General features: G+C 34.8%; 3 protein-coding genes and 1 pseudogene across 8 annotated transcripts in view; 2 read left to right on the forward strand and 2 right to left on the reverse strand.

Moving 5' to 3' along the window:
• LOC110019627 overlaps nucleotides 1-1,028 on the reverse strand; it is a 6,170-nt pseudogene extending 5,142 nt beyond the window's left edge.
• The window catches only part of LOC110019628 (pre-mRNA cleavage factor Im 25 kDa subunit 2-like), a 31,333-nt gene extending 29,990 nt beyond the window's left edge, over nucleotides 1-1,343 (reverse strand). The window contains exon 1 of the mRNA XM_020717368.1: nucleotides 1,040-1,343. Within this exon, the coding sequence (XP_020573027.1) occupies nucleotides 1,040-1,164 (125 nt within the window). The 5' untranslated portion in view covers nucleotides 1,165-1,343. The remainder of the gene's footprint in view (nucleotides 1-1,039) is intronic.
• A 5,898-nt stretch (nucleotides 1,344-7,241) lies between these two features.
• LOC110019633 (proteasome subunit beta type-3) lies at nucleotides 7,242-39,695 on the forward strand. The gene is made up of 7 exons (XM_020717375.1): nucleotides 7,242-7,477; nucleotides 7,552-7,733; nucleotides 7,831-7,938; nucleotides 27,308-27,397; nucleotides 35,693-35,777; nucleotides 36,402-36,496; nucleotides 39,405-39,695. The coding sequence occupies exons 1-7, from the start codon at nucleotides 7,472-7,474 to the stop codon at nucleotides 39,451-39,453; spliced, it is 615 nt and encodes a 204-aa protein (XP_020573034.1). The 5' UTR covers nucleotides 7,242-7,471; the 3' UTR covers nucleotides 39,454-39,695.
• A 23,244-nt stretch (nucleotides 39,696-62,939) lies between these two features.
• LOC110019649 overlaps nucleotides 62,940-72,089 on the forward strand; it is a 73,602-nt gene continuing 64,452 nt past the window's right edge. For 5 of the 6 annotated variants that reach the window (XM_020717396.1, XM_020717399.1, XM_020717398.1 and 2 more), the window contains exons 1-2: nucleotides 62,940-63,057; nucleotides 63,163-63,364. In XM_020717396.1, the coding sequence (XP_020573055.1) occupies nucleotides 63,007-63,057; nucleotides 63,163-63,364 (253 nt within the window). In that variant the 5' untranslated portion in view covers nucleotides 62,940-63,006. Of the gene's footprint in view, nucleotides 63,058-63,162; nucleotides 63,365-72,089 lie in introns of those variants that run through there. The other variant, XM_020717405.1, reaches the window with a different exon arrangement.

Genomic DNA, 72,089 nt, shown 5'->3' on the forward strand with positions numbered 1-72,089 from the left:
TCTTAGCTCGTCACACAACATCGCACAGAAGAAGGTCTTCACTCCCTCTTCGCACATAAGAAGGTCTTCGTTCCTTCTTCCTTGTTGAACAGGAGAAGGTCTCTTCCTACATCCCAGCTTGTTCTTCGATTCTCCGTTGATTATATTTTTTTTTTATCTGCCCCACTTTTGTCTTATTTTTCTTCTTTAATGGCCACTGCTCTTCCGTATGACGAATCTGTTTAATTTTTTTCTTCTATTTCTTGCTCCCACGTTTTATTTTTTATTTCTAATTGATAATGAAAGGAATTAAGTTTCTAAAAGTCCATGATAGAGAGAAAACAAAAGAAACAAGTAATGAATTAAATAGACAAGGTCTTCGAATCCAAATGAAGATGAAAAACAATGATATTCAAGCTTAATATTCTTGGATCTTCATCCAACGTTCAAATCTTCAAACCGTTGTTGTTAAATCCTAAAAATTAAATGTAGAACACTTCCGGATTTAATTGGATATAACTTAAATAATACCAAACATAATTTGGATTTAATGTCACTGGAATATCTGGATTTATCGGGTTTAGTAAATCCTACTTAACTTAAATCTAAGTTGCAGCCAAACACCCCCTAAATGCACCATACTTTCTAGAATTAGGCTAACCTATCCTTCAAATAAGACACATAGGTCAATCAATGGGTACTACTTTGCATCAGCTCTCGCCTTAAAGCCCATTCGATATCATCAAATAAAGTTCAAAGCCTCCCCCAGTTCCTGGAGGATTTCAGACTCTAATCCCCGCCTCCTTAAAAATAGCGAACGCGATGATCGAGAAAAACCAATATCCAAAGCAGTCCAATAATTCTAACTCACAATACCAAACATCTACAAAAATTTCAAGAATCAAATTACCAAAAAAAAAAAAAAAAGATAAATGCCTCTCATCATTACCCTCGCACAGAAAAAGGCTTTTACCGGGATCTTATCGAGCAGGACTAATAGCACACAATTTAAAAGCTTATAATCCTGCGATCCAGCATTTGCTCAGTGAAAGAGACTCACTTCACTTTCATTCGAGCGAGGCGATCGGCGACGGAGGTGTCCTTCTCCATCTTCGGTTCCTTCACGCCGAAGGTGTAGCTCGAGAGGGGGTATACGTTCACAACTGGCGAGGTCGGGGACAACATCTTCCCTTCTTCGCTCTGCTCTGCTGCTTCACGCGCACTCGCGCGCAAAATTCCACAGTTTCGAGTTGGGAGTCTTGGGACGCCAATCAGGGAGAAGAGCGCCGCCGCCGCCTGAAGAAACTTCTGCCAGCGTCGCGCTTATTTTCGATGGTTTATGATTGGAAAAGAACGTCTATTGAGGGTTTTGAAGTATTTGTGGATTAAACATTTTTACTTAATCATTATATAGTTGTAATTAGAACTAGGAGGCTGTGTAATTACTCAACGATGGCGGATTCATTGGTCAAAATTTGTGGCCGATCTTTGTTTATTTTGTTGGGGTGTAGTCTGTGCTATAAAATCTCTAGCGGTTGAGTTGCGAATTATCGTCTTAATATTATACGAGAATTCAAGACACGCACAGATGAAAGAGAAACAAGCTATGCATATCCCTTTGTCCCACGGACGAGAATCATGGGGTATGACTCAATTGCGAAAATATACTATTGATTGATGATTACAAAAATCTCTTGTCCCACGGACGAGAATCGATTACTAGATTTTCATATTACTGTGTCTACTGACGGCGTCTGGTTGGTGGTGATTGATGATAGATGACAGAGGTCAACAGAAGTTGACAGCAGTCAACAACGGTGAGCGGTGGTCGATGGAGTTCGCAGTGGTTGACGGCGGACAGTGGTCGGCGGTGGTCGATGACTATCAGTAGTGGTTGATTTCGGTTGGCGATGGTAAACAGAGGTCAGCAGTGATCTGCGATGGTCGACGGCAGCCAGCCGTGGTCGGCGGTGGGCGCTGGCGATCAGTCATGGACTCATGGTTGACGGTGATCGATGAGGCAGGGATGATGTTGGACTTAAACTCTTTTTCAAAGCCTTAAGTTCTCTGTGACGCATCTCTCCCCTCATGTGAGGGTTTGGGCTCTATTTATAGTTTTCTGGGTGCAATTAATGAAATAATATGAACCATTTTGATCGAACGGGCCGAGAGTTTTCCTCAATTGGATGATGTTTGATGGTCATTTGAGTCCCTTTACGATGTCAAAATTGAGCAACCTCAGGCTCGTTAGATTTGTCTTGTCGATACGCTCGACCTGACTATGAACTCGCTAGATTTGACATCTGTTTGACGTTCCAAATGCTTCTGAAAATCCTTAAAGAGTGTTTCAATGATTTGATTCGGGCTTTATATGATTCGGATTGGACCAGTTTTTATATCATTTGATCTATCTCATCAAACTGGTTAGTTTGACTGTAAGTTTCCTGAAATTGAAGCTCTGAATGACTTTTAATTGAAATTTGAACATTTATTACTCAAAATATTATCTCGAGATCCATGTCATGCTCGAGGTTCGTGTCATGTGATGAAAATTTGTTGGTAATGTATCAGTTGCCCCCTTATTTTTTAGCGAGATCAACATCGTCGTCTGAAAATATTAAAATCATACACTTTGTATTTATCGTGATATTATTAATGTAATACTAAAAATTTGAATGTCATGCACTTAAATATATGGATTTTGGTGACAAAAAATATGTAAGAATTATGTGGCTATGTCAAATTTATATATATAACTAAATTATATAGAATAACTATTTTATTCACATCTAATAAGTGTTGATTAATAATAACGCATCATCAAACTGATGTGAACTATTCACAACATCATATATAATAAAATAATAACGTTTTTTTTTTTTCTGGGAGTTAACTTTTGTCGATAAGTGTAAACATAAATGTTAGAAGTGAAGATTCATATGATACATTAATAGTTTGAGCATTTAATGGCTCCATTTATTTTCCAGCCTATAAATAGTGCTAAAGGAGAGGGGGTAGAGTTCTTGTGATGTGTCGTGGCAGTGTATTGCGACGATGTATACTGTGACGTGTTGTTGGGGTGCATTGCAGCGACGAGATGCGTTACAGCGGTGCGTTGCGGATAGTCATCGCGGCGTCGTGTTGCAGCGGAGGGTCGTGGCGGGGCGTTGCAGCGACGCGACGCGTTGCGGTTGTGCGGCACATTGGATATCCAATGTCAAGTGAGAAGGTTATCATGAGGATAAATTGCCAGTGGCCTTTAACTTTGTTGAGGCTATGCATCAGAATGTTACTCGATGATGTTCACTTGTATAGGAGGAGCCAACTAAAGTCCACCGAGAACTTGTTAACCCATCCGAGGTTGTTTGTTGGAGCATTGCTCGCTTACGAACCTATATGGCATGGGTCAGAAGTAGTCCATCAATGATTGTTATCCTATCCAAGGTTGTTTACTGTAGTAAAAACTCAACGATGTTAACTCATATGAAAGAGGTTAGATCAAATCCACCGGGATTGATCGTGCTCCGACTAAGATACAACTTAAGTTATGTTTTTCTATGGTCGAGAGCATGAAGTGAATCGTGAATGAGCTATTACGCTTTCTAAATATATCTTTTATGTAGAGGAGAGTAAATAACTAGTATTTGGGGTTCATTGATCATGTATGAGTTGCTATGTAACAACATATGTGGACTTCATGATTGTGGTATTACTGATAGTACTTGTGAAGATTTTCTCAGTCCAAGTCCGGGGAAGGATTTTCTCTTTGAATTATTGAGCTTGAAGGTTCCAGACTTGAACTTGACAGCCACAATAAATGGGTATTCTCAGAGAGGTGACAATTTATTGCGTGGGGGACCATGACCGGCGGCTTCAATACTACACAAGACCTCAATACTACGCAAGACTAGGTCACCAACGAATATAGGTTGACGCTTGACTCTCAGGTTGAAGTGGCGAGCAACTCTTTTGTTGTAGGAAACAACTCTAAGATGGGCCACATCACTTGTTTTTTGGAGGAGATACAAATGTTGTTGAAGCTTTTCTTTTTTGTTATCTGAGTCGAAAGTCTTAACTCACGGGTTTAGATGTCAACTGGGTTAACAACCTCAGTGCCAAAACAGATGTTATATTGAGTTTCCAAGGCTGGAGTTCACACAGTGGTGCGATATGCTCAAAGGACATTGTGCAGCTCTTCTACCTACTGCCCCACAGCCTTCTCAGGACGAGTCTTCAACCCCTCGAGCACCGTCCAATTTTGTCTATCATATGAGAAAGCTAAAAAATTTTCCATCATTTTAACAAAATATGCAATTACTCTGGACAATATCACATCAAAATTTGCAAAGATTGTGCATTAGAACATTAAGCCAATTCATCCACCGTCACTTTAGTAACTATTTCTTCTATATGAAAATTAAATCTAACACATGAATATTAAATCATGAATTGGCTAAAGCATCTGTGATATTTTTTCAAACTCAACCATCAAGCTCTACAATGACTTACATTTTCTATTACTAACATTACTATTGATAGCATTGGAAAACAATGACCACCCGGTATGTTTCAATTTCGATGAAGTACGTATATGATAGGAAAACTTGTAGGAGTCTTCCTCCACTATTATATGAATGTTATAAGTTTTAAATTCCCAAAAAAATCTAATTACCCCATTTATAAGAAGTTCACTCGTGTTATCTAACTTAGCAGAGAAATCTAACACTCCCATTTATGTAAATTTTATTCCATGTACATCTGCCCCCTCAAACGCCCCCTTTGTAAGAATTTTATGCATAGCAAATAAGATCTTCATAGAAAAAGTTGATATATATCTTTCTAATAAAAACTTCACAGAAAATTAGAACTTCATAAAAAAAATCCAGTCTCTTCAATTATTTACATTTTAGAATGATTCAACAAAATCAAGAAATAAATGTGAATGGTTGGCTTCTTTCATCTTCTTCGTCCCCTTGAAAAATTAATTATAGAATTTTTGAATAACACAATAAGATAAAAAAAACAAACTTTTGCTGCATGTTTATCCCTCAATAAAGTAATTTCAAAGCTTTCAAAAAAAAAAATCCATGAACTTCGTAGCTTTTGCATCACACTAGAGAGGATGAAAAAATACCCCAAAACTATCAATGGGAAAATAGAGGAAAATTAAAGCCAAGACAAGGAAAAGTAGCACACAAACAAATTCCAGCCTTATCAAACTTTCTCTCAAAGAATACTTTATTGTTCAAAGAAAGTCACGGAGCAACAACGAGAAAACATGATCAAACCATGGGAGCGGATGTCAACTCAGCAAATTAATTCCTTAAGAGTTCAAAAGGGCAACACAAATGGAAGAAGGTAAAGCTCTTGGCGAGAGCTGGGGACGACGAAGAGCTTCATGCGAGAAGGCCAGGGCATGCGAGGTTAGGGAGGGCAATGAAAGAATTTTTTACGATCGGAACATAGAGCACAAGTGTAGACCTGTGACCTGTGATATTATTAAATTTCAAAATGCGGTTGTACAACATGAATCAAAGGGCTAATTAAGGGTCTATTTGGGGCAGCTTATTTGTGCGGGCGTCGTTTGGTTTGCACGTTCGTGTAGCTTATCCTAAAACAACATTTTGGGATCATTAATAGACGGGGACGTGGAATCGACCCCGCATCCCGCGTCTTCATTTAACATTCGGGTGAAATTTTCTCGCGTGCCGTCTGCTCTCTGCCACCCTTCACTTCGAGTAGGAGTGAGGAAGTAATGACTGCAGCAACATGAAGAAGACATTGACGTGACAAGCAGCGTAGGAACTAGAAGAAGATTTCAATGGAGAAGAAGAGAAGGTAAGCTTTGTGTTTCTTCCCAACCAGCCCTTCACGCGCTCCACCTACTTTAAATCCCGTAAATCCATATTCCAGTTGTTTTTTCAATTCGAGAATACATGTTATGTAGGATTGATAGTTATTTTTGCTCTTTGGCAGGATTTAGGTTATATTCGACTCAAATCCTCCTACTAAACAACCCTTTTGATTTTTTTAATGCTGGTAGAATATCCTGAATCAAGATATAAACTTGTTCTCATTAATTGTAATGAAATTTGTTAAATTGTTTTTATTAGAAAAAAATATTGTAAAAATGACTCTATAGTTAGTCTAGAGTTGGGTTGACAGACAATGCCTGCTTAGATGATTAAAAAAAATGATCATAGAGGTGAGATATTTACTGATTAAAGCTATAATATTTGGTAAATTTTTAATGCATTTACCTGGTTTAGAAATAGAGACATAATGGTCATTTATGTAGGATCTGCTATTTTCCAGACGCACAAACCAAACAATCAATCAGCTTATGAGGATCAACTGTAGATATGTAGCTTGTGAGGATAAACTACTTATCCACATAATGTCGCTTCCCAAAAGAGTTTTTTAGGGTGGTGGGCAGCCCATAACTTAAATACTACTTTTTGGCCCAACACCTAGTCAATGTGGGACTTTTTGTCCTTGACATTCTCCTCCACCCAATCACGTGACACCCTCGTCACGGATCGGCTCCACCAAGGGTCCCACTGGACCATGGAGAGTCTACACACCTCGCAGGTGGTAATTTATTACTGACACCACATGTCACCTCCCAAAAAAACTCTTTGGGGTGGTGGGCAGCCCAAGACTTAAATATTGCTTTTCAACCCTCTACCTAGCCGATGTGAAACTTTTTGTTCGTGACATTCTCCTCCACCCAATCACATGATGAGAGTCCACACATCTAACATGCAATAATATGATTCGATACCACTTGTCACCTCCCAAAAGAGTTCTTCGGGGTGATGGGCAACCCATAACTTAAATATTGTTTTTCGGCTCTACAACTAGTCGATGTGAGACTTTTTATCCGTGATATTTTTCTCAACTCGATGTGAGACTTTTTATCCGTGATATTTTTCTCAATTCAATCACATGATACCCTCGTCCCCTCGTCACGGATCGACTCCACCGAGGGTCTCACTGGATCATGGAGAGTTCACACACCTCGCAGGTAGTAATATGCTCTGATACCACTTGTGACCTCTCAAAAGAGCTCTTAAGAGAGGTGGACAACTCATAACTTAAATAATGCTCTTCGACCCTACACATAGCTGACATGAAACTTTTTGTGTGTGATAATAAGTTGAATAGACCCTACACATAGCTGACATGAAACTTTTTGTGTGCGATAATAAGTTGAATAAGGATTTAGGATTTAGGATTTAAGGTTTAGCTGCCCGAAACAGACCTAAACTAATTTGTTTGATAATCTGGTTTGGAAAGTGGAAACAAAAGCACCCTTACGCTTCGGCTCGACCGGATTCCGCCTGTGCTCACGAGGGTTCGGGGACGCACGCCACCCGCAAATCGCCGCCCTCTTTCGTATCGGCCAAGTATACTCACCGAGCCGACGGCTTGAACATAAACCAGCGATTGCCTCACGCCTCGGCCTGTTGCACTGCTCCAGGCGACGCCGATGTCGGTACGCCCTCATATTCTTCTATTTTCTAAATCAAATCTTCGAAAACATATGCTATCGTTGTTGTCCTTCTTCAGATCTTCGAGTACAATGGAAGCGCTTTGGTGGCGATGGTGGGGAAAGACTGTTTTGCTATTGCTAGTGATCGGCGCCTCGGAGTTCAGCTCCAAACCATCGCCACGGATTTCAGGAGGATTTATAAGATACATGACAAGCTATACATCGGTCTTTCCGGCCTCGCCACCGACGCACAGACCCTGTATGAAAAACCTTACTTTGTTGCTCTTCGGATTCGGGAATTGTTTTCTATTTTGTATTATAGTATCACATTTGTTCTTTCTCTTCGGGAATGTTAGGTATCAAAGGCTGGTCTTTCGACACAAGCTGTATCAGCTTCGTGAGGAGAGGGATATGAAACCGGAGACGTTTGCTAGTCTTGTATCTGCTCTACTATATGAGAAAAGGTATTATTAATGTTAAAGTAGTCCCAGATGGCGATTGACTGAGATCTCATTTGTTATAAAAAAGAAAACTGATTCTACACCATGGTGCTACAATGTTCTAGTTGTCTTTCAAGCAGAGTACTGACATAAGTAAAGATGAGTTTGCGAACTTTTGAATCCTATAATCTTTTAAAGTTTGTTTAATTAGTGAATCTCATGAAAGAGAGACCCTGAGCCACGTGGAAAGGAAGAACAATGAAACAATGATCAGTTCAAATAGTTTAACAAAGTTATAATTTAATCGTATTACTATAATGATTAATTCATCCTTTTTAAATAATTTGCTAGCCCATAAGTACTTTACTATTTATTAATCACTAATTTTAGTCTTATCAATCCATAATTAGTTATACTAGACAAATTATTCCAACTATGCGCTAGAACAAGAATTACTATGTGATTGATTAATACACATTAAATGTTTAATTTTAATTGCTCTATTTGTTATTAATCCATAATTAATACTTAATAATTTTTTGATTTGGCCAGTCAAATACTTGATCTAATTATTTCAATCAAACGATGATCATTCCTAATCATTGTTATAATTAATAAAAAGTCTATTTAATGTCTATGTAGACCTTAATTTTTTGTCATACTTATAAATTACTAACTAAAGCCTATTCAATCATATATGATAATTAACCTGATTAGTGAATCAAAACACTCATCAATGTTGTAATCATCATCCTCATCACAGTTATTAGCTCCATCCCAACTATTTGGGGCCACTTAATGAAGTATGAAATATAATACTTTTTAACCTAATAAGTTCACTTTAATAGCTGACTAAATTATTAATCTAAAAAAATACTCTAATAGTTAATATTTATCTAATTAAAAATTAATTAAACCTTAAGTGATTTTTAGCATATGCTAACATCCCTGTATAATTAATTTTTGTATATGCTGATATATCTACTAAATTCTATTATGATCCTTAGAGCTTGTGGTTGGAGTTGAAGTTAAGTTAAGCCATACAAATTGAGCTAAGTTTTTAAGCGGAGTTAAGTTATTTGTTTAGTAAAAAAGATAAGTTGTTGTAAGACAAAGTAGGTCAAGAAAATTGTTTGCTTTCATTTTGACTAACTTCATTTTGCTTAACATAAATAATATCATAATGCCTAATTAGGCATGAATTTTCATTGTTAAATTTCTTTAAATTTTTTCTAGTATTATTTTAATTAAAAAACTTATTAATAATTAAATGATTAATTAATTAGCACATTCTTAACTATTTTCATTTTTAATTAAATCTTAGTAATCATAATTAATGTTTTATTATGAGTAATTAAGTGGCTAATTAATTATCTCATGCTCAAGTATCAGAAGTATCTTAATTATTTTTTTGTAGTGAATTTTTTTTTAATTTTTTGAAATAAAATGATTTTTAAATTAGTACATGCTCAATTAGCCTAAATGGTATTATAATCTTAATTATTTTAATAAAATCCTAATTACCCCTTAACTATTTAAAATGAATAATCGAGTAATAAGTTTTAGTTCATTATATGTTTATTAGCAATTGTATAATTATCATAGTTAACTTGGCTTTTTAAGCTAATGCTTCAGCAAGCTTTAAGTCAAGCTTAGGATGAAGGAGAAACTTATCATAAGATAAGCTAGGTGCTCAAACACGAACAAATATTCCCTTTATTTCTCAATTCTTAACTGGTAGCCAGACAATTTAACATATTAAATGTACTGGCAACCGAAGAGTTTCTTTGATTTAAATAATTTGGATTAAGGAATATGAAGTTTAATGGGATTACGGCTTTTTGCTTGCATTACTTTCAAAACAGTTTTATGATCCATGTCCCGCTTCATCCTCCAACCTTGACAAACTTTTGGAGAAGTTTCATTATTTTTTTTATTTTCGAACTTAAGTGTATGATTCAGCATAATAGGATGGCAACAACTTTTTCCTGCATCCATGTTAGCTTCAAATGGACTATGTGCTATTGTTTGGCACAAAATCTCTGTCGTTTCTTCTTAGGCAATTTTTATAGAAAACACAAACTTAATATAAAGATTTATGTTGATGGCTTGGTGCTAAATAATCTTTGTTGGTATTAGAGTTGATGTGAAGTACCCTTTAGTGATTTGACGCTATTCCAATTTTGTTATAAGAGTGTTTTTGTCAAAATTAGCATCTAAACACATGGAATTTTTTTCCTTGGACTTTGTGCTGTCCATGGATTTTTACCTTTCTGGAAGTATTCTGACTGACAAAGTAAGTTTGTACATCATTGTAGAGGTCACACTAGTCAGAATATGGTGATAACTTTGGAACTCAATCTTGGACAAATATAACTGTCCTACTATACTTTTTGCCGTAACTTCTTTAGGAACTTGGGAAAAGGCCCAAAATGCTCATGTTCAATATATGCACACATTATTATTGTTATAAGTTATTACTTATAGAATGTTAACGTAATCAAATATTTTAGATTAGATAAGCTTCAATAAAGATGAATCAACATGCATTTTCCATTAATAATATATTTATTTTTATGTCATTACACATCTTTTTTGCATGACAACTTATTTGCCTTAATTTGTTTTTTCAAGTGCTAACTAATACTTGATTTTGAACTGCATGTATATTTTTAATGCCAAAGCTTTGTTGTGCCCGCTTGTGTGAAGCGCAGACCATGCAACCCATCTGGGCATTCTCCAACAAAAGTTAGGTCATGCACTTTTTGTTTAAGGCCCATTGGGTCTAGTAGATAGAGCATGGGCCAATTGCATAAGGATACACCCACACCCAAACTCACGCCCTCGTCCACATCTGCACTAGTCGCCTTGAATGGCTGTGTACAACGTTTTCCTTAATAACGTGATGTGGCATATTGGTTGCTTTAAATTCTTGATCCCTAACTTCAACACTGTATTGGATTTTTAGGGATTACATTCTCTTAAGCTAGTTTGGTTTTCACAATAACTTCCATGGCATGTCATTGTTTTGTTAGATCATTGTATATGGTACTAGTTTTTAGGTTATGATGAAATATTTTTTAGTAGAGGATGTTTGAAGATGGGCATCCATGGTTATAGTCATGGTGATAATCTTTTATTTTAAAAAAATTCCATGCACTTATATTTTTTGAATTTTCATTTCAAAAAGTTCCCCGTTAGGTTTTAAAAAAGGACTAGTATATTTTATATTTCCATTGGGTTATGGTAGTCTCACTCAACTCAAAACAGATAACACTCAATTGAAAATTAGAACGGTAAGGCCTTTGGTTTGCATTGTTCAACACAAGGTAGTCTAATCATCAGAATGCCATGAAGTATGAATATTATATTTTGACTATTTATTCATTACTATTTTAAGTTTTATAATTTTTTCCTATCCATGTTATGCTGATGGATGTAATTATAGATGGTTAATTTAGTATTTTCTTTTGCTCGGTGGTTGTGGAGGAGAGGGGTCTTTGGGCTTCCTTGTTATGGGAATCGTATACTGTCTTACAAAACAAATTTTATATTGTCAATATGATCATTTAAATTGTATCCTTGATTTTGTGCTATAAAAAATGCACTATAGGTAAGTCCACCATGGCTAAGGAAAAATTCAAATTACAGAGTGATAAAGAACAAAATGGCCAAATTTCAAAGTATCAGGATATTAAACGTTATATTGATAATTTCCATTCTCTTGTGCATATTTGTGCAACATATAGACATATGGTTGAACTTGAAAGAGACTTGAAATGGAAATGTCCAGGTTGAAAGTATTGGAGGATCAATCTTGATATGTTTATTTTGTTAAGATTCTTTATTTGATCTTAAACTGAACAAACCTTATTCACTTGATTGTTTGATGCACCAGACAGGATTATCTTGTTTTAAAACGTTGGGAGAGGCATTTAGATGGTCATTTCATGACTCACAATCCCTAGTGGTGGGGTAGTTTAGGTTTTATAAAAATAAATCATAAATTCAAACCTAGTTCACTCATTAGTTTTTGTGTTATGCGAGTGCAAATATAAAATAAAAGAGAGTCAATGAGCAATTAAAAGTACAAGTGAAGATCCACTAATGTATGTTTAAGTGATTAAGCACTAACCACCTTTGTCCAAGCCCTAGCATAGCTTACCTTGTATTTTAATTTATTCCGTCCATCGCTGAAGCTTGCTGAGAATTGCTTAGAAACTCTTTGCAAAATGTATATGGATGGCACTAAATATCTCAATGGGCTAAAATACGTAAGGAAGAACATTTGTGGTTTAAGAGTAACGGAAAAGAATGAACACTTGATGTTCTTGAAGGATTTACAATAAAGTCACTATTAGTTATTTTTACTGTCTGAAAATTGTTGAGTTTATTCAGACTTGAGGGATAGAAGGAAGTATCCAAGATAACACTCCCAAATTCTAAAAAAATCTATTATCTATTTGTGGCTTATGTATACACTTGTATTGCATGTATAAATTCTTTCTTGATTCGAAAATAGGTGTTTGGTATTTGTTAATTTAATTTATGTATGTTTTATTCAAAAAAATTTTCAAGTCATATCTTGTGCGTATGTATAGGTGCGTGCACACTCATGTGCATGCTAAGAAAATAAGATTTGAAAGCAGTTTTTAAGTGTCATGCATTCTTAAATTAAGTGACTTATTTTTAGTAAAACATTTATAAAAGTCTACAGGGTTTGCAAATGCAAACCAGTAAAGTCTTCCAGCTTTATTTGTAGTTTTCTTTGCTTTCCAGACATGGTTGATACTATCCTATGTTTTTTTATTGATTATTTCCCATCATAATTAAACCAAACATAAATAATATCATAAAAATCTGTTTGTTGTTGTTAAAATAAGTTAGAGATCCAAATTGAATATTGGAATCAACTATCCCTTCCGCTTTTAGGATAACAGATCTATATAAAGATTCAAATGACGTGTTGTGTAAATAACATCCCACTGAATGAAAATATGGAAATAGCTTGAGGGTAATTTCATTTCAACTATGCAATTATGTAAACATATAAGTACTCCTACAATCATGTTGTAAATTACACTTCTCGAACAATATTAGAATTTGTCACAATTTCGCATTATTATTTCAACTCATCACAACGTCCTTTATAAGTATCATCACTATCATATATTATCATCACCATATCATCTCTCTCTCTCTCTCACACACACACACACACACACACACAAATATATAATTTAATAAGTTAACAACCTTAAAAATACATAATACTTTCTTTTTGGCATCATGAATTACTAAAAGCATATTTACACCAAACTACGAAGCTTGTACTTGACATCATTAAAGCTAAAACATGCTACATAAAAAATAAAGTGTTATAAACCATCCATATATTCACAATTTAATTTTGAAAGTCTAAATGAAAAATTTTCTAAATGAATACGACTGCAAATTGATAACAAAGACATGTTTTAGACATAAATACTATGACCGTTGGATCTTGACGAGTGCACCGGTTTTTAAATTGAGTAGATAAAATATCTCATCTTGTTTGTCTCAATATGAGACAATGTTGCATAATGTCAATTTAAATGATTTTCAAAGGAATCTAATCCTTCATTATGCTGATTTATGTATGCACTTTGTTGTACAATCCATTTGGTGAGGTTGACCATCTTAGCGATGGGTTTGGTGTAACCAAGCTGAAACCATTGCTGCTGTTGAAAAGAGGAGTCACATTAGTAACGACCAACACTTCTTCACATGGCTGGTGTAACGGAGATAAAATTATTGTTGGGCTTATAGTGAGTGATTGCTATATAGAGCATCATCATTTTTATTGTCTTTTTCATTCATTTTATTACATTCACTAACCATTGTGGGAGCCATTGAGTTGTAATGTGAAGCTTCTGGAAATCTCACAAGATGTGCACTAGGCTAAGGTTAAGAGATTTTTTTAAATCGAGAGATTTAAGGTAGCAGTAGTTCGCATGATGCAAAATAATATATCAACAAGATTGAAATTGGCTGTGGTACGCTTATGTGGCTAAAGTGAGGAGTAAACTTGGAATGGTCCCCATTTTAGAAGAGGATATGTAATAGGCTTTGTCAGAGAAGCGTGATAGATATGATGGTTCATTAAAATCCTATGCAATGTGTTGTTGATCTACTTCTATTTGAAGCTTTTCTTGGAAAACTGAATAGCTCACACGTAAGAGATTTCACATTTAATGTGATAAATTTACAATATCATCAAATATTATACTCAATTCACGGTTATATGCATAAGAAGCTAGAATGTAATGATGAAAACTAAAAGATAGGTTGTTGTATCATTGCCTATTATGGTTAGATTTTGTGATGATAGAGCCACTGATAATATATTCAAGGCTGGTGCCTTGAAATAAACAAAATATGTTGGTGCCTTAGTCAATATTTGGCAATAATGATTGTGTGATTTAACGAATTTCCTTTTAGATGGTTTTAGATGTTTCCTTTTTCAATAGATTATGGAAATGTCCATGTAAGATGAATGAATGGAGGACTCACCACTCTGAGAGAATATATTCGTTATGCTCTTTGAAAACTTAGCAACATAGGTATTGAAGGGTCATGTGGATGTAAGTGTAGGAATGTAGATCATGAGATCTATTAAGGCTTTTGTTCTTATAAGGGATTTGGGCTATTTAGGATGTAAATATAATGAAAAGTAGTGAATGATGGGTATGAACAATGAAGAACTATTGCAAGGTGAGAAAGGTAAGGAGAGAAGCGTTTTGAGAATGTGAGTAAAGATGTGGTGTAAGAAGTTAGTTTTGTGTTCAAAAGTGAAAAAATTGAGATTTTTTTTTCTATGATTGAGTTTGAGGGCTTTAATAAGCCCTTGGAAACCTAAGGTTGCTATTCTCGCGATCTGAAGTTCTATGGGAATTGAAAAGTTAAGGGTTAAGGATTTCATCCCTTGAATTGTATCTTTACTTTAAAAACATGAGCCTAGGCTATATACTGGCATGTATGGATAACTCATGCTACAGAATCAATTATTTTATTGGATTTACGATATGATCATAATATAAAACCTAAAATTAAGTAGCTATAAGCATATAAATATATTTAATTAGAATAATATAAATTAATTGTTATAGGTTAGAAGAATAATTATATTAAATGTCAAAATTCCTTCACATTACATGTGTCATGAAATCATTAAGTATTTGAATCTAATATGCTTATCTTCTAATGTCACATATTTGCTAAAGGCTTAGTAAAGATGTTATAGAGTTGATTTTCTGCCTTATTAAGCTCCTTTTAAATGTCTTATTTACTGTATCGATCTTTAGTTAAATACATCTAAATTCAGTATGCTTAGTTTTAGAATGTTGAATAGGATTTTTTTTTTTAAATTTGATTGCATTAATGTTGTCATATTTGATAGGTATATTTTTTAGGTGAATACCTTAGTCTTCAGTTTTTTTTTACAGTCATAGTATTTGGCAAGAAAAATCTTTATAATAGTATACTTAATTTCTATAGTTAATAAATTGACAATTTTATGTTTCACTTGATTAAGAAATTAATGATTGGTTAAGAACTAATAAATTTTTGCATTGCTTTTTCGATGTATCTTGCATTCAACAAATGCCACATTAGATAACCCAGGTGATTCAAAATGTTCATTGGATACCACAAACTTGATTTTGTCCCCATGATATGGTATAATATAACTCATTTTTGCGGAGTCAAAATCTATAGAACTAGTATGAAAGCATGCATGCATTCATATATTGAATCTAATATCATTTTTTCCAGTAGTAAGGAATGTCAAAGATTCAATTTCAGTCATTTTTATATAAAGTTTAAAATCTACTAATTTACCTTTTTCATCTTTATTTAGATTAATTGAGGGGCTTATGGGGGTTGAATCTCCATGAATTTTTCATTTTTAATTTTATTTATCTCAATCTCAAACCTCTTAATGAGTGCCCCCGTGCACTTAATTTGATAAATGAAGATGTTGTTTTCCTTTTGCTCAAAGAAGATTTGAGCTCACAAGTTATACTCTGTTTGAATGACTTATTCGTTTGGCTAACTTATGGCTAAAAAAATAGTCCATGATGCCAAAAAAAATATCATTTACAATATACATTTAAATGAGCAAGATATTCTAACCTATTTTTTTGAAGCGAAAGTGGCATCAACATTTTCTTTGTTAAATTGATATTTTAATTGAAAAGGTACTTAGCAGATCTTATCAAGCTCTAGGTGTTTGGTTTTGTTCTTTTAATGCTTATTTTTAATTTAGATACATAATTAAGATGATCAATATGGATGATAAAAGTCCTCAAAGTTAACTTATATTCATCTATAAAATTATAATAAAACCATAAAAAAGTCTTTACATCAATTTGTAATAATTAGATACTTTTATAACAAGTAAATGGTGATTAAAGACTATTTTTACTTAAATATTACTACTAGAACACAGGTTTTCTCAAGATATATACCTTCGTTTCGATCAAATTCCTTAACTATAAGCCTAGCCTTTTTTCTAACCATTAACCCTTAATCATACAAATTAGTTTCGATCATCTTGCATTGCCACCTTCTAAAGTTTCCCGAATAATCCATCATATATTCCATTCGATTCTATTTTTCAAATGGCCATCTTCTAAATTTTTTCGAATAATGCATCCTATATGCCTTTGATTCTATCTTTGGAATAAATATTTAGTGATCAGACATATTTCTCAAATGTCTTCTATTTTTAACTCCTTATGATATATCTAAAATTAAATCCATTAGTTGTCTTCTTGAATATCTCCATTATGTTGGATGTTTGGAGGTGAACAATTCATCATTATTATCACAATTTTTATCCATCTTATCATGTTGATTTTATGAATAATTTATTTTGAGGCACAAGGTTTCTTAAATTATCAACTTCATTATCTGGAGGACTTTTTATCTAGTTTCAATTCTAAACGCACGAATAAATTTTTTAACAACTAGCGCTCGCACGTTGAAAACCATGTAAGCTTTCTAGAAGTGATTAACCAAATAAGATAATGTCATTCAATTGATATCAATTTTTTGAAATGATTATTTTCATTATTCAATATAAAATGCTTTCATCCAATTACAGGAAAATGCTGAATATTAGACTGTTATCCTTTTATTCGTGGTCTTTCTATGGCTATATAAAAAAATATCTTAAAAAATAACAAGCAATGTTTATAGCTCTCTAATATATATATATATATATATTATATATTATATATTATATATTATATATAAGCTATAAACATTGCTTATATATATATATATATATATATATATATATATATATATATATATATGGTAGACTACTCATTTATCTTATAGATCTAGCAATTATTATTAGGGTTCTATTATTTCTTTTTACTATCTTATTATTGTGTTGAGGGTTATCATATGAGAAATTACGTTTAATGCCCACTTCATCACAAAAACTTATAAAATAAATAGCACTATCAAATTCTCTTACGTGATTTCTTAGAGTTATAAAATCAAGCATCCTCTCATCTCTTTGTACCATCTAGCAAATTTAGCAAAATCATGAAAGGTTCATTCTTAAATGCTGAAATATCGCCGAAGTATATGTAGAATAATAGTCTACAATCCAATGCTGCTTACCATTTGAGCTCTTAATACTACTTTGTACAAAAAACTCCCTGCATAATAATTTTAGGAGTCTAGATGTGGACGCTAGGTTCTTACTCTTAGAAGGTGTTGTTTTCTGCTTACCCTTTTGTTGAGCAGCACAAAATTAGTATTTCCTTAAAAGAAGTAAGCTTTGATAAACTATTAAGTCACTTCTAGATAGCTTTTTAAGGTTGTGCATGCTGGCTTGACACTGCCTTCTATGCTAAAATCAGGAGTCATCATCTTGTGATTTTAATCATTTCAATGCATGGACACACAAGTCGTTAATATGAAGTAAATGTTACCATGCATGTGTCTTATATGATTTTAGTTGCCAATTGGGTTCAAGATACCGTAATAAATGTTATTTCATATCTTTTATCACATAGCTAACTGATTCTCAACAAAATATGCTTGAAGCCATCAATCAGTAGGACATTTTTTATGGTGGACAAACTTTGCTTACTGACATTGTTGTTTCCTTTAATTTTCTTCTTTACATTATCATCAGATGTGCCATATCCTCCATCCCTTAGATCCAATTATGTAAACTTTGATTGATCTCCAGTTCTTTGCTTCAAATATCTTGTGTACAACTACCACACACTTTTACCAATCAAACTATGGTGAAATACCCATCTAAAAGAATATTTAACTTTGACTTTTGACATACACACCTAGTTGGGTCCCTTGATATTACCAAACATATGTATTTTAGTTGTCATATGCGGAAGTTATTTCGATACCTAAATAAAATTTGTTCTAGAACTAACTTGTTCTTTTCAAATAGAGCACACATAGGATACATGTATAATCTTATGATAGATAGTAAATTATTGTGGCTATAGGAATGACATGCTTAAATGATCTATAAATATTTCTATGTGCATGGTGTGGGTTAATATCAAGTAAATGTTATAATGCATGTCCTATAAGATTTTAGTTGCCAATTAGCTTCAAAAAGCCGTGTAAATAATAAATGTTATTTTATATCTTTTATCACATAGCTAACTAATACTCTACAAATTATGCTTGAATCCATCTATCAGTAGGAAATTTTTTTATGGTGGAAAAAGTTTTTACTGACATTGTTGTTTCCTTTAATTTTCTTCTTTATCTTATCATCAAATGTGACATATCCTCCATCCCTTAGTTCCTATTACGTAAACTCTGAATCATCTCTAGTTATTTGCTTTGAATATTTTTTGTCCAACTACCTCACACATTGACGAATCATACTATGGAGAAATACCCATCTAAAAGAATATTTAACTTTGACTTTTGACATATGAACCTAGTTGCGTCCCTGGATATTACCACCATAAGTATTTTAGTTGTTATATACGAAAGTTATTTAGGTACCTAAATAAAATTTGTTCTAGAACTAACTTGCTCTTTTCAAATAGAGCACAAATAGGATACATGCCTAGTCATATGATAGTAATTTATTGTGGCTATAGGGATGACATTTTTAAAAGATCTATAAGTATTTCTATGTGCATGGTGGTTAGCATGCTATGTAGAAATGAATTGTGAAGTACTCATGCGAGGAAGCAAGTTCTAGTTTAGCTTTGAACAAAATTAACTCTCATTCATGAATTGTACATAAACTAAAATTTCATTGGAAATATGCATTTTGAACTGTAAGCATGTCACATTCATTTTTTGTATCATTCAATGATTCTCTTGACAGACAATTTTTTTCTTAAACCATTATATATATATTTTTCAGATTACAAGATTCATGAATTTTTAAGTTCAAAATTGCATACCTTACCTTGGAGCAAGTAAAAAATGTTGCCTCTAACCTTTAGGCAAGTGCTTGCCGCTCCCTTTTTTTTACTTGCTTGGTGATGATAAACTCACATAAGAATTTATCCGTGTTGTCTTTGTGATTTAATTTTTTTCCCTTATTTTCTCTTTTGTATACCAAACACTCCCACAGGTTTATCGCAACTTTTTTCATCATAGAAGATAATTGCTCTTTCTTCTTGTCTCTGATGTTAGAACCTTTCTTTGGCATTTTGAGGTCATAGGAAATTTCCTCCCTTGTCACTTTCTTCCTTCTCTTTTTCTTTCTCATTAAAGTGTTGAATTACTTTGTGTGAGACCAGAGCATGCTGCTCTTATGTCTCTCGAGTCATTCATCGTTGTGCCTCTTCTCAAGTTTTTGTTTGTGCTCACTTAAAAATTCTATAAACAAATCTAAAGAAGTATATAATTTATCGGCCTCAATAGTGGTCGTGGTCTTGAAATCTATTTCTTACATAAACTCTTGGGTACTTTGCTGACAAGCCCTTACCTCGTACCTTCCCAAGAAATTGCATTCTATTAACCTAGAAAATATATTTGATATGCTACCCACAAATTTGTAGTGAAATAACTCGTACTCATGTAAAAGCAAGCTGATTCTCGATTCTCTCATTTATTTTGCACTTTCATAAGTTCCAATGAGCTTGTCCCAAGTTTTCTTGCCTTAGCATTGAAAGCCTGAGATAATCAGTCAGCCTTGCATTGAGTTGAGTGAGTTCTATCTTTTTGCAAGTCCATTTATCAATTTACTTCACAATGATGACTCCATTTGCACTCTTGAAAGGAGTCTTATAGCAAGTTTAGTTGCCATTCGAAAACACAAGTGGAATGCAGTTAGAGTAATGAGCAATTAAACGCACAAGTATAGAGGAAAATTTGATTTTTTGCCGTTCAACATCACTAGTATTCAAGTTAGCAGAGTAGCCTTTTATAGCATCCTTCATTTCCTTGTACTGATAAAGGTGAAATTTCACATTTTCTTTTATTGCTGGAAGGGCACTTTCCAAATCTTCTCGAAGGCTTGCAAATCTATTATTGAAAATAGAAGATTACATCACATAAATTCAGAAAATGTAGGATACTATCCAAACTTAATGTGGTTTGAAATAAGAAAAAAAAGCACGAGGCTATAGAGAAACGGAAGAATGAATGCTGGAGTTTCTTACATGATTGCCCGGTCAAAGTACTTCTAGCGATTTTTAATGTTTGAAAAAAGGAGATTGTATATAGAATTAAAAGAAGTTGGAAAGACTGCTCTTATCTCAAAGATCAATAGAAAAAGTAAAACTATTTGGTAGCAAAACAACTTCTTGTTGCTCTTTGTCACAATCAATGCATGACACTTTTGGGCCCTATGTGTTGGTCTACTCTGCTTGAAGATTAATATTTTTTGCTAGCAAAGCAACTTCTTGTTGCTCTTTGTCACAATCTATGCAATGAGGCTTTTGGGTCCTATGCGTCGGTCTACTCTGCTTGAAGATTAATATTTTTGAAACTAACGAACATTTGGGTTATTGGGCTGACCTTTTTCTTGGTTTAGAAGTCCTAGGGAAGGCTGCATCCATTTGCTAATTTAATCTTTACATGGCTTTTTAAAGTCTAAGAATATTATACATACATACACACTTACATAACACACACACACACACACACATACATATATGATGTCGTCGACAACGGCAACGGGCTCTGTTAGGGTTTCGCCCGATGGTGATTCACGACGGTGAATATATCGGTTTCTCTCCTCTCAGACGACGACGATTTAACGCACGCGTTGCTCTCAGTCGACGACGCTCGCTCGCTGTTGTGTCTCCAGTCGGCGAAGTCTGATTGCTCCTTACCCGTAGAAGACGACGTCTGACCGCTCTTTCGCACGTCGTCTCCTATCCTGACGACGCGCCCGTCTCTCTCTTGCCTGACAAACGTTTTCTTCTTGTTGTGCGCTCGAAGTCCTCATTTTTTTGTCGCGGCTTTGCCGCGGTTGCCAAAGCCGCTTGAATATTACCGTGGTCATCTTACCTGTGGAGATGACCTCGACGCTCCGTCCCTATGCTACTGTATTTGTCGACGACTTCCCAATTCCGACTCGTGCCCCTCTTTCAGGTTCAGAGTCTGGTTTTGGTATCGGCAAGTCTTGCAATGTTCCACAGTCCTTCCACGAGCCTCTTGAAGGTAGTGGTGATTACACTTTCATTAAAAAACTTGGTAAAAAAATGGGAAGCATGCTATTTTTCTCACCGAGGTTGAAACCAGTACTCTTGCGTCTTCTTAGTGTTTTGCTATCGTGGGAAAATTCCTTTATGGTCACCCAAAATTTGAGATCATTCGGAAATATTTTGATGCTATGAAGCCATTGAGCAATTGAAATATTGACTTACTTGTCGACAAACATATACTCATTCAGTTATCTCACGATGCGGATTACACTCGTACTTTTTCTCGTAAAGTTATCAAGATCGACAACCATTTTATGAAAATCCTGAAGTGGACTGTCGATTTTGATCCTAAAGCGAAGTCTCCAATCATTCCTAGTTAAATAAAGTTTTCGAGGTTAAAACTACTTCTGTTCAATTTGAATATTCTCTACTCCTTAGCACTGCTTACGGTAAGCCTCTCAAGGTTGATGGTCCCATGCTTGCTGTCACCAGACCTTCTGTGAATTGTGTGTTAGTTGAGAGATATATCACTTAACCAGCTCCGGATGAGGTATGGATTGAAACCACTCGCAACGGGTATTGACAAGAGGTTGAAATAGAAACACGCCCTCCTTATTGCTCTAATTATAGTATGTTTGACCACAGTTCTACCATCTGCTATCGCTTACATCCTCATCTACGGCCGAATATTGCTAAAGATCAACAACACGTTCAAAAATCTTTTCATACTGGATTGGGGGTATACGTCTTGCCACCTACCATTCATGCCGAGAAGGTGCAACCCGACCCTCTTTCCAACACTGCAGTTTCTGATGAAGAACACTATACCCAAGTCGTTCTATCCATGGATGCTCCTGTTTTTGAACACTCTATTCCAGCTGCTGGTTTGGAGCATGGTACTTTGGGGTCCCATGAAGTATCTCTCCATAGTACAAGTACATATCCAAACGTATCTATACTAATTGTTATTGAAGAAAACTCACTTACATGCTAAAACACACGAGATTGCTTCTTTGATTTAATAAAAGATCAGCTGATATAATAAGTTGTTGTTTCTAAAGTTCAGCAACCTACACATGTCCGACATACTTTAGACTAATCTACTGATCAAGTGAGTGAGTCTTCGGATGAGGAATGACATGTCTATTCCAGGAGGAAGAAGAAGAATTGAGGCCGACTCGAGCCCAGGAACTTATTGGACGATACATTTTTTACTACTGACAATGACACTCATCTTACCAATTTGTTAGCTGGCTTCTTTCCTAGAACTAGAAGCATATACAAAGCAAAATTGGGTCACTCTCTAGCTACCTGATATTATGTGTTTTGACACTTTTTCTTTTTTGTCTTTCATGTATTTTTCTGTATTTTTCTTTTTTTGGAATCATTTGCAGTTGATGTTTTATTGTGTGGGTAAGGTGTCATGCTTGGGCCCTATCACACAATCTATCAGTATCATTTTTTCTTTTTAATATACTAGCCCTCGGGCTTTCTAAAAAAAAATGATGCAGTAATAGGTTAGAGAACTTATGGCGTTCGCTAGAATTTCGCTCGGCGATTCCCTGTGTTGATTCTTCAGTTTCACTACATCAATTTCGTTGTGCCCGACGACGAATAGTTTTGCGCCAATCAGTTTCGTCGTACTTGACGACGAAGGGTTTTTCTTTTTTCGACTTTCGAACATCATCTCCTCTTCTTGACGCATTCATGCTATTGATTCGTCCTGCTCGACATCAAAGTGCTTCTACCGAGCCTCTCTCGCACGGCAACAAATTTACTTGCCGAGCCTCTCTCGCAACCTTGGTCTTCGCATCCTTGGGTTGCAGATTGACGCGACTCGCCACGCTGCTCTAGACTCAGACCCTGTCTTGCCTGGTGGTGATGACCTCGACGCTCTGTTCTTATGCCACTGCACTTGCAGGTAACAATCCTACTCGTGCCCCTAATTCAGGTTCAAAGCCTGGTTTTGGTATCGGTAAGCCCTGCATTGTTCCACAATCTTTCAACGAGGCTCTTGATGGTGGTGGTGATCAAACTTTTATTAAAAAACTTAGTTAAAAAAATGGAAAACCTGCTCTTTTTCTCTGTGAAGTTGAAATCGGTACTCTTGCGTCTTCTTGGCGTTTTGCTCTTGTGGGGAAATTCCTTTATGATCATCGCGTCTTCTTGGCGTTTTGCTCTTGTGGGAAAATTCTTTTATGATCACCCTAAATATGAAATCATTTGGAAATATTTTGATGCTATGAAGCTATCAGATAGTTAGAATATTGACTTAATTAACGATCGACATATACTTATTTATTTATCTTACGATGCAAATTCATATTTTTTCTCGAAAGGTAATCAATATTGACAACCGTTTTATGAAAATCTTGAAGTGGATTGTCGGTTTTGATCCAAAATCGGAGTTTCCTATCATTTCTATTTGGATAATGCTTCTGGGGTTAAAACTAGACCTGTTCAACTTTGAAATTCTCTACTCCTTAACAACTGCTTACGGTAAGTCTCTCAAGGTTGATAGTCCTATGCTTGTTGTCACAAGACCCCTGTGACTTGTGTGCTAGTTGAAAGATATATCACCCAACCAGCTCCAGATGAGGTATGAATTAGATTCACTCACAACGGTTATGGACAAAATGTTGAAATAGAACCACACCCTCCTTACTGCTTTCATTGTAATATGTTTGACCACAATTATACTATTTGCTATCACTTGCATCATCATTTAAGGTTGGATATTGCTAAAGATAAACAACATGTTCAAAAATCTATTCATGTTGAATTACTGCTTTCATTGTAATATGTTTAACCGCAGTTCTACTATTTGCTATTGCTTACATCTTCATTTAAGGCTGGATATTGCTAAAGATAAGCAACATGTTCAAAATTCTATGCATGCTGAATTGGGGGTGGACGTCTTGCCACCTACCATCTCTACTGAGGAGGTGCAACCGACCTGCTTTCCAACACCGCGTATACCCCTGCTCTTCTGACTGACGCTGTTCTTGATGGAAAATCTTCTGATGACCCTTTTATTCAAACCTTTGTTGTCTCAGATGAAGAACATCATACCCAAGCCGTTCTACCCTTGGAGGCTCATGCTTTTGAACACTCTCTTTCACTTTTTGGATTGGAGCATGGTACTCTGGAGTCTCTTGAAACATCTCCCCATACTATTAGTGCTGATCCAAACATGTCTCTACCACTCATTGTTTATGAAGAATGCTCAATTACATGCCAAGACACACGAGAGTGCTCTTTTGATCCAATAAAAGTTCAGCTATTACAACAAGTAGATGCTTCCGATGTTCAACAACCTACACATGTCCGACATACTTCGACATTTAGACCAATCCACTGATCAGATGAGCCAGTCTTCAGATGAGGAGTGACAGGTTTATTTCAGGAGGAAGAAGAAGAATGGTGGCCGACTCGAGCCCATAAATTTATTGAACGACATATTGGTTACTACTGACAATGACACTCCTCTTACCAATTTTTTAGCTGGCTCTTTTCTTAGAACTAGAGGCAGAGACAGGGCAAAATTAAGTCGCTCTCTAGCTACCTGATACTACGTGTTTTGACGCTTTTGATTTTTGGGCTTTCAGCTATTATTTTGTATTTTCTTTTTTTTTTTTTGGAACCATTTGCATATGATGGTTACCGTGTTGGTAGGGTGCCATACTTGGGTCCTCTTATACAATCTGTATGTATCTTTCTTTTTTTCTAATATATTAGCCCTTGGGCTTTCTCAATAAATATATATATATATATATATATATATATATGATGCAACTGAATAGATTAGGATTTCAAAGTAGTTTTTATGTGTTTGTGTGTTGATAATATAGACGACATACTTTTGTCATAGATGCAATGACAATGCAAATAAAAAGCATCAATTATTTATTCGAGCTCGAGTTATTTGTTATCCACAAGATGCGAATGTAGAGCTAAATTGAGTATTGATGAGCTTTAAAGCTTTTTTATGTTTTATTGTCACACTTTGGTCAATTATAAGTAAAATCACAAAATTATGTTTATTATCATCAAAGTTAAAGTTAGAGGTCCAAATAGGTTCATGAGGTAATACCGAAGTTAACCTAAACCACGACCCCAAACACGACTAATTTTATTATTGAAAGTGAAAGACAAGTACAATGACACTCCTTAACCAGTGAGGGTATAAAAAACAGCCAACATGAGTGAATAGACAATAAACAAACAATTAAACAGTAAAAGGAAAGCGTAAATGCAGGAATTAGACTAAGCACATGTAAGAAAAAGTCCTGTATTGTGTCGGCAGGCGGTCGAGACGTCACCGGGGCTGTTGATGAAGGGTTGGCAGCGGTTGGGTGGATGTCAGAGTGACCGATGGTGACAGGGGCTGTGCTGTGAAAACTTGGATGGTCCGACGGGCTTCGGTAGGTGGTGCTGGAGAGTTTAACAGTGATTGGATGAGAGCTGCGGAGGGCTGCGACCTACTTGGAGGAGTGCAGGGAGAAGGGGCTGTGTCTGGGGGGAGCCGGGATGGACTAGGGCCTGCGGGATGAAGTGTGGTGGCAGTCGGACAGCCGGCTGGAGAAGCGGAGAGTGTGGCAGCGGAGGAGGATGACGTCGAGAGGAGGGGAGGGAGCGGAGATACACACCCCCTTGGCGGGATACAATAGTAGCACCACACTTCCAAATGTTACGTCACCAAAAAGCCCCTTAGACCTTAGAAATAACATTTATAAATAGGGAGGAGGGGAGACAACCTTGGAAGGAAGGAGGAGAAGAAATGGAAAGGGTTTGAAGGGGCAAGCAATAGCTAGGAGGTGGAGGGCGTGTGACAATGGCTAGGAGGCATGGTATTAGGGCACGGGGGGGAGTTGATCGTGAGAGATGAGCCGGGCGGCTTAATCAATTGCAGAAGATGAGCTGGGGGAAAAGAATTACACATCTTTTTAATAGCGTTGGACTGGTCCTATTGGCCGGACCGGTCCCTTTCTTGTCATGCCTGGTTGACGGGCGTGAGAAGCCCTGCATCATGGGATTGATGTTTATTCTTTTTGGGGTTAGCATGATAATTTTTGGTCAAAAGGTTTGATTTTACATGTTGAAATTTAAATGAAATAAGAAAAATAATTTGACTGATGGTAAAACATGATTATGTTTTACAATTATGTGAAGTAAAATGATTAAACATTTTCATTTTTTTCAACTGTATTCATTTAGGTTTGCCTTTAGTCTCCAGTTATTTATATAAGGTCCCATGAATTTTTTTCTTTTTTAATTGAATTTAAAAACTTTATTTATAACAGTATAACGTAGGCCTTCCAGCATGTTAGTTTAAGCACCTAGACCAAAGCAAAGTGGGTGAATTGTAATTCTTTGTTCAGATATTCTAGTTCATATAATATAGTTGCTATCCTGTTGTTGATTACTGTTTTGTAGTTGTGTGGAGAGCATAAAGTAACAGACCTTAGGGTTTATTTTCTAGTTCATATTGTATGGTTGCTATCCTGTTGTTGAATTGTTTCCTTTTTATCCAAAATCTGCTGTTTCAGGGGCCCGACTTGGGCAAGGGTGGCTAGTGAAATAGAGTGGCAAATAGCTATGGCTCTTGGTTGCTTGCTTTTGCTTTTCATTAATGGCTGCGATCATTTCTTTTATTTTAATTAGAAACACCTTTTTATGTTTAAACACTTAACTATTCATTCATTAATGGTAGAGTTGTTAATTCATTTTTACTATTGTAGATTTGGCCCATATTTTTGCCAACCAGTAATTGCGGGATTGGGAGATGACAACAAACCTTTCATTTGCACAATGGATTCCATTGGTGCCAAGTATGCCTTCCTACCAAGCTTTTAAATTGCCAAGTCATGCTGCAAAATTGTGTTATTTAGTAAAGCTTATTCTTCTTTCATTTTTTAATTAATTTAAAGCTTGTTAGCCTTTGCCATTGTGTTTGATATTGTCCTGCTTCTTTTGTTGGGCATATCATGATTTACTTTGCTGAGATAATATTATGCTATATATGTTGAACACTTTGAAGTGAAAAAGAGTTGAAATCATTTTATTCACTCAAAGCATCGGAATGTGTACTTTATAGTTCCAACTTGTTGAAAGCTGCTGCAAATGAAAAACTTCAGGATACTATAAAGACAATAAGAGGTTATAAACCTTAGCAGGGCAGTAAAGGAGAACAACTGAATCAATTTTTATCAGTTCTGGATAACGAGTTGTATCTAAGCTCATGTTCTTGCTCTCACCGATTTCTTTTTTGCATTGGCCAAGTTATTTGTTAAATATCAGAGTTAAGGACAATTTAACTGGCTCATTATTTTGTTTTATTTCAAGGAAAAAAATAGCAACTTTTCTGTTCAAGCACTATTTTCTTAGAAAAATTTTTCCAGATTTTTGTTTTGGGTTACGAAAGGGATTTAATTCTTTATACACGAAGCCAAGTTGTATATTTGGGAATTGAACTCCTCATTTGTTGATAGTGTTATAGGCCAAAAGTCCGAGCCTTATGGGAAAAGAAATGCATATTCGTACATGGAGCTTTCTCTAATTTAGGGTCAATGTGGAGGTATAGCGCAAGCTTAACGCTCCATTTCATCACTCAAATTTGGTACCTTTAGAATAAAGTAGAGGAAGTTTAATCAGCCCGCCCTACATGGTATCAATTGATATGAGTCTAGAGCATGCTGGTTGATAATCTTGGAAGTACGGCGGTCAAGTTTGAATGCTATTTTTTTTTTCGATAAAAATGAATTTGGTGTGGTTATCCTGTTGGTTAGTTTTTCTTTCTCAGTTTTCAAATCTTTTGGTCAAGTTGCTTAGTTTACTAGTTTCCATTGCACATTCCACCACTTCCATTTTTGACATTTGGACTTCTGCCCTCACATTTTTCTTTAGATTGACTTGTAATTTCTAAATTATTCCACTGATAATGATGTTTCTTTAAATGTTATATTTATCTTATGTTATCTTATTATGGCCGATGATCCTTATTTCTTTTATATTTGTTCAGAAAATTGCATTTTTATTCTTTCATAAATAGATCTTATTGAATAATCATGCTGTGTCTTTCTTCTCAACATGTTATTTGAGCAGGAAAACCCTTGTTGCCCCACCTGCTACTTAGTTGACATTTTTCTTCCCAACCTTGCCTCACATCTCAACTAGGGTTGCCAACGAGCCAAGCTGAGCTTGAGTTATTCAAAATTGAGCTTGAATTCAGTTCTACGAGTTTAATTGACTCGTTTATTATGAAAGAGGAAAAAATATTCTAATTTGAGTATTCATTGCAATAAAAAAGTAAAAGGATTGCAAAATTAGATGAGAAATAATAAGATATCACTTAAGATAACAAAGTTAGATATAATCTTTAAATATTTTTAACCAATTTTTACTCGAGCCCTTGAATGCTACAAGATTTTAAGTTATTTCATTTTAAAATTTTTTAAGTGGGCTGACTAAGTTACCCCATGGCCTCAATGCTCTGCAATGTGCTTGTTGGCTCACTTTGTATTCTACTTGCATGCCTCGATTAATCAAATTGTGTTTGCACTTGATCTCTTACTTGCTCGCTCCATTTTTTGCTCATGCAATTTTATTTTATGCATTAATCACTCTTGTGCTTCCCTTTGTGCTTGCGCGCTCTTGCCTGCCTTGTGTTGCTGCTCTCTGCATTGCTTTGCTTCCCATGTACTTGTACGTCTGTGCTTCTTGGCTTAGATTCATATGCTTGCGCCTATTTTTCTTCGTTCCATTGATATTATTTCAATCATCTATTTTTCTTATTGACTATGTGCTTGCACGCTCTTACCTTCCTTGTGTTGCTGCTCTTTGCATTGTTTTGCTTCCCATATGCTTGTGCGTCTGTGCTTCTTGGCTTAGATTCATATGCAAACCTGTGCCTATTGTTTTTTGCTCCATTGATATTATTTCAATCATCTATTTTTCTTATTGACTATCATTTGCTACCCAGAGTATGAATCTTCTCTACATTGGTATGAATTCTTTCTCTTTCCTCTTCTCAATCTCATAAGGTGCCATGGCCTTGTAGTTTCCTCTAAATGATTCAAAATATTATCCCACCATTGGCATGTCAATCAAATTTATCTATTGTGATCAAGGCATTTCACTTTTTAGTTGGTTCACATGACAATCTCTTCCCCCTAGATGTTTCTCCTTCAGCTCATGATGATACTACCAAGTTCTTCAAATGGAAAACTTATGATTATGCCGTTTTCATTTGATGCTCCACAATTATGTTTCATGGACCTTTTATTGCACCACAATTATGTTTAATGAGATTCCCAATATAATGTGAGATTTTCAAGGTTCTATTTATTTCTAGGAAAGTTAGCACTTCTAGGGCATAAACATTGTATTGTGATTTATTTTTTATGCAACATAATGATTTGTTCCTCCATGATTACTATAGTAACTTGCAGGGTAAGTGAGATGAGTTACTTTCATAGTTCCCAATCAACAAACCATGATTTCTTAGTTGTTAAATATCTCCATGATTTTCATCCTTCTCCTCAATTTGTGTAATCTCAGCTGTGGCAGATTCTATAGTTCCCAATCATACTATTACTTTTACTTTTATTGTTTATTATAGAGATTTCATCTCTCTTAACACTAGTTTCTGAGAAGTTTGTTTTTGCTATGGGGCATAGTGACGGTCATGGTCATAGTTGTGGTCGGATTGAAGGTGTTCGTGGATGTTTGTATGCCTTACCCTCTGCTCTCAGTGTTATGTTTTACATATTCTCCTCCACAATCACCATTCCTCACAAGTTTTATCATGTACTCTCACAAAGAAGGTTGGTGATCATCAGATCATGTATTTCAAAGTTAAAACTCACTTGATAATCATTCAAATTTTAAAAATTTATTCTAATATCAATATCCTCATACTCGAAGATGGCTCAGTTGGATAAGTTATTTTCAGTATACGATATATACTTATATTCATGTGACTAATATATCAATATCCTTATATATGTCTTAGTCTGGCTCATTGGTTGCGGCTTTTGGTGTAAGTCCCTTGGGTCGGGAGTTCAATCCTTGCATAAGATCAAATTGCGCACCTTTCTGGAAGGGGGGTCCGCACCTCGGTCAGACTGTGAGGTTGGTCGGTGATCAACCTTTTGAATATGCAATTGATACTATCCTTGGAAAACCTTTGCAGGTAGACTTATATACAGTTCATTTCTCAAGACTCTTTATTACAAGAATTTTGATTGAATGAGATATTACACTACAGATGTAGAAGAAGTTTGACTTGGATCTGCTCACAATGGTTATTGTCAAAAAATCATTATGAAACAAAATCAATACTGCAAGCACTGCAAGATGTTTGGACACCTGCATTAGAAATGTTTCAGATTGCACCCGCAGTTGAGAATCAATAGTCAGAAGCAGTAACACACTATTAGTGCACTTCATGTGCTTGAACGCGCTTCCAACAAACCTGATGACAACCAACCTGAGGAGGGAATCACCACAAGAAAAGAGTTGGTGTCTGCCCCTGGGATTCCTTCTCCTGACCATACTACAACGGATAATGTTCAAATTGAAAATCAGGATAGTCCCGCAGCTCCTATTCAGGAAACATTAGGTGCAGGGGTAACAATTCATACTTCACATACACTGGAACCTATCGCGGTGACAACGACTGCCTTTCCTCCTACTGCGGTTCTAACATCAAATCAGATCGAGGATCACGTGAGCCAGTTTTCAGATGAAGAATGACGGGTTTACACTTCTCGGCGGAAGAAGAAGACTGGAGGTACACTCCAACTTGGAAATTTAATATATGATACTTTGGTGACTCCTAACAATGACACAACTTTTCAAAGTTTATTATCTGGTTCCGCTCGTAAAACTAGAGGCAGAGGCATGACTAAACTGACTCGTCCCTAGATAAATTTGTTTTACATTTTATTGAGTCTATCTGTATCTTTTTGTTGGGATATTACTGTACTTGTATCGTATGGGTAGGGTGACTCTTTTGGGCTCTTTTTATACAACCTTTATGTATCTTTTTCAATTTCAATAAAATCAGCCCTCGGGCTTTTCCACAAAAAAAAAAAAAAAAAAAAAAAAAAAGTACCCGATACAAACACTATTGAGTTGACCTAAAATTAGCTCCAGTTGAAATTGAAATCGTTGAGTTCAAGTTAGAATTATATTTAGTTCAATGTACTGGCACCTCTATGCCTGCTTATATTATTTCTTTTTTTGGTTTTGCTACAACTGCCTCATCTGATGTGCCTGACATTTTAGATTTAGGTGTTTCTTCAAACATGGCCTACAATTGATGTCTGATATCCTATATGAACCTTTTTTCCCTACCACTTATTCTTGTTGCCTATGATCCTCTTGCTCTGATACGAATACGGGACATGTTCATGATAATATAACACATTGTTTATTAAAAAATTAAGACATGAACATGAATTGGATACATCATTATAATATTTTATCTTATAAATTAGAAAAAATATATAGTAATTATATAAAATAAATAAAAATGAAATGAATTCTTATGATAATTTAAATTAAATCTAATCAATCGAAAAAAAAAAGTTGACCGACAATATCTTAAATTAAATTGAAGAAAAAAATAATCACATCATATTGTATATTATTTGGTTTAAGTTGAGAATATTGATTTCTTTTAGAAAAATAAAAAATAATCATTATAAAAAACTCTTAGAAAATAAAGCAGAATAAGGAAAATAAAATTAGTGCTATGTAGTTATTAAATTATTTAAGAAATATATTTAAAAGTAAAAGAGAATATATTTTTAATTTAAAATAATCTATTTTTAAGGATAACATTTTTTATTCATAAAACTTGTGTTGAGAATGCATGTTTGTTAGTTTTTTAATGTTTTAATTGAACACATTAATATTGTGCCTGACATGTATTTAGGTACGTGTTGGGAAAATGAGTTGAGTTTGAGCGATTTAGGATTTTGTTCATATTCAAGTCATTTAAAGTTTGATGTCTTTGCATTTAACTTGTGTTTGAAACTGTTTGTGAATAATATATTTGCGTTCGATTCTTAGAATTCGAATCGAACATGAGCCAAATAGGAGATTTATTGCGTTTAAAAAAATAAAATCTTAGATTTATCTGTTTTTAAAAAGGGCCAATGAGCTTGTCCATCCACTCCAACTACAATAATTCATAAACTCTTATACCCCACCATGGTTACAATTTCTAAAGACTAAGCTTTGTTCTATAATTTAAATAGTATAAAGTTAAGTGCCCAAATGATGTGAGACTAAATGAATGCAACATTGTTATGTTTTAATTTTCTTGTTATTCTCTTTATGCTTAGCCAAAATTAGGGAATGTTGGCACAAGTTATTGGAAATGTATTTTCACCTTTTTTATTTTATACGTGCGCGCATACACACATATTGAGCCGCTCTTTGTTTGTGCTTGCCTTGATTATTTAACAAATGAATTTAACACGAGCTTTTTAACGAGTCAAAGATCACCTGTTATGAAAAATTAGCTTTTCTTACAGATATACATTGGTTCGACATGACACACTTCATTATCACGAAGTGCTGGTGCATTATAGTTTATCAATGATGCCTTTTCTGCAGTCTCTCTCTTTATTTTATATGCTTTATGCTTCTAAATTTGCTTTCAATTTACTATCCATTTATTGTTTAATTAAATCTTATAATTATTGTGCTCTTTTACTATTCTCATCTTGTTGTAATTTATTGTAGTTTGTGAAATATGATTAGCGACGGTGCCTTATTCTCTAGCATTGTTCTATGTCAGTGGTATTGTAGCCTAGGTCAATTTGTATCTTCTCGACTTCAAAATTTTTTTATTATTCTTCCTCTCGATTTATTTTTGAATAAGACCCAATGAACTTGGGAAATATCATTACGCTTCATTTCCTTTTTCTAGGTTGATTATAGGTCCACATCATTTGAGTTGGTTCATTGTAATATTTGGGGCTCTAGTTTTGTTCCTATTCATTTAGATTTTTAATTTTTGTTTTTTGTATTGATGATCATTCTTGTGTTACTTGAGTTTAGAGTGAAAGTATGAGGTTTTGGTTGTCTGTCACTTTTTTCATCGAGAAATAAAGGCTCTATTTTTTATAATGATTAAAATTAAACTTGTTTATTAATAATGCCCTTAAATATATTTAGCCTCATTTCTTTTCCTTTGTTGACAATGGTGTCATTTATCAAACATCCTATCAATAAAAATATATAGCCTTAATTCCACTCAGACATGCCTCGTGAACTATGTTATTTTGGTATCTATGTTGATGATGTTCTTCTTACTAGGAATGATCAAGAACGGATGACTGAGGCAGAGCACTACCTTCAATGTTTTCTTTTTTTTCAATAAATGATTTGGTAACCTAAATATTTTGTAAGCATTTACAACAAAATTTTTCGTTTACCATCCCAACAACAATAGGCTACTAATCTAAAGGAAATACGTCCCTTATGTTGTAAACTTGCTAATATTTCTATTGATACTCCGAATACTATTAATTGAGAAGAATTTTTTTTTGTAAATTTTATGTTAACATAGATTGTTGGTAAATAGATCTGTCGTACCGGTACCAAACCCAATGTCTCTTTCTTTCATGGAGATTTAAGTTAGAATATGCAAGATCTTAATCAAGAACATTTGGATGCTATTAATCATATTGTTAGGTTTGCTAAGAGGTTCTTGGGGATGGGAATCCCTTACACCAAGGATGGGCATCTTAATGTGGGTGCCTTATTTGATGTTGACTATAATGGAACAGTTAATTGTAAAAAAATCATCTATGGGTGCTTTATATTTATTGGAGCTAAAAAATTCTTATCTGGGTACTTTATACTTATTGGAGCTAACTTTCTTACATGGGAAAATTTTAAAACGATGAAAAAGTAAAAAAAATTATTAAAAAAAATGGAGCAGATCAAGTATAAAGTCAGTATTTGCAATTATGACACTCCAGATGTAAGATGTTCTGGGTCAAACCACTAAAGAGGGATTTGTCTTTTGGACTGAATAGCCTATAGTCTTATATTGAGGCAATTGTAACCAACTACATTTCTAATTATCTATTATTTCATAAAAGAATCAAACACATTGAAATTGATTCATTTATTTGTGCTTGCAAGGAAGTTTCTCACTTGTGGTTCCGGCTGTGAACACTTTGTGGATATATTCACCGAACTTTTTGAGTCATTTAGTTTTCAAAAATATGTAACAAGTTCTACCTTAGGGAAGAGTATAAAGTTATATTATTATTGCTGGTAGTCCTTTATTGATTTGATAGTCTTTCAGGATATTGTATTCTTATTCCTATTATTAATAGGAGATTTTTCTAATAGATAAACAATATTTCTTTCCTCTCAACATTTTCCAGAATAAATGTCTTTGCTTGCCGTGATCTTGATGATGTGCTTTGTAGTGTCTGCATTGGCAGAGTTCTGCAACCCCTCCCATTGCGAGCATTTTATCTAGATATAGGTATTTAATGGTCTTGGAGGATTGTTACGTGCTCTTATTCTTTAGATACTCATATGGGCAATGGTTCTTAGTCAGTGGATCGAACTTATGGGCTGCTTCTGCAACACCATTGGAGGCTTTGTCTCTTCTTTGAGACAGGTACAGAACAATAGCAGAGAAAACCAGCTGAGGTGGAGGAGGGTGATGGTGGCATGGACGTGGTGGAAATGGTTGAGAAGATGATATTGGGGCATTTTGATATCCTTGTTATTAAAAAAATCATCTTGTAAAGTGTCTGGTGCTAACATTAATGGCATTCAGCCTTTAGGCTCCCAAAGAAGGTCACAATTATTGGGAGTAACGTGTAATGGGACTTGAAGTATATAGACCTGAATTTTTTTTGCCCAAAATATTATGATGTTAGTATCATTATCTAAGAAATAATAGTGGAAAGTGAGGACAGTTTTTTTTAAGGCATTCTTACAAAATAAAGCATATTGTACTATTATTTGTCTTCACTTGCTCGATATTGTTGTCTCAAGGCTTTCTTTCTATTTAGTGGATGGATCTAAATGGAACTGAAAATTTAATTTTCTTGCTTATGATGCGACTCAATTTTTTGGTGCAGGGAACTTGCGAAGGACTTTGTTGTTGCTGGAACAGCAGCCGAGTCACTCTATGGTGCTTGTGAGTCCATGTACAAGCCTGACATGGTTAGTTTATTTTCTTGGTTGAGTCCATGTACAAGCCTGGCATGTTTAGTTTATTTTCTTGGTCGAGTGCTTGCCAGAATTGGCAACTGTGGCCAATTCTTTTAGAATTACCTAGGTCTTTTAAAAAATTCACACCAGTAGCATTTCTAATTAAAAAAATAATAATTTGCATAAAAAGTTGGTTAATGTAAGCATTTTTAGATTAAACCAGCTTACTCTCATAATTTCAATTTTTTTTATTTTTTTGATGGGTTCAAACCCTTGACACTCTTTGGATAAAGGCAATACCGCTCAACTAAGTGATTGGTGTTATCAACCAATTTTTAGTTTTAATGCTATAAAATTCTGTTATGATTAGAGCTTTGGATCCCGGGGAACTGCACCAACTAATGGAAACAATTGTCTGAGAGTGGGCACATCTTTTTATTATTTATTCTTACAGAAATGTACTCATCTGCTTAATCATAGTAGGCTTTAAACAAAAGAGGGAGAGCTTTATGGCAGCAGAAGGATAAGCTTAGAACTAGTTGTTTCATTATTTCTTTTCGAAACTTGTTATGTCTTTAATGTTTTGGTCCTCATGCATATATTGATACGCTTTCATTATTTATTTTGCCGCTCAAGGAACCTGAAGAACTTTTTGAGATTATTTCACAAGCATTACTAGCATCTGTGGATCGTGATTGCTTAAGTGGATGGGGTGGCCACGTCCTGCTTGTGTAAGTGCATTTGGTTATTTTGTTTAAATTTTGAGATTATCTTGTTGGTTTATTACGTCTACAATTTATAGAAACTGTGCTTATTATAAAGAACTTTATTGGTATGTCACTGGTCGGTTTCTAGGGACTAACAATACTGGAGTTTTTCTGTGATGTTTTTATTAACATAACAGTTATCATAACTTGCTTGGAAAAGTACTAGTTAAATAATTAAGCAATTTTTTTGATAGTACCATATGTTAAAAGAAAAACATTTGATTTATGATATATGTAAATTCTGTGAATTCCTTAACACGCTACTTCCAAAATATGTAGTAGCAAAAATGTTCATGTTTAAAGTGCATGACATCATATATATATATATATATATATATTAATATGCGACCAGAACTCCGAGAGCTCCTTGCCGATCTTCTCCGATTTTAGTAGTTGTTGTCAGCTGAGGGCATTAGACAACTCAAATGCGAACTCCTTGGAATCTTTTACTCGATAAATTGGGCGGCGAGTGCGGAATCAATTACGAGTTGCGACCGTGACACCGTTTGCAGGCGTCTGCCCCAAGTGGTCGTGGCTCCATGAGAAGCGCTTTAATTTTGCTCTATGTTCTTGCAGGATCTATTGTGATTTGGCCATCGTATCTGCTTTCAGTTTATGAGAGAACTGACACAGCTTGTGCGACGAGCTCGGTATCACCAACTGTGACTTTGAGGCGCTCGATCAGAAACTCTTTGAAGAGGCGTCCTGATCCAAGTAGCAGACCAACGAAGAAAGTTGTTCTAAGCAGTAGAACGATTATGCGTTCTTCTGTGCGTCGAGGATAACCGCCACGAACTCCTTAGTTCCCTTTGGTGACGCCATAGTAAAGAGTCTGACGCCCAGGCAAGAAAGTCATGGAATAGCAGCTTTCGCCCGTACAAACTAGCATCGTCGCCACAATCTCTTTCTTGTGCTAGCTGCTCACCACTCTTACGTTAGCGTCGTAGATGAGGGTGGCGAGCAGGCCATAGAGTTGCGAACCCAACTGATGTTGGTGATGACGATGTTGTGGTTCACGCTAAAGCTATCCGGCCCGAACAACTCCGATGTTGCTGACAATGCACCCGTGAACTTGAACCCAGTGCTCAGCCCCACCAGAGCCATCAGCACTAGTAGAGCATGCTCATTGTTCGCCTCGGCATTTGCCACAAGCTGCAAAAAAGCCACCGACATCATCACCAGCACTGCAGCGAGCCACCCAATTCCATCAAGACCATGTGCACAGAGTCTGACGTCCAACGCCGCTCGTGCATCGTGAATCCCTTTATTTTCTTTAAAGACAATTCAACATTCCGATCCGGTTAATCAATTTTATATCAGGAGAGATCGAGGGAATAAAATGTAGATAAAATTATGGCTGCATAGGCTCAGGTTGGCTGGCAGCAGCCTTTCAGGATCAGCATGGGCACATTGTTAGTGGACTTATATAAAGTCTATTTGCTGTCATTAACTATAGATATCACTGACTGCTTCAAATGGCACAACCAGATCTCCCCTCTCAGAATAGAGCCCACTGTTGTCTTCCTTGCTAGCTTTCTCGAACAGCTAGCAAATGCCAGCCTCCTTTATAGCCTTCAATCCACAGGTCTTCCTGTCACCGCCATCTTTTTCAGAACAGAGATCCATTGCCGCCTCGATATAGAAGTTCAATTGCTGAAGTCCTGTGCTTGTTCATCTTAGATTAAGCCATTAGTCAACTTCCAGGAGCTGGATAAGCACCATGCTGCCAATCCCATTGTTTTATTTTCTTTTTGTAAGGATGATAAGTCAGCGGGACAATGACAGTTAGAGATTATGGTGGCTAGAAATTACCATTAGGAGTTTAAACATACTTTCGAACTTGAAATATTTGCAGTAAATTCAGATTTGTATCTTGGGTCTTATCCAATACATAAAGAAGAGCTATAAGAAAATTTAAGGCTAATCTTCAAAATTGTTTTTTAGTTATTATCTGTTTCTTTCATTTATTTTAGAGGAGATTTTCTGTCATAGTTGATTTAATGACAACATGCGAAGGAGACAGAATGCTGTTTCCATGATTGCTGGTGTCAAATTTGTGGCAAATTAAGCACATGTTGACCGGCAATAGTTTTTTATGCCTGGGAAGTTCTCTTCTACAATTTATCATTTGAAAGAATCTCCAATACAACCAAATTGCTCGCTTCCACATACTGCAGGTTCTTGGGCTTAGAAAGCTATGTTTTAATTTTTATTCTTGCAGTAAGTCTTTTTTTTTTTCTTCTTAATCTAGGCTTCATATAGGATAGTTTCTTTGTGGTGTTTTTCATGGAAAAACTGTTAACAATAATTAATGACGATTTTTCACAACCTCTTAAGAATTTTTTCGTAAAAACATATTGGAAATTGTGGTTTTGAAAATAATCGTTTAATGCAAAAAAAGATTGCCTCAACAGAAGCAAGTCTATCTGTAACGAAGTGCATGACCTGAAGCTAATACTAAAATCTTACTTCCTAATACTATTTTGGTGGTTGTGTACTGGAGTTTTAAACCATTATACAGTATGTGGAGAAACCTCGCCTTACTTGAACCGAGCTCTTAACAGTTTTTTCCTATTCAGAACTCTTAGTGTGGAAAGAGTTTCTGGCGTATTCTAGTAAGTTATTGCATGCTATGAACTGACTCATGAATGGATTCATTGGTGGTAGAAAGAAGAGGCATAAAGCCAAAATAAAACTAATGTAAAGAAAAACTAGAGATTAAATCTATAAAATAATATTTCTATTCGTAGTTTACATGTTCTGCTGTCCTTAAACCAGTGACGCAATAGCTAATTTTGACTGATTCTCTCCATTGATTCTTTCAGATATACTTCCCGCTCTTTGTTTATTTATTTTATTCCTTATGTTGTAGGACACCAACTGAAGTGCAGGAAAGGACACTAAAAGGAAGAATGGATTAAACTTGATTGATCTGTGGAATAATGAATCCAAACGGTTACTTTTCTTCCCTACGATGCCGCCTTTTTAGTTTAAAAAGATTTGCCAAAAAACTTTCTGTTCTATAAGAACGCATCTTATTATCTGGGATTCAGATTTTCTGTTCTTCAGGTGTTCATTTTGTACTGAAACTATTCTGTTAAATTTTTATGCATTTAGTTACGATTTCTGTTTCTTTTTATTTTATTTTATTTATTTTTTATCACATCATGATTGTTTCTTTTTATTTTATTTTATTTATTTTTGATCACATCATGGTTTAAAAAGATTTTACATAAATAGCCATATATATATACACAAGCGTATTAAAAAGATTTTACATAAATAGCCATATATATATATATATACACACAAGCGTGCGCACACACATATTTCTGATGGGAAGGATAAATGATTAAATATTATATTAGGGTTTGTTACCTACATTGCACTCAAAACTTCATTAATTAAATATTCCACACTTAAATCATTCTAATTACAAAAAGTAATAGCACCCCCCGTTCTCTCCCATCTTCCCCGTCTAATTTTCGGGGATCAAAAACGTTGGTTAGGGTTTTGTGGAATGGAATTCTGTGAAAGCTATATATACATGGGAACTAGGGGCCGATTCAAGCAATGATGCTGCCGGTGGCTGTCTCAAGCGAGGTGTTGCTCCAGGGATTTCTTAGCTCTTTCGGTTTTCCTTTATTATGATTTTTATCGCGTGCTATATATACATGGGAACTAGGGGCCGATTCAAGCGATGATGCTGTCGGTGGCTGTCTCGAGCGAGGTGTTGCTCCTGGGATTTCTTAGCTCTTTCTGTTTTCCATTATTATGATTTTTATCGCGGATGGTTTTCTAAATCGTTATTATGGCAAGTTTAGCTGCACTGAATGGCTTTTACCATTCGGGCGATTTAGTGAAGAAAAAAAGAAGTTAATTTAGTTGAGGGGTTTTTTAAATACATAGCACTCCTAACTTTAGTAATTACATATTCCACACTTAAAACATTCTAATTACAAACACCACACCAAAAACAAATTATATGTTAAGGTAATAGCTTGAATATTTTGAAATTATCAATAGCTTTCATTTTGAAATACAGAAAATGTAATTTTTTTGTGCATTAAATGTAATTTATAATGTGTGGTTCACTAGTAACAAAAGCGACATTTGTGGAAGAAAATTTTACAAGTCCAAGAAATTGTTCAGACTAGGATAGTAGGTATTTTACACACAAGGAACTTGACAAGGACAAACAGAAAAAATACAATTGTTTGTGTACAACCAGAAACAGTACTAAAGTCTTCTCAGAATTACATGTCCTCTTAAAACGGTATGATTTAGAACAATATAGTGAACGAATAATACAAATCATTTCCAAGAATTGTAAGTCTCTTAAAACGGTATGATTTAGAACAATATAGTGAACAAACAATCACGAATAATACAAATCATTTCCAAGAATTGTAAGTCCTCTCAAAACTATTATATTGGATAAATTACTGTTAAGAAGGAAGATGATTGTCTTGATTTCTCTCTTCTTCTTCTTTGCCTGTTATGCATCATTATTCAGCTGCAGCGATCCATCATTATCCAGCTGCAACGATACAAATTCATGATTCTGAATAAATTCTGATATAAAATGATAAACAAAACTTATCAGTATCCACATCATTGATAATGCCGCTGATGACTACATCTCAGTTGTAACATGCCTAGTTAAGGGTACCCAAACGTACATCTTAGATAGAAAAAGAGATTGGAGATCATTACCAATCTCTCCTTTTTTAAATGGATAAACAGAAAATTATCAAATACAAAGCTGTAGTTGTGCGCTTTTTTTCTTACAGCAATCAGGAGACCAATCTCGACTGAAGCTAAATCCACACCAAGAAATGCTCCCAGGCGAGCAATGAAATCAAATTTATCAACCTTCCAGATGAGAAAAACTGCTTCGTAAGTTCGATAAAAGCATAAAGGTTCACATCCTTAGACAACTTCAACATGTAAGTTTCCTCCAAGTGGTATTCTTCTTTTGCAATTAATTGTTTGCGTTTTTGACAACAAAATCCTAAACAAGCAAGTTATCAGAAGATTCAGAACCTTTGTTGCTCATCATAATGAGATACAAAATAAATCAACCACTGTTTTCTATCAATAATGGGGTCAAGAAATCCAATATAACCCATCTACTAATGGGATTCTTATTTCTTCCAATCATAAACCAATTCTATATATAAATTATGATTAATCTTCAGATTGAAGTGTGTAAATCAAGTCTTTCATCTCCAGTCAAAAATAACCCAACATGATTCAACCATTTATATGAATCAGCACCCCTGCTAGCACACTTGAGAGGAATAATTATGAACATCTACGTAGATCAACAACACCTTATGTAATAAAGAAATAATATAAATATATTAAAGAATGGTCGGAGGCTATTATAAAAGACCCCAACCACCCTCATGTGCCTAACTATTTGAGGACCGATCTCACTACTGACAAATTAGCTAGAGGGGGATTCCAATCTGTGATTTGAGGAGACTTACGACCTTTGCTCTACCATATATATATATATATATATATACACATACATACATGCTATAAAAAGCCATGAGAATTCCTTCTCCAGTTAAATAATTTAGGAATTTAGGACATTACCTGGAAGTGGAACGAACTCCACAGAATCTAAGGCTAACATGTTATGCTTACTAACCAAATTAATAGATACATTCCTTCACTAGAACTGCATCTTGAATAAGGAATAGATTCCATGGCTTCTCTTGACTTTCTGAAGTGTTATTTTCTAAAATAATTTTAAATGAAATGTTCAATGACCACAGTAAGAAGTTTTAAAATGTTCTCATTATGCTGGTATAGTTTAAATTGTCCTTGGGGATAAATTCATAGATGATTTATCCCTATTAGTTTATAAGTGATACCTTGTTGCCTTGTACAAGTCCTGTACAAGCAACCATTTTTTTGAGATTCTTAGCAGCTTTTTTTGCAATTGGGGCTGCCAAAAAAGGTTTATGGTTTGTGAACAGTTTATGTTTGCTTTTTTTGAGCTCATTTTAAAATTAGCAAAACAGAAATACAATCTTGTTTGATCGTGTTTGATTTATTAATCTTCTTTATTAAATTAAAATAAGTATCTAATTTAAAATGAAATTATAAATTTTAAACTTTTTATGATTTGAGATGAATGAGTTGAACAAGCTCATTGGGGATTGAATGAATTGAACATGGGCATGATAGTTATGAACAATATCAAATATGAGACTAAAAAAAAAGAAAGAACCAAAACACAAAAAAAGAAGAAGAGGGACAATGGTTAGGGAGCAATATCATAATACGTTTAAGATTAGCTACATTCCCCTTTAAATACAAAAGATTTCATTCTAGTCATCTAATGGTATAATGATGCTAGCTATATGGAGAATTTTCTTCAATGCACTTGGAATGTGTAGGCTTATTGAGCATCTTGGATTTCATGACTTTGATTCATTAAAAAATGTAGAGGTTTGTTCTTCATTATTATGTCTTCTATCATTTACTTCTAGTGGCAATCCCAATTGCGATCAAGTTTTTATTTAGTTAGATTCCACTTTAAGCTATGTTCATCACTAGCCTTCCCTTCTATAGCCTTTAAATATGGGAGACCATACACAAACAAAATAAGTAACCATGATCTTTAAATTAAGGAGAAAATGAATAGAATAGATGACGCAATTGGAGAAGGAATCTTTTTATGAGTGTATTGAATTAACTTGTAGCATCAGAGAACTACCTTAGCTACATAACGAACAAGCCCTAAAAATGTCAAGTCATTTTCATTAATATTTAATTTTTCATAATTAAAATAAAATTTTGTATTTATTTAAAATAAAAATAAATGTCAAATAAATATAAAATATTTTTAGTTTAATAAATTTTACTCTATTCAGTGAGCACATGAATATTTTTATTTTATTTTTGTGAATTTTCTACACTAAGATATGATTTTTCTAAGTTTTATTTAATTTTCTGTAATTAAATAAACCAAGAAAATCCAATTTTTTTACTTAACCACGGAGGCGACTGTCGGTCGTATATATATATATATATATGATTTTTTTTTGAAAATAGTATTTTAATTTTGAAAAAAAAAAGACTAACAAGATCTCATTCATTTAATAATTTATATAAACGAGCACAACACCGCGAACAATGCATCTATCCCGAAAAATAGACACATTACAGAATATTGGGATTCAGTTAAATAAATTAAAGAATTTATGACATCTATTTGGTTTGTGAAATATTTTATGTTGATCAATAAGTTCCCCTATCTAATATAAATAATTAGATATGATTTATATTACATAGGTTCTAAAGCTTCCTATATGGCAAACCCCTATAGTTAATTACATCTCAAATGACCGAAGTCGCTTAAGCAAACTCCCGATGATGTTCATAGGCATTTGTCTTCAAAAATTCAATGTTTAGGGTTTCAAGGTCAGATATGGAAAGTCAAATGGGAATGGATCAAATAAGAACATTTATTTTGGAATTCAAAGGGAAGAAAAAATAGAGGATGTCGTGGATCTTGAGGATAATCTCAGTGACTTCCCAAACTATCATTTTGTGTGGCTTTATTTTTTGGAAAAGTATTTATTTTCATGTTTCACCTTGCCAATTTTATTATTTAGAACTCACATTTGCATGACGCGGTCATACAAATGACCTAGAAGATATGAGGGTTTATGTCGTAACGAGCGACAACCTCAGAGCGTAAAGAGAGTTGGGGCTTAGATTGCACAACATCATTGTGCAAATGCCTAAAAATAAATTGAGGATTTACATCGTGCTAGACGAGCTACCTCGAAGTCCTATGAATTATTGTTTGATTATAGGGAGAGTTTCGTTGATGTAGATTATCGTCCTCCATCTGCTTCGGCTTGCTCCAAGTTCCTCGTTGATAGCAGCCCCAGGTTTAGTATCTTATGTCTTATGTTTTTAGTTTCAATCATCGTTAATCCAATTAATTAATAGGTATGTGTTTAAATTTTATAGTGATTCATCCTAGATAAATAGACTATTGTTTTCTATCCTAAAGGTCTGACAAATAAATAGAATATACATGAGTAAAGCATGTTGTAGAATGCAATAAAGAAAAACAACAAACTAAAGCATTGCGTACCTAGGCCTCTGCTACTATAGCAAAAAATGTAAGTACAATAAGCATAATATAATAAGGTGCAGGAAATTTAATCAAGTTTTAGAAATTTGAGCAAATCATGAGAAAATTCAGCACGAGAAAACTTAGATGAATCGAGCAAAATGAAACTCGTTATCATATATGAAAGACCAGGCAAAATGTAGGACTTTTGTAAATGTGGGGGCTCGAAGCTGTGCTGCGTGTTTTATAGCCCAACCCTGGGTCGAAGCTACCAACCAAGCAATTTCAAGAAGGGCAATTTCTTGCCTAGCCCTCAATCAGGATGATTAATAAGTAGACTTTGTAGGATCACATTCAAAACTCCTTAATTTTTCATGCTTATAAAGTTTTCTTGACAAACAAAAGTAGTTGTCATAAGAAAAATATATTTTGTTATGTTTTGTATAAGTATTTTTTGGCAGACTATATGGTCCACAAGTTAATCATCATGGTCTGACTAGGGCTACCGACAACTTGAGAAAGCAAGGGCAACTTCTCTGTAAAAGTTGGTGAATAGTACCATCGATCATATCCTCTCCTCCAAAGGGTCCCTGAGATAGGAGATATTATTCTAAATCCCACTTTGTATCTCTTGTTTAGCACACATAAGCAATGTCGTCATTGTCCTTGCCACCTATACCTCCGACTTACACAAGCCAGGTGATCCATATGTGACATTAAAATATCCTCAACTGCTCCAAGGGTTTAAATATCATATCCTTGAGCATTGGGTTTTTTATATAGGATAAGTAATGTCGGGTTATTTTCTATTGATTTGTGAATTATTGGGTCCTGAGTCATAACTTGGTGGGTCCTTAGGAATTTTATGTTGATTTAGTTGTTGTTATATTTTGAAGACGATTTTCTTCAACAAATCATAGCAGACTAAGATCTCCTCTAAAATATCCAAAATTTTAAAAGGATATCTAGAGAATAACTCTAAACAAGCTTATAATCTTCTGGATCGTTTTAAGTTCATCCTAGTCTTGCTAGACTGTTGATTAGATCATCCAAGATGAATTAATGTCTTTAAGTTGTGCTCAATATATATCTTAATTAACCCATGAGTATGCTATAAGCTACTTCTCTTATTATGCATGAAATTTAGATGGGTGGTCTCCCCGGGGGTGAGCTTAATTTAATCACTTAGGAAATGTTTACTCCTCCTCAACTGAATTTAAGCTTGTAGTGTTTACGATAAGTTAGGTTCTTTCTTTTCTAATCCTTTTAATTTTTTTTTTAGATCAAACCTAATTCACTATCAAGCTCTTAGATATTTAAGGATAGATTTGTAATTTTTGAAAAATTTAAGTAAAGCATGTTCAATTCTCATTGCAAGATTAAACTATCATCACACCATTAGCTTGGGGCTTCCAATTAATGAATTATTATCTTCCTAACTCAAGCCACTCATATTAGGATCTTTTATACTTTAATAACTTCCAAAACTGTAACAATTTGGAAAATTACAAATTGACCTTTTGTATAAAGTGTCATGAATTGGTTTCTACCCTTTAACCCTTTGTATTTCAATCATCTCAGAGGGTTAATCTTAATCAATATTGCCCATTTATCTTCTCGTTTGACCTAAATCTTAATTAAGGTATGGAATCTCAAAATTGTCTTTTTACCACTAGGGCTCCTTTCTTCATAACTCCTTCAATTTAATTCAAATAACTTTAGAACTTTGTTGGTTTGGTACTCATGAGTTAATTAAAATATCAGAGAAGACTTTGTATTTTTCTAATTTTTTTAATCTTTATAATTATTTCATTTCAAAAATAGGAATCTTCAATAATAATTAATTTAACTAACTAATATATACTTTTTACCCTTAAGAAAATTATTAAGGTTCACCTAGGACAGAGGACTACTAGGAATGATTTTTGTGAATTTTTTAATTTGATTTTAATTTTAACAATTTTTAACTGATTTTAATGTGTAAATAAATGGAAATATATTTTACTTCAAAATTTCATTTTTATATTTTTCATAAGTCTCTCTGACTTCAAGGAACTTACAGAAGTTTATTTTATATTTATTTTTGATTTTTGATTTTATTTTTTATAATTATCTTATTCAAAAATAGAGAAAAATACATTTAAGTGCTAAAAATATAGTATTATATTTTAAAAATTCAGAAAAGCACTTTTTTAGTGGTTCTCTGTAATAAAGATGAGATTTATGATATTTTGGAGCATTTTTATATTTTTGTGATTTTTTTATTTAATTGTTTTAAAATTAGGAAAATGCCCAAAATTAACTTTTTATTTTAACTTCAATTTTATTTTTCCTAGGCTCTTCTAGTCTCAAGGAACACTCCAAACTAATTTTAATAATTTTTTTATTTTTATTTAGTTTATATAATTATTTTAAGCTAAAATTCCTATTTAACTAAAAAATACATTTTTATATTAAAACTACTTTTTATAGCTCCGTAATTTTTACACAGACTTTCTAAGGGCATTTCCATCAATTTGAGCTATTTTGATGTTTTTTTGAGTTATTTTGCATTTTCTTAATTTTGGTAATTTTCTTAATTTTAAAATATGAAAATATGCTTTAAATTTTTTAAATTTGATTTGTTTTCTAAGTTTCTTTAACCACAGTGAACCTTACAAATTAATTTTTCTAATTTTTTTACTTATATTTCATTTTTTACAATTATTTTAAGCAAAGGGTGATTTATATTGAAAATTAGTGTTTTCAATGTTACATGTGTCCTATGACTTTGGAAAAATCAAAGAACATCCCCAAACATTTGAGGAACCCTCTAAATATTATATTTTTGTGATTAATGTTTAGTTTTTTTGAATTAAACAAGTTTTAGAGTATTTAATTAATTTAAAAATAAACTTAAGGTATTTTTTTTTAAATTTTGATCCACATTATTCTTCATTATTTACTGAGCACAGTGACATTTTAATTTTATTTTTATCATTTTTTACACCAAGTTATGAATTTTTGAAGTTTTTATAATTATTTAAATTAGAAAATTCCCCTAATTTTCTACTTATCCACGGGACACACACTTAAGACTTAAATTTCAATATTACATACATAACATGTAATATTTAATATCACATATATAACATATATTACTTAATATCATATTCATGGCACTCCAAAAATCTTATTTTTCAAATAAAACATAAATTTTATTATTACCTAAATAAAGCCTAATTTTCTAATTATCACATAAAATATAACCACCTAATTTTTTAAAAACATTATAAATGTAGATTCATTAGATTTTTGCATGATGTTTGTAGATATTTAAAGTTCAATTTTCTTTTGTTTTGTGCATGTAAAAAATTTAAGTTTGTTTTCTTATTATTTTTATATGTGAAACTTCAGAAAGAATAAGGAAGCGTTTAGAATTTCTAAGGGAGGTAGGTTCTATCACTAAGCTTCTATTATAATCAACAGAAAAGTCCTATGGTTAGATCCTAGACTTCTAAAGAGGAGAAACTTATACCTCACCAAAATCGAGATCAACAACGTCATGTCATCCTAGGCAGCTTTAAAACTTCACGTGTCGCGCCACCATTCGTTGTGCCTTCCACATCACCCGCCTCGTTAGCCCACGATCCATGCTTTGTTCCTTCGTCCAGCTCGATATGATCCTTCCGTTGAAAACACACAGAAATGAACGACATCCGTTCATCTTCCCCAAAAAGCCCTAACCTTAGCACCTTCTGCGTTCTAAGCCTAATATCTCACTTGGTACTTGACCAAATCGAGTTAGATTTGTTCCTACACCTTCATCTAAGTGTATAAATTAAATCTATAAGGCTAAATATGCATGGATCTTTCATTTGTTTCATAAAGGTTCAAAACTTAGATGAAAATAGTAATTTTGAACTTATACTTGAGCCCAAGAGAAAATGCCTCGATTGAGTTTGTTTGGAAGCTTCACCTCGTGTCCACAAACCTCCTCCAAGTGTTGTTTTCCTTTGAAATTGGGTCTAGGTATGACCTAGACCAAAAGGTGGCTCAATTTTGGTTTTGAACTATGTTAGAGGGCTCGAGAAGGGAGGATTTAGATTGTGGAAGTGATTTTGAAGTATGAGGAAGCTTTTGGAAGGCTTAGTTTTGGGTTTTTGTGGAGTTTTGTGAGATGTCTGAAAAATGTCCTGGTTTTGGGTGGTAAAATTAGGGTTTGAAGATGAAGGTGAAGGGTTGAGATCAGTGGTAATGCAATGAGCAAGGTTGTAAGAAGGTCTGAGAACAATTTCGCAGGGCTTCACCAAAGCAGGTGTGTGTGTCCATTTTTTGGTCATGGAGGTAGTCAATTTATAGGCCCACCATGGTGGCTGACTGGGTAACCTTAAGTGTCAAAATATTGCTGATTTGGTGGTGAAGTGGAGGTAGAGCTTCAATGCAGGCGAGCCAAATAAGGTAGGTTAAAATTTGAGTTTGAACCATAGAGTCTCTCTCGGATTTGGGATTTTTAAGCAGCCAAGGTGGCCGGCCAGAGCTTGGGAGGTCGCCATCCCTTTTAGGGGGTCAGAGGTGGAGGAATGTGACGCCAATTAGGCTTGATCGTGTGTATGTGTGTTTAATTGATATGGAAATGATGATGAGGCAAGGCTTGGTTTGACATAGGTTAGGCTCATGAAAATGAGCTTGGGTAGCCTCCAAGATGGCTTGGGTTTGATAAAAATCAGTGTGGAGTGGTCCCTACCTAAGAGATTATTGTTAATCTTTGATTTAAGTGAATCAAAAGACCGATTAAGTGTATTTTGGCCAAGAGGGAAAGCAAGTCTTCTTTTTGCCACTTAAGGGATGGTACACGCCATAGCTTACATGGTTTGGTCACTTTCATACAGAGAAAGTTCAAGAATTTGTGTGTAGTGTTACTTCAGCTTTATTCAATGTACTATTGAGTTATTATTGGCAAGGGAACCACATATGAGATTATTGGTGCATTAATCGCCGCAGTTCCTCAGTGTTATTGGCGATTAATTGAAAGGCAGGTGTTATTGCGAGCATATTATGCGGCGAGGAGGTGTTATTACAGGGAGTTGTTCGGCGTCGTGGGGGTGGTAGTATTGGCAGAAGTATTTTGGTTGTATGGCGGTGTTGTTGTGGGATTGCGACACAATACCATGGGGTTATGCAGCGGCGGTAGTATTGTGGTGTTATGAATGGCGCATCACGGTGTTATTGGCGCAATACCGCGGTGGGTTGCAAGGTTATGCGGCGACGATAATATTGTGGTGTTATGATAGGTGTATCACAGTGTTATTGGCGCGAAACTGCGGTAGGTTGCGGGGTTACGCGGTGGCGAAAATATCATGATGTTATTCTGGGTGTATTTTGGTGTTATTTGGGCGTGTTTCAGGTATTATTGGATAATGGTAATGCTATAATACTGAATTAACACCTTCATATCATTACCCAAAACCCTAAACATCATCACTAATGATATTTACCATAAATTTTGGAAAAATGGTGGCATTTGGGTTTAAAGTTTATGGCTTGAGCCAAATTTGAATTAAATTATGGGTTTTGGTTAATTCTAGGGACATTTGGCAATTGTTGATGAAATGTGGGTCAATTTGGTAGTTTTGTGATTCTTAGATGGTTTAGGTAATGTGGAAATGTATTGCAATGTATGTGATGTGTGTGAATGTGTATATGGTGTAAGATAAATGTCTAAGCTAAGAAGAGCCTCCTTAAAGTCTCGTAGTCCCCCAAGAACTCATTTTGAAGCCTCCATAAGTTTTTCCTAGCCATCTAAACAAAATTTTGGGGCTTGGGCCCATCCATATGAGTTTTTCAAAAAAAGTCAAGGGATGCTTTGAGTTTCAAAAAGGGAGGGTCCATGTGATGAATCTTGATGGCTTTGAGTAGGTTAAGAAGTTTTGGTGGGTTTAAGTGGGTGTGTGTATGACAAAGCCACCCAAGGTTTCCCTAAAGCCTGTTGACCCTATTGGAACTCATTTTTGAGTCTTCACATGTTGGTCCTAGTCATCTCAAATAAGAACTCAAGTGCTTGGGACCACTCATGTGGGAATTCAAAAGAAGAGTCAAGAAATGGGTAGAATTTCTATGTAAAGTGGGTTCCATTGTTATTCCTCTAGGATAGGTAATAGAAAAGTCCTATGGCTAGATACAAAACTCATGGAGAAAAAGTAGAGCTCACCAAAAGTGAGGCCAATAAGAAATTTTCAATCTTGCAAATACACTAAGGAGAGTATCTTCCTCACATGCAAACATAACTCTTCCTTTCCTTTAACCACCCTTGTTGGGATATGATAATTTGTCCATTGTCCTTATGACTCAGATGTGCTTTGAGTATCAGAATTCCTCATCGTGATGATTCAGTTATTTTGAAGTCTCCGTGTGTCAATGAGTTCGTTACCCATGTGGGACCGTGAGAGACTCACTCTCCGCTCTGTGGCTTAGTGAGAGCTTTGAAAGCATTAGAGTATTCATCTGTGAAATAACCGTCATTTGATAGCTCTGTGCTAGTTGCCACTCTAAATGTAAGCAAAACTCCCTAGATCAAGAGTATTCTTGTGCACCCCCCAAGTTGTAATTAAACAAGTGAGATACATCCCCATGGGTGCACTCTAGACCCCATAACATACAAACACACCTAAATATCTGGTTATTGATAACTTTTATAAACTACTTTGGTCTAATCTTGTTAGAACATATATGCTTGACTTATCCTAGTAAGGTTTGTCATACATAAATTCTCCAAATTCTCTCTTGTCTGCATTCATCAAATGTCCATCTTTTCCAGTTTATCTTTTTTTCTAATCATTCACATGGTTTGATAGAGAGACTTATTTTTAAAAGGGAAGTGTACGACAATAGACAAACTGACGACTCTGTTGGTTTTTATTTGTTTGAAAATAATTTGATTATATATATATATATATATATATAATTTTGAAAAAGAGAATTTTTAGTTTTAAAAAATGAGACCAAACAACTCTCATATATTCAATTATTTAAACAACTGAGCATGGTATTGCAAGTAACGCTTCTTCTAGAAAGATAAGAATATCACTCAATAATAGTCTCAATTACTCAAACTAAGAAATTTATGATATTTATTTGGTCTGTAAAATTTCCAACAGATCATTCATCTACCTAATCTAAAGATTAGATAGAGTTTTGATTATTTGGGTTACCAATTCTCTCATAGTGGCAAACCCCTATAACTAATTACATCTTAAACGATCAAAATTACTTAAGAAAACTCTCGATTAAAATTGAGATTTTGTCTTCAAGAATTCAAAGTTTAGTTTCCACAATTGTTCATGGGAAAATTAATTAGAAAAGCTCAATGTGGAACAATTATTTCTGTAATCCAATGGAGTCAAAAGGTTGGGGATGTCACAAATATTAAGAAGACCTCGGTGACTTCCCAAACTATCATATGATTTGACTTTTTATTTTAGAAGAAATGTTAGTTAATGTTTTACTCCTACAATTTATTCAAAATTTTGGTCTTACATTTGCACGTCATACAACCATGCAAATAGCCAAAGAAGATGGGAGGATTTACATTGTACCGAATAAGGACGTCAAGATACTAAAAAGAGTTAGGGTTTATATAAGATGACACACAATCATGTGAAGGCCTAAAAGATAGTGTGAAGATTTACGTCTTGCTAAACAAACAACCTCAAAATCTTAAGGGTTTATGTTGATTAAGTCTATGGAAAGTTCAGTTGAGGAACATCCTTCGCTTCATATTTTTGTCTTCTCTTGATGGCCTTAAAGGTTGACGGTTGCTTGATCACATCACCACTTAGTCCTATGGAAAGAAACAGAAAAAATCATGCATTGTGAGGCATGACCTAGGTTTTTGTTGTTTGTTTGTTGTGATCCAGTGAAGTGTATTTTGAATTGATGAGTGATTAAAAGGGAGGATTTTATTTTTATATTAAGTGATGTCAGTCAAGATCCTATGATTTCGTCGTCCCAGCACCGCTGTTAGTTTTGAATTTACTAGTCTAAAAAAGTTGTTATACTTCTTTAGACCAGAGTATTCTCGTTAGTAATCATGGTTTACCTCATCCAAGAAATTCTCGTAAATCCAAAGAGTAAATTATTTTTATTTTGTTATTTTTTTAATATTATATATATATATATATATATTTAAAATAGATTAATTTGTTTATCTTTTCGCGGACATACATCAAGAATTTAATTTACTAGAGCTTGTAAGACCACACAAATCACTTAGGAAAGTGAATATGATTTTTATAAAGTCAATTATTACATTTTTAGAAGTTTTAATTTTTTTTAATAATTTTTTATGAATTTTTTAATTGGGAAACTAAGTAATTTTCAGAGTTTTAAGGATTTTGACTTAAATATTCTAAAAATAATGTGAAATAACTTTTAATAGGTATGTTTTGAGTTAAAAAGTATTGGGTTAAAATTTTTGTAGAAATTTATGTTTTATTTAATTTCTTAGAATTATTTTACTTTTAAAGATAATTTTCTTTAAAATTCATAATAAATCTAAATGACCTCCAAAATTCTTAAAATCTTGTTGAGACATGTAGAATATGATTCTAAACATTCTTGAAATTCTCTAAGTCATTTTGAGTTCATTTAAAATTTTCATGAATTATTGAATTTACCGACTAATTTTCAATTTCAAAATAAAAAATAACTGAAAATATTAATAATTAAAAAAAAAGTTGTATATTTTTACTCCTAATGATTCAATTAGAATATGCGTGAAGACCTTACTCAATTTGGAATCCTATGAAGATAGTTATTTATAAGTTTTACCAAGAGGGGTATAATTGTAAATATCTAATGTGATACTTAAATCACCTTCATTTAACCCATCAATATTGTTTAAGGGTTCATATTTAGTTGATTAACAATTAACTTCAGTAAGTTAGCCTTCATGATTTATATTTTTATCTTTAAATAAATGAAAAACCACTGATGATATTTTTTGTAATTTTTAAGATGTTTGCAAATTTACCCCTAAATTAGGTTAAAAAATAGAAATTTTTGCAGTGTTTTTTTTGTTTACATCTTGCTTAAGAACTTTCATTTCTAACCATAATTTTTTTGAGCTATGGATGGTTCATTATGAATCATTAAAGTTTTTAGAGATAAATTTGCAATTAATGACATATTGTTAATTCTCTTCCATATGATCGCATAAGTCTTTCCAACTTGTGGTGGGAGGTTTAAATAAGTGACTTAAGATTTTCAAAACCATAATCATCCAAGAATTTACATCTTCTAACCTTTAACAATTCATGAATTTACATTTTTACCCTAATGGGGATTTAATGTTCTAATGGGAACCCTCCTCGACCCATTATGTTTCATACAATTCAGTAAACATTTGATCACAATTTTTACTCATTTACCCTCTGATGTGACTTATTATTAATTAGTTAAGGGTTAAAAGTGTAATCCCAATATTTGCAAATACACTTAATATGATAGGCACCTTCTAAACTAATATATAATGTTCCAAATTACCATCTAATTACATGATTTAATCGCCCATAGACTAATTGATATCTCAGAAGTGATCTTATAATTTTTTCTGAATTTTTTTTTTATTTTATGGAATTATTTGAATTTGTAAATTGAAAATATGACAGTAAATAAGATGCAATGGAGAAAAAGGATTTGTGTAGCCGACCCAACTTAGTGGGATAAAGGTTTTGTTGTTGGTGTTGTTGTATTTGGTTCCGTAAATATGAATTTATGAAGAGAGTTTATTTGTATATTAAAAAATATGTCATCTACCTTGATAAATTTACAGAGATATTATCTAATTGTAATTTTCATTCAAATGAATTTTTGCTTCATTTTAATTTATATTTAAATTTTAATAATTTTTAATGCAAAAATTATTTAGAATTCATTTTATGATATATGTTATTTTTATTTTTCTTAAGTATGTCTGATCTCTCTGAATCCAACATATTTTACCTTTTATTTTTCTGTCTTTTATTTAATTTTTTATAATTTTCTTAAGAGAATAATGACAATAAGCATAGAAAATTTGGATTTTTTGGGTTAGAGAAGTCCTCTGACCTTGAAAAAATTAGATAACATTCCTAACCACAGATGAAATAATCCTCTAAAATTCCATCTTTATTTGATATATATTTAATTTTTTATAATTAAAATACCTCTGACCTTTTTAATTGATTACAATTTAAATATAAGTCTTTTAACCATTTTTTTTTAATTTTTATTAACTTCTTCTTTGTCGATCGAATCCAGGAGTATTTTTATTTTATTATTCTGATTTTCCTTTGCAGAGATATGATTTTTTAAAGTTTATTTAAATTTCTTGGATTTATTTAAATTGAAAATATCGATTTTTCTACTCATCTGTGTCAGTGCTGTATTTATCCTCGTCCTCGTCAAATCCCCGCGCGACACCTATTGATTGTGGGCCTTTACCAGTCGGTCACCACCTAAGTCCGCGGTCTACAGTCTTCATTCGCATTGTCGCGCCATCCAACTCGATCTGCAATGCTCTTTTTGAAAACACGAAAACAGACGACATCCGTTCTTCATCCCCAGGGGCAATGAACCGAGAACCGACCGTCTTTTAGGGTCAAGATTTCCCTCGATTCTTGACCAAATTACACGAGATTTGTTCGTACACCCTCATATAAGTGAGACACACCTATCTATATGACTAGGTAGACATGAGTTGGTCATTTATTTCATAAAGGTTCAAACCGAGGCAAAAATTAAAGTTTCGAGTTAATACCTTGGTCCAAGTGGTGATACCTCGATTAGAATGGTTGAGGAGCTTCACCTTGATGTTGCACTTCTCCTCCGTGCTTTGATTTGCTCTATGGATGGGTCTAGATATGTCCTAGACTAAACAGTGGCCCAGGCTTCATCTTGGTCTATGCTAGAGGCTGCAAGGAAGGGGAATTTTGATCGGGGAGGTGATTGTGAGGTTTGATGATGCTTTTGGGAGGGTCAAATGGGAGTTTTGATGGATTTTATGCCAAAGTTTTTAGATTTCCTCGATTTAAGAAGTGAAATTCAGGCTCTGTGAGGGGGAAATTGCTTGGGATCAATGGGGGAAGGGCCGTCGAGGGTTGTAGTAAGGGTTGGGAGGATTTTAGCAGAGCTTCGCCAAGGTTTCTTCACACACCTCCCTCGGTCAATAATCAACCATATTTATAAGCAAGGCACATTGGAGATGGTGGAGCTCTAGTCGGCTGGCTTAGAGTTTCAAATGGGAGCTTAGGTGGACCTTGAGCAGAGGAGATGAGCCAGTGAGGGTGAGTCAATTGGGATGGATTGAATTTTGGGTTTCCATGGGAGAGGGTGCCTCTCGGGTTAGCTTTCATCGCCGGCCATGGTGGATGGAGAAGGCTTGGGCAGTCACCATCTCCTTGTGTAAGGTCAGTGATAATGCATTGGGAAGTGATGGGGGGTATACCATGTGTAAGTTGGTTGGTTTTAAAAGGAATTAGAACTTGCTTATTTTTGGCTCCTTTTTATCCCTTATCATAAAAAAGGGTTGTACTCACCCATGACAATGACTAGGCTTCATGGGGGTTTGGGCTTGGTTAACTATCACTCATGGAGATGCGAGCTTGGCTTTAGCATGGAATTGTGTCATCATTTTGGTAAAAGAAACAAAATATGGGTGGACTTAACTAAAAAGAGGGTGAAGACTTGTATTATTTGTCATGAGACAAAATTTAATTAATTGGCCATGAGGTTTAGGAATTGGTTTGATTTAAATTTAATATTTCATTTTGGTTATAGGGTTGGACTCATGGCTTAGTGGGCTTAGGCTTAGATTTTGTGGGTTTGAGTTTGGTGTTAAAATGGGTGTATTTTGGGTCTTGAATTTTTTGATGTGTAGGGACTCAATGTAAAGATTGATTGATTTTCTTTTTTTATTTCATGGTGGGGTGTGTGTGAGTTGTAAGTTTAGGTGATGTGAGTTGTGGTGTTTGTATATGTTATGTGAATTGTGGTGTTTGTGCGTTTGTGTGTGTATGTGGTATGTATCAAAGAATAAAAACCTCTAAGTCCAAAAAATCTTCCTAAGGCACTTCCAATCCTTATAGGAACTCAATCTAAGTTTCAATATGTTGGTTCTGATCAACTCAACTAAATGTTGAGGATTTGGAACAACACATATAAGACTACAAGAAGTCAAGAGATAGTTTAAATTTCTAAGTGGTGTGGGACCTAATATTATTCCTCTAGGAGAGTCAGTAGAGAAGTCCTATGATAGGATCCTAGGCTCTAGAGAGGGAAACATACATCAGAAGAAATGAGGTCAACATACTCCTTTAAAAATTAAAAAAAAATGAGAAAGGAGTGAAAAAAAATTGATAACTCTGCTGGAGAGTTTTGGGGGCATGAAAATTCCTGGCTCAAGCATGGACTAATCGAGCCAGCACGGAGCTTAGATTAGTGCGACACGCGAATCGACATGGTGAGTAGGATCAACCAAGTCGAGGGAATCGCTAGAGAAGTAATTTTTGAATGTACCTACGGGAAGATGCTCATTGGGGTTACCTTCTAGGCTCTGTTGAGGATGATTTGTGACTATTTTTTATATTGTGACATCTGCCTTTAAGCTTGTTTAGTAAGGGGAGGGGACTCTTCCTCATTGCTAGGATATTAAGTCTCATTTGTAGTCAATGCTCTAGCACTTAAGTACCCCCCTTCAAATAATGAAATTTAATAAGGTTTACACATGGATTGTAGCTCTAGACAAGTGCTTTAAGGATTTTGATAGCTAGAGAAGTCCCCTTGAATAGGCGGTTCTTTGAACCATTGGCGAGTTCCTTCTAGGTTAGCAAGTTCCTTCTAGGTTTGGTGATTGACATCTAAACTTGAGTCCTTTGGGTTAAGCAAGTGCCTTTTGAATATGAATCATCTAAATTGGGTGAATGCCTTCTAAGTTTTGATCAAATATTTTGACACCTTCAATAAGTGAATTTTGGGAGTATTTTTAATCATGATTTCTAGCAATTCACCTAATATGTTTAGCTTTCTCCTAAATTGTATAAATGAGTATATAAGTTACACCCACCAACCTTTATTATTATAGTTGACTAACTCGATCTACTTATCTTCCACATTTTGGAAAAATTAGTTGCAAAATAAAAAAAATAGCAACATAGGCAACATCGATATTATGACATTAACTCTAGTCTTAATTTTGTTTCCAAATGAAGCACCTTGAGAGGCATTCTTGTTATGCCTTATACAACAAAAAATGACACATTTAATGTATTCCCTCATAATTCCTCATATGTTTCTCTTATCGTGCTTTTGTGTTCCTACGGGAAGATGCTCATTGGGGTTACCTTCTAGGCTCTGTTGAGGATGCTTTGTGACTATTAGAGCATCCCATTCTAGCATGGTGAACAAGCTCAGACCAGTAAGAAGAGGCATAAAAAAAATTCGTCGGATACGTAGAGCGATCTGACCTTGTAACACTTTTTGCAGTATATCAATAAAGTGACCCTCATTGGGGATTTCAAGTGATCTTCGTTGGTGATTTATGTGGGCATAAAGATACCTATCCTATACATGGACTAATAAATGCTACAACGGGCTCAAATTAGTGGGACATGCACTTTGAGATGGCGAGAAAAGTCAGTCAAGTCGGTCAAAAAACCATAGAGATATCAAAGAGGGTTGGATGCATGAGATAGTTCAACCTCATGATGCCTTCATAAGTACTGGTACAATGATTACGCTGGGGATTCCTTATGGACTAGTAGAGTGGTCGTTTTTTAAGAAAAGTTGATAGCCCAACCTATAAGAGGGACTCTTGTCGAGTGCCTAATAAGAGGACTCTGTTGGTGAGTATTCTTTGAATTCCACTAGAGATACTCTGTGGGAATGAAAACATCCTCATATTTGCGTGGGTGTACTAGGAAAATGCAGACCATAGTCAGCGCAACATACCTTTTGATATGGTGTATATGATTAACCAAGTCGATCCAAATACCAAAGAGGTATCTAAAGGGTTGGGTGTGTGAGACGATCCAACCTCGGGGTGCATTTTGTAAGCTCCAACTTAGCAACCTGCTTGAATTTCCTCAAGAACGAGCAACGTAGTCTTCATCAAGGAAAATGTCACAACCCAACATGTAGAAGGGACATTTGTCAAACACCTAACGAGGTGACCCGACTGGAGATGTATTGTGGGTATAAAGTGTCCCGCTCAGGCACAGACCGACTAGGCAAACTAAGTGTTGTGGCCGATGCAACATGCCTTATTCCGACACAGCGGTAAGAATCGCTCACATCGCGGGGATGTAATGGTGGGGTTAGACATTAAAAATGGTCTGCCCAAACATGTTTATCCTTTAGGGCCAATCAATAACTGTAAAAGGATATCAACCATATTCAGTCAAAGCGAGCAGAACAATCACATATTCCTCATTCATAAAGGATGAACGGGAATTTTATGTCAACCACACTTACGACAGACATGTGTAATACTCTCTAGACCCTGCAAAAAGTGGATCAATAGGAGACATAGTAAGATAAGTGCAAGGCTTCTCTTATATTGATTATCGGTACCCCCAGGTATAAGCCGCTCATAGGACTTTCACGTTGCCCGAAATGCAGGCCGACAACTAAATTAAGAGAAATACAAGGCTTGTCATACATAAGATTGTTGTGAACTATGATCGTTTTGACAATTTCAAGGTAATACTATAAGCATCTCACATAATGAAGAGATAACAAAAAGTGCACTTTCTTTATTGCTAAAAAAAGGATTATAAAGTGTATATGCTTTGGAAAGCAATTTTCTCATAAAGTACAATGAGTACATGAAAAAAGGTTAAGCAGAATATATTTTCAAACATCTCCCGTTAATAAGGGCATCAAATGAGATCCACTGGCATCAATCAACAACGAAGGTAGCTCAACTTCCAGAGGAAGGACTGCTATGACCCGAGGGTTGACGCATGAGACGTAAAAGAGATGGGTAAAAGCAAATGCAAAAGATAAGTCAACTTCTGAGGAAGGACTTCCAGACTCGAGGGTCGATGCGCGACACATAAATGAGATGGGTGAAAATCCATAAGAAGTGGCAGAACATTCTTCTTGAAGGATGGTTCACCTAGACTTGTAGGTCAACGTGCGAGGCATGAAGGGTATGGGTAATAACTCATATGAAGACAATCCATTCCTCTAAAGGAAAGGCCACCTGACCTGGAGGTCGACGTGCGAGACATACAAGTGTATGAGTAATGACCCATAATATTGTAAGCCATTCTTTCGAAGAAAGGGCCACCAGATCCGGAGGTCAACACATTCAATGTAAAAAAAGGGTATGAAGAATAACCCATAAGAATGCAAGTAAATCTTTTGAAGGAAGGGCCGCCGGACCCGGAGGTCAATGCATTTAACGTATTAGATATGGGGAATGTTTCATATGGAGGTGAGTCATTTTCTGAAGGAAGGACAACCAAACCCGAAGGTTAATGGATATAGCTCAAAGCATGTGAGGGATATCCCATATAAAATGCTAGTCACTTCTAAGGGAAGGGTCACCATAAACCCGAAGGTCATGGCATAGTGCATAAAAAATGTGGGGGAAATCCCATGTAAAAGGCAGTCATCTTTGAAAGGAAGGACCTCCATGACTCGAGGATCCATGCATAATGCATAAAATATGTTGGGTAATATCTCACAAAGGAGGCTTGGCGCTTTTGAAGGAAGGGCCGCCTTGACGCAAAGGTTAATGCGCAAAGCACAATAGAATGTTGGTGAAGTCTCACAAAGAAGGCTAGCCACTTTCAAGGGAAGGGTCGTCATAGGCCCAAAGATTGTCACGTAGTGCGTTAGAAATGTGGGGGAAATCCCATGCAAAGGCGAGTCTTCTTCGATAGAAATGACCGCCGTGACCTGAGGGTCGAAGTATAATGCGTAAAACATGTGTGGTAATATCCCACAAAAGAGGCTAGCCACTTTTAAAGGAAGGGCCGCCATGACCCGGAGTTTGCGATTAGCATGTAAAGAATGTGGGGGAAATTCCACGTAAAAGACGACTCATCCTTTAGAGGAAGGAGCATGCCGGGGAGTCTAATCGAGCCAAAGTGTGAGGTTGACCGTGTCCGGGCGACCGATCGAGCCAATGTAATAGTGGGACATGTTTCACGCAAGGCACACATTGTGACACAATACATCATGCAATGTGAATGATCACAATTAATGGTGAGCCACACTCATCTAACGATCTCACATAGGCACTTGAGGTTTAGCACGTGGATATGCGACTTAACAACCTTCTGCTTTGGCGAGGCGTGTGGGGAGCTTCACGTTCAAATTTCCAAAAGGAAACTCTCCACAATGTTGTGGAATAGATTAGCTACAAAGTTTTTCCTATTCCACAATTCTTCATGATTCTACAAAGTGAGCTAGTCACAAAGCTTTTCTTACTTCACAAAATCTAAGTATTTCAACCCCTCCAAGGAGGGTTGGAAATGCCAAAGCAAGGAGAAATTGAGATTCCGACCTACTTAGGTGTAGACCAAAAGGTTCACAAGAGAATCTTTTGGATTTGCTAGGAATGTGTCCAACAAAAGGTTCATAACCTAGGGCTTTCTCTAGAAAATAAACGACCAATCAATTGGCATATGACCAAGCCAACTAGTTCCGACCGACCAACTTTCCTAGCATGGGGGACAGAACCCACAACCCCTAGCAAAATATACTCCTAAGGTCGGCTAAGGAAGAAATGCAAGGGAGTTTTACCTTTGCAGTGATTAAACGAAGCATTTTTTTCTCGTAGGAGGAAGCTCTTCTAACGTTAGGAGAGAAGACAAACATTTGACGAGGTTCCAAGCTCCGATAAAGTTCCGATGAGGCCCACTCCACTCCTTCTCCAAAGAACGAAGAAGATCTCCCTTAGAAGGAGAGTCCGACAAGCTTCTAGCAAAGTTTTGAGCTCCGGTGAAGTTCCGATGGTGCTCTAGCAATCCTTCTTCGAGCTAAGATGAAGCTCTCCTTTACTGTAGGAGAGTAGAGGCCTTCCTTCTTCATTAGCGGACCTTCTCTCCAAGAAGATCTTCACACACACTCAAGAAAAGTGGAGGAGGAAGATGGAAGAGATAAAGAAGAAGTTGAAGAAGATGAAGAAGATGGAGTTTGGAAGGAGAAAAAGAAGTTTCACTTCTTTGTTTGAGCTCGTCTCCAGGTTTTTCCTTCATCAAAGCTTCTCTCCGGCTCTTCACCACTTAGAGGAAGAAGAACCAGTCTTCTCATCTCTAAAAAAATGTTGATTTTCATGTAGATCATTTGATAGTGTTTTTTGATCAGTGAGCCATGGGGAACCAAACATGACTGAAATATAACCCCTTAACTTAAAAAACATGTATTTTTATCAGTCAATTATCAGAGAAATAGTCACTAACGATGGTTCTGGACTAGGGCTGTAAACGAGTAGAGGTTGAGCGAGCTCAAGCTTAGCTCATGTTCGGCTAGTTCGAAACTACTCGTGTTTGAAATCGGCTCGTGAACAATGTGTTCGTGTTCGACTCAATTTAAATATTAGTGTTCGTATTCGGCTCGTGTTCGACTCAAAATTGACTCGTTAAAATTAAATTGAATAAAATAAATATAAAGTAGTGGATTCGAACCTGAACTAAATATATGCAAAATAAAGCAATAACCACATTACCAAACGAGATGTTACGATTTAAATATAGATATAAATATATATAATATATTATTATATTAATATATGTAATATATTATTATATAAATAATTATATCTTTTTTTTATTTAAAGCTAAAACGAGCCGAACACGAGCGAACAAAGAGTTGTTCGGTCTCAACTCGTTTATAATTCGAGCTTTAAGAACTTATTCGTGTTCGGCTCGTTTACTTAACGAACGAGTCGAACACGAGCTTTTTTGACAACCTTATTCTGGACCACGGTGCAAGTAGGGTGTTCCAAACCCTAATTTTTGCACAATTGACCCTAGGAACATTATCATCAATTCAAATTAGTTATTTAAAAATTATAATCATAAGTTAGTTAATATCATTTTTCTAATTTTTATTTAATTTGTCTAAATGTAAGTTAACATTTAATTAGTTTAGTAAAATAATACCTAATTATTGATTAATTATGATTTAATAACTCTAATTAAAATTGGTATAAATAAAATACATACAATAAAATATTATAATCATCTAAATTCTTAAAATTTGAAACAAATAATCAAATTATTTTCTTAAATTTAATTGAATTTAACATCTATTTAAAAAATCCAGATTAGTTTCTCTGTTGTCCCTCCTTGATCCGTAGTCCGCCCCTTCCTCCGTAGTACCAACCAGAGCATTGACGATGGAGGCCGAGTGGGAGAAAGGTGAAGTTCACGACTGCGTGATCAAACTGGTCAGTCCGAGAACAACGACGATCTATCAATTTCCCCTTTTAATCCTTACAGAACGTACGATGGCAAAAATTTTATTGCATCTGATTGATTTATTCTGGTCGCAGAGGGAAAACCCCCGGAGACGAAAGGCCAAAGTGCGCGTTGGATGTGGAGCAGGATTTGCCGGAGATCGGCCCGCGGCGGCACTTAAACTGCTTCAGACAGTTGAAGAACTCGATTACATCGTCTTGGAGTGCTTGGCCGAGCGCACCCTTGCCGACCGCTACCATCTCATGGCTGCTGGCCAAAAGGGCTACGATCCTCGAAGTATGCCGTTATCTTTCTATTTTCTTCCCTTGTAATTTTACTTATTGAAATAAAAACGCCATCTTGTTGTCTAGTTGCTCAAAATGAGGAGCTAGAGGAAGGCAATATTGAGGGTGGGCGTCATATCGTGACCATCTTGCCATGTTTTGCTCCACTACTTGAGCATCGTGCCTGTCTTCCAAGTGTAGATGTTCCTGTTAAGAATGTAGGATGTCTTGTGAGAAGAAGAAACAATTGTCTTCAATACCATCAATCCTTGAAACCTCTATAATGTTTGGTTTGCTGAGGTTTTGTTTGTCAGGTTATTTAAATAACATACTAGTTATTTGGTTACTGGATCTCTAGATTGTAGATACCTAGGTGAGTAGTTACCTTAAAATTGTTGTTATCTAGATTTATACTAAATTGTCCCACGTCAATGGTAATGCCTAAAAACGGACGATGATAAATATGTTAGAAGCAATGAGAATCATTCTAAACAGCTTTGCAATATTATTTAAATTATAAGAAATCTATCAAATAGCAATTTATAAATCGATACACACCGTAAAACCTCTCAATTCATATGTTTCTAAAGGAACTAAAAAAATATCAAATAAGTAAGGGGGATCATTTTAAGCTGTCCGATGGATTAATTGAGATTTTAACAAACATAGTCAAAATGTCACAGTAAAAATCTATAAATAGAGAGTTATGCAATGCTTAATTAGGAACTTGAGTCAAGCGAGTACTTGAATTTGATGAATCTTGAAGCTGTTCTTACTGATTAATGCTCTTGATCATTGTCACTCGCTTGCTGTGGACTAACACTAACAATCAAAGATATCTGCGATCACCTGACTTTTTTTCGTTTATTTGTTGTTTCATTCCAACAATCGATGACAACATCTATAGTCACCGGTCCACCATCCCTAGCTACCATTGTCGTATGATCATTTTCTCAATCGTTAGTTGACATAAAATTCTATAATTTCTCAAAATTTCTTCAATACTTTTCACTATTCTCACTGGGGACAAAGTCATCAATTCAAATTTATTAATATTCTCTTATCTAGGTTTGGTTAAGGCATTTTTTTTGTAAGTATTACACTATATAATGGACTACTTCAGTTGGACTAAACCCTATGATTTTTTCTTTTTGAGATTTTCACGTAAAAACTCTTACATCTCTGTTGTCATTTTTTTATCCACGTCTGCAGAAATATTTTAGTATGCAACATAGATATTACTAATTTTACAGTAGTGTTATAATCATTCATGTAATTATGAGTAACAAACCTTGGTCTTTCCTTCATTACACTTTCTAGTACTTTATTTGTTGTTATGGGGAAGATCTTGTATCTTATCAATAAATCAACCATAAATTTTCTTATGTAGATTTATTTCTCAAGGTAAAGGTTTGTTTTTTCTTTACTTTCATGATGACTAGTTTTTTTAACACCTAAGATTAAGGGCTTTTAAATTAATTTATTTTTTCTTAATAATATCAGTAAAAGATAATGTACATAAGTAGTGAGATGCCACGAGTGGAATCCTATGATGTCCCCATAGGGCCATATCAAGGTTTTAACCCACCATAATGATGTAACGTACACTACATAGATGTATGTAACATCTAATAAAAACTATACAACTAGCCAAAGAAAGAGAACAAAATCTTCTTCAATGGAGTTGCCATAAATATGCAAGCTCTAAAATCTCATCTTGGCTTTTTCATTACCTAGGTGATTTTATTTTGGTTTTTTAGAAGCCAGATCATATGTTAAATAAGAAAATACCAACAAATTTCTTAGCCTGGGCTTGTTGGGTATCTCTTACTCAGTTCTTAAGATGAAAAATGAATACACATTCTTCCTTAGTGAATGGATGTTTGAAGGCCCTTCATCATAATGTCATTAGGATGATGGTTGGTGAACAATGAAGCGCCCATCACATTCTTCACATTTGAAAGAAATTAAAGATTTTATCAACCAAAGAATATTTTGATAACATAAAAAGTGAAGTTAATGAGGAAATTAATGACATTGGGAGTTTGTTGGATCAATATTAGCGAGAGCCACTCAAGGAAGTTGGCCAACAATATTGAAACCAAAAGGGTCAGTAGAGTTGTGAACGAGCCGAACATGAGCGAGCCCAAACTCAGCTCGTGTTCGGCTCATTAAAAAATATCACTGTTCATGTTTGACTCGTTAACAAAAAAAGTGTGTTTGTGTTCGACTCGTTTGTTTAGTAAGCTAAACACGAGTTGTTCGCGAATAAAGAGTTATTTTGATAACCCTAATCACACAGTTGTATGATGTTAAGAGTTGGGGCAAGATTTAAATCTTGTTGTTTATATTAAAACATCATTTAAATATAATTTAATATTTTTTTATTCTAGTTTAATTAATAATTTTAATTGATTTTAAATATTTGTAGCCTTTTAGTCAATTTAATTTTTTTTTAAATACTACTCATTAATATATATATATATAATTGATGAGTAGTATTTCGAGCTAAGATGAGTTGAACATGAACGAACGAATATTGTTCATGTTCAGCTCTTTTATATATCAAGCACAATAAAAGTGTTTGTGTTCGACTCGTTAACTTAGCGAACGAATCAAACACGAGCTGTTCGCGAACAACGAGTCTTTTTGATAGCCCTAAGGGTTAGGACTCTTCTGAAGTATCTAACAAAGAAATTGAGAACCTGTGCTGTGAATGAGTTGAGGAATTGCCTTGCTTTTAGTAGCCGTTGAATGAATTGCATAAGAAATTTATGGGCATCATCAGATCTAAATTTGCTTTTGGATTGCACTAGAGCTTTATTTATTAGTCAGAATAGAGAGAAAAATATGAGAAAAAAAAATAAATTAAAGTGAAGATATGGGATATTAATACTTTGACAATTTATTTGTAGGTATGTTTTGAGATACGACGTTATAGGAAAAGCTATATTAGTGTGATACAAGTAAAATTACGTAGCAAGGCTTAATAAATGCTCACTATTAAAATAATCAGTATTAGAAGTTATTAGGAATTGATTTATTTCCTTTCCTATTATTTCTTATTTTATATCTACCTATTTTATGCATTTTCTATTTTATTAGGATTGATTAATTGTAATCTTGGAGTTATATGCGTTATGTATTTTCTATTTTAGGATTTTGTATGTCGTATTTATACTCGCCCTTTTGTATCAATAAAGTATTTCGTTCTATTCTCAAAACTTGCATGGTATCAGAGCCACGAGATTAGAACTAGCCGCCTGAAATCCTTTCTATAGGAACTATCCGCGTAAACTTTCTCCCTGTAGGCTTTAGTCGTCGGAACTCCTCCCCATGCGGGCCCTAGATGTCAAAACTCCTTCTTACAGGTCCTTAGCTACCAAAACTCCTCTCCCTTTAGTCTCCTTGCTGCCAAAACACTTTCTGCAGGCCCTGGCTGTCGAAACTCCTCTCCCTGTAGTTCCCTAGCCGCCAGAACTCCTTGCAGGCCCAAATTGTTGGAACTCGTCCCTGCAGGCCTCCTACCCAACTTCCTGTTGCAGAAAAATTTCCATGCAGATTGCCAAATGCAGGGATCAATTTCTTTCGTGTCTCGACAGTTGATCCTCTCCTTTGGATCCGTTTGGAGCCATGGATGATTCCTCCATCTCCGAGCTTCTGCTTGACGTTATTCTGGAATCCACCAGAGGATCGACATCTACCTCAATACCTCCGCGGATCGGAGGACCTCATCAACGCATGAATTTTCTGATTACCACTCATAAACTCAACGGCTTCAATTTCCTCCAGGGGTCTCATGCTGTTTCGATGTTCTTTAAAGGCCTTGGTCAATTCGGCCACCTCACGGGACAATTCGAGAACCTCTAAAGACTGACCCAACATATGCTGTGTGTGAAGTGGAGAACTCCATAGTTATGTCATGGCTAATTAATTCCATGGAGATCTCTATTGGTTGTTCTTACCTTTTTCTTCCATCTGCAAGTGCTATCTCGACTGTCACTTGTGATACCTACTCGAGCCTAGGTAATTCTGAACAACTCTATGAAGTTTCTAATAAGATCTGCGAGAATAAATTTGGATCGAAGACAACGACCCAGTACTGCAACAACTTGGTTTCTATATGGATGGAATGTGACGTATACTATGACTACACTTGAGACTCTCCTGCAAATCTTTCCGTCTTCCATAAAACTTTGGAAAAGGATCTTGTTCCGATTTCTGATGGGTTCGAACAAGGATCTTGATGAAGTCCACAATCGTTTACTTGGCCGTGAACCTCTTCCTTTAACTTGGGCATCATTCCTTAAGATCCTCCGCGAAGAAAGCCGGAGACTTGTTATGCTCGACAACTCAACAAATTCAGCCGAGCCTTCAGTCTTGGTCTCTAATAGTACTCCACTACCACGCTGTTGCAAGCCAATTACTTCACATGTGATTTTTTCACAACTCTTACCATACCCGTGACAAGTGTTGGAAGCTCCACGAGGAACCAACAATAAGTCTTCTGCCAAATCCTCTATTGCTAAAGGTTTCTCTACGACCTCAAAATCCATGAAAGCTCAGGTGGCCCCTACTTGGACCATTCTCGACTCACCAGACTCTATTAAATTAAGAGTCAGATGGAACATTTCATTAAGCTGCTTGAGTCTAGTCAGCTCTCCTCTGACCTTTTGACCTCTCAAGTTCGTCAAGGTAACGTCTCTATGTCACTCACTGGTTTTGCTTCTTCTAGTCTATGAATTATTGATTAAGGTTCCACGAACCACATGACTGAGGGTTTTCATTTTTTTCTATACGTATTCTTCTTGCTTTGGGCGAGATAGGTTTACAATTGCCAATAGCTCCTTTAATTCCACTGATGGTAAAGGGTCAGTTGTGCTTGCAGCTAGATTGACTTTGGAATTTGTGTTACACGTTCCTTTACTTAAGTGTAATCTTTGATCGGTTAACAAGTTAACATGTGATCTTGATTTCATTGTTTTTTTTTCATGATGTTTATCTTTCAAAATCGTCGTTTGGGGAGGATAATTAGAGCTACTAAGTGGGTATTCAGGCTCTATTTTTTTCAAGAAAATGACATTGATGAAACTGACTCTTAATCTCATAGTTGTAATTTTTCCTTTTCTACTGCATGTCCAATTATGTTTTTATATTGTTGTTTGGGTCATTCCAATTTTTATTATTTAAAATAATTGTATCCTATGATGTTTATTGATAAAAAATTATTTTCTTTTAAATATGAAATTTATCAATTAACTAAATATCAACGTGTACATCATATTCATCTCATCCTTATACTCATTCTTCTCATTTTTCACTTATTCATAGTCATTTATGGGGGATTCTCTCGAACTTCAAGCTATACCAATAAATGGTGGTTCCTTGCTCTAATTGATGACCATACTTAGATGTCTTGAGTCTATATATTAAAAGATAAATCTGACACTGTGGTCACTTTTAAAAATTTCCACTGATTCATTCTAACCCAATCAAAACTATTTAAGTCGTTTAGATCGACAATGTCCGTGAGTACTTTAACTCTATATTAGGAGAATTCTTGGTTAGCAATGACATCATCCTTCATAGTTCCTGTATGGATATCCCTCAACAAAACGGGGTAGCCGACCGAAAAAATAAACATCTTCTTGAAGTTGCTCGTTCTATTATTTTTCAAACCGATGTCCCTAAACATTTTTGGAATCATACCATCCTTACCGCCACTTACCTTATCAATAGTGTTATTAGGAATTTAGTATTTTCTTTCATGTTAGTTTCCATTTTATATCATTTCTATTTTATTTATTTCATTTTACCTCCGGATTATTTATAATCTTGGAGATATATGTGTTATGTCTTTACTATTTTAGGATTCATATATGCCGTATTTATACTCTCTCTTTCATGTCAACAAAGTATTCCGCTCTATTCTCAAAACCTACACGTAGAATAACCTTATTGAGTTCTAAGACAAGGATAAGTTCATTTGACGTCAGATGCACACATCATATTAGCTTTGTCAAATTCTAGTAAAGTCTCTAGCGACTTCATTTAATGCTTTGGGTGAGTAACCTTGACGGCTCCAATCTCATTGTCAAATATTGAGTTATTGTGATGGTTTAAAATGCCCAATAAGAGTTATGAAGATAGCTTAGGTGACTTGAACTCGTCGGTGAGATTAATATAACTTTAGTGACTCTCATTTATATCAAACTGACCCCAATTGACCGTGGACTTATCTTGAACTTGATCTATCTTGTATTAAGATTAGTCTAATCTGGCCTATGATATTTTGATTTACATTTAATTATCTGATTCTCTTGTATATGTAAGAAAATCATAAAGGAACAAGAGAATAAAAGTCATAATCATTATGGACTATCACATTGATTATGATTAATTACATGATTTGAAGAAGTCTGTAAGTACTTTATTACCTCATTATGAAAACCTTGTTATAACCTTCTCTCACCTTAAACACGGAGAAAATCATGAAATATACCATCAAGGAAGACATTGCAATGCTGCTAGAGAGTTAGAAGGAGCGTGATAAATGCTAAACTTCAAGTGAATCTTCTTTTTCTCTTTCTTTAAAGTAGATTAAGAAAAGAAATTGAGGAGCTTGGGACGACTCTAAAAAATTATATTACTTGCGATTCCTCTTTGCTTCATGGAGATGATAAAGAAGCTTGTAAATGATACTGCAACTACGCCTATCAAGTTACTGACTTTTATGAATGGATAAGCTATAGGCTTTTCAAGAGTCATTGAGTTTGAGAAGACTAGGACTATCAAGAGAGTTACTGAGCTCCAATTCATTGGAAAAGATGAGAAAATACACTTGAGTGACTTAATAAAGTAAGTTATTACTTTATCTAGTTGCCTTGATACTGCTTAAAGTGAATTCGCCAGTGATGTTAAGTGAGAAGTGAAAAAATTGAGAGATGTCGTCTTTTTGCGGAAGCTTGCTATGTTTCCTCAAATGAGCCTGTTCTCTGGTTGTCAATTTCCTACTTCATCCTTTTTTTTTTTAAAGCAACAAAAAAATTATTATCAATTGATGAAAAGAGTACGAGAACAAGCTATTGCAGAAATTGCTTAATGAGAAAGCAAATATCAAAATACACCATCAAAGCCAACTAAGTATTAACAAAACTTGAAGAATCTCCCTAAAGAGAAGAACATTGAGGGTCCAAAATTTTCACATCTTAATTGAATCCCGAAAAATCTTGGAGAGCAATGATATTTTTTTTTCTATCCACTTCTCCCGGTATAAATAATTTGAAACACCATTTTCCATTAGTACGTTTTTGCAAGAAAAGCTAATAGAGGGCATTATACAGAGAAATAGGATCACTAAAATCCTCAACAATAGGGTGATCAATAGGTGCAAATATATATGATGGATCTAGATCAACGATCTCATGGAAAGGAGGCTCTCGTACACCACAGTTGGCCTACAATGTAGGGAGGGCATTGAATGTAAGACGAGATCAACATTTTATTTACCAACTAGAGAAGCGGTAGTTAGACCTATAACCATTACATATGAAAATTGGAATTTATTATTGAGTTCTTCTGCCATCTTGATGCTAGGGGATGTTTGCAACTTTGGGCATGCCTTGGAGAATCCACAGAAATTATAGCTAACAAATTTGCAAGAAGAATAATATAATGTAAAGCTTTTAAATTCTGCCTTTTATCAATAGCCATGATCAGTGAAACCATTCAAATTCTCCTTCTTTAAAGGTTCATAATATCTATTTCGATCAAGTACCTAGCCATTGATGACCTAGATATCTAAGCAGTAGTAGCATCCATATTTGATGGTTTATTTAAAATTGAGTCCAGAGACAATATCGTAGGATTGATTGAAGTAGTGAATACATAATTGAGAAAAAGTAATCCAGCTGGGAGTAACATTAGACTCCTTACAATAATCAAAATGAGTTGACCACTAGGCATCCACATTAGGAACCTATACACGGAGTGTGTTCTCCTTGAGAAGTGCTTTAAAGAATAAGCTTTATAGATTTCTTTGCTAAAAACATGTTGAGAATAAATAAACCCATTTAAAGAATCTCTTATCAATCTCAATTCGAGCATGAGTCTATGAACAATCTCTATAATGGGTTGTGCCAAACTCTCGCTTTGTAAAGGTTGTTTGGGACCTCATTTTGTTGGTTATTAACAACATGAAGTAAATGGGATGAGAGTTCAGCCTTGATGTAGACTTCATGGTTCAAGTTGCTGAAGTTGATGAGTTCCCGAACTCGCCGAAGGAGGATGAGTTGCATTTCTATAGAGATCATCACTTTCTCGGCAAACCTTTAACTACCCTTACTTCCTGAAATGGTTGATATCTTAGAATTTAATTGCTTGGTTCTGGCTCAGGTAATGTTGAATTCTTCACAAATGAAATTTTTTTGTTATTTTCTTGCAGAGCTTAGATTTTTTTTAGATTTATATTTACAATACCTTTAAAGAAGGAATTGTAGTTTGTTGTTATAAGTACACAAAAACTATTAGGCTTAGAAAATAAAATTATAGATTTGAAGAAGAACTATTCTTTGCGAAGTTGGCCAATTAGAACAGAGGCAAATATAAATCATAAAAGTAAGTTTAAGACGTTGCAATTACCTAAATAACATGTCGAGTTGTTTGTGAATATACAAATTCTTTAGTTGGATTGTGTAAACTATACTTCCAAGAGCTCTATTGATGCAACCATTATTCTC

The sequence above is a fragment of the Phalaenopsis equestris genome, unplaced genomic scaffold (genome assembly GCF_001263595.1).
Source record: "Phalaenopsis equestris unplaced genomic scaffold, ASM126359v1 Scaffold000065, whole genome shotgun sequence".
In the NCBI taxonomy this organism is placed as follows: domain Eukaryota; kingdom Viridiplantae; phylum Streptophyta; class Magnoliopsida; order Asparagales; family Orchidaceae; genus Phalaenopsis; species Phalaenopsis equestris.

Coding starts and splice junctions, on each gene's coding strand:
- LOC110019633 (XM_020717375.1), top strand. Junction 27,398..35,692: donor ATGGATTCCATTGGTGCCAA/GTATGCCTTCCT, acceptor TTTTTGGTGCAG/GGAACTTGCGAAGGACTTTG. Junction 36,497..39,404: donor GGTGGCCACGTCCTGCTTGT/GTAAGTGCATTT, acceptor CTTATGTTGTAG/GACACCAACTGAAGTGCAGG.